Below are 72,089 nucleotides of genomic sequence, written 5' to 3'. Positions count from 1 at the left end.
GTTGCACGTAGTGTTGTTTATTGGAATGAAGTGTGTAAACCTTTATTTGAGGGAGGATTTTGTTATAACCCATGTAATGTGTGGCCTCATTGACTTCCATAATATTAGTTTCCAAATCACACAAGGATTCTATAAAATAATAAAATATCAATATTAGTAGAATCCCAATGAAATTACAATTTTAAATTCTTTAAAGATTAGTAGGAGACCTTAATAGATAGGAAACCTACTAAAAGAATGATTTTAAGCCCTCAACTTTCATCTATAAGAGGGGATTGGCTAACCAATATTGAGTAGGTTGAACAAATAACGATTTGTAAAGAATCAACAAAATAAGAAGAGTGCTATCCATCGATCACTAACCCAGCCGATCCACATAAAGAGAAGAGGGAAGGTGAGTTTTGCAATAAAAGGGATCAAATTTGAATGGGGTTTCAAAGGTTATGAGGAACGTGGATTAAAGTACGTACCTCTTACATATTGAATCAAAGATTAAATTGCGATGACACAAGGTAAGTAACCATACCTTGTTTTAATTTAACATGACTATGTATGTTTGAGATATTCGTTAATTAGTTTCTATTAGGACAATGAAAGTCATGTTGAACATTTAGATTTTTACAACATATGGTATCAGAGCATGATTTTTAAATCTCCATATCTTAACTATTATTTGTGAATAAAAGATTTCCATAAATTTCTTGTGTCAATTTCTTGATCTCATTGTATGATCATGCTTGTTGAATTTTCATATGTGTGTGATTTCAATTTTTTGTATTTTGAATTTTTTATGTTATAAAAGCTCAATTGATACATGAAATTTCTGTTTTCACGTATATTCAAATCGTTTTTGGAATTTTCAATTTTTTGTATAAACGATCGGTATTAAAGTAAGTTCTTGAATAAAAGATCGATATTAAGGTATTTCTATTTTATATATACGATCGGTAATTTTGGGGATTCTGATTTTAATATATTACAGTTCATATATATTCAATCGGTAATTAGATTTTTTGAATATACATATATATTCAAATCAGATTTCTGATTTATTATATAAATATATATATATATATATATATATATATATATATATATATATATATATATATATATAAAATTTTAGTTTTTCTAATTTATAAATATACATTCAAATTTCAGAATTTTTGATTTACCAAAACAGATTAAACTTCAACCTTTTTTTTTTTTTTTTTCGATTTTTACATGTATGATTAAATTCTAGATTTCTGATTTATACACATGTATATCCAATTTCATAATTTTTGTTTGCACGTGTATATTCAATTTCAGAATTTCAGTTTGTCCACGTGTATATATTAAATTCCAGATTTCTGATTTATACATGTATATGTTCAAATTCAGATTTCTGTTTGTATTCAAATTTTATATTTTGGTTTATCAATGAATATTCAATTTCAGATTTTGATTTATCAATGTATGTTAAATTTCAGAATTTTGGTTTAATGATGAATAATCAATTTAGATTATGGTTCATCATGAATATTCAATTTCAGAATTTTTCGGTATTCACATGTATGTTTCAATTTTGATTTTAGAGTTTTGTTTTGCATACATATACGTGAGCTACCAATTTGTTTAGGGTTTTTATATGTATTGCCAATTATGATTTTGAAAATTTTCGATGCCACGTGAGTATAAAATTCAATTTTGGTTTTCACGTGGATATATATTTCTAGATGTTGGATTCTTGAATTTCGGATTTATTGCAAGCATGTGATTCTAAATTTTGCTATTGGCATCATTTCATTTTGATATTGGATTTTTTTTGTTGATCAAAACTTTATGTAAATATTATTGAACTTTAGAAAAAACGTAAATTTTATTAATTTTGTAGTCACCAAAGTAGCTTTAATTAGTAAAATTTATGAAATATCTAATTGTAATAAATTTGGTCCATCAGGGTGACATTAAAGAATTATAGTCTTTACAGTTGCTAATTTGATTAGATAAATAGAATTAGTCTAAAGGAGAATTTCATTTAATTAATTGAATTTTAGGTAAGGTAATATAATTTAACAGAACTAGGATTGGATACCCAATGATAAGAAAATTGATTGAATAAATTATATAGATTATATTAGTCTTATAGGGTGAATAAAATTCGTTTTTACCTTTATATTAGTGAACAATGAATATACCTAATTTATCTGAAAGGATAAATTTAGATGATATTAATAAGTTCATCAATTTTAAATACAACTCAAAGTAATAACTAGAGCATTGCCCTTATAAAATTTCAATTCTTGGTTCGTTCCATTCTCATGCGTCCACCATCCTAGTTCTTGTTGGATCAAACTTTTCAGAATGGTATGAGCACATCCAATTCACTCTAAAAGTTCAAGATTTTGACCTAGCATTCATTTCTGCAAAGCCTGCAAAATTAATTAAGAACAGTACAGTAGAATAAGAAAACTTGATTTTCACTTGAGAAATATCGAATAGGCTTAGTCTAATATTCATGAAGATGATTATTGCTAACAACATCAAGACCTCCTTACCTTCGACTGGCAATGTATAAGAATACCTAAAATACGAGGAAGAAAAGTTTAAATCTACTAATAAGTCATTTGCAGGCACACTGATGACTCAGTTGATAACTATGAAGTACGATAGAGTGCAAGGAATACAAGATCACATACTCAACATAATGGATAAGGCTACAAAGTTAAGAGTATTAGAAATGAGCATAGATAATTCCTTTCTAATTTAATTTATCCTCAATTCTCTTCCAGTTCAGTTTGGACCTTTCAAGATCCACTATAACACTAACAAAGATAAGTGGAGTGTTAATGAATTGACTAACATGTGCATTCAAAAAGAGATGAGATTGAGATAGAAAGGAATATAGTCTATTTTTGTGATGACTCAAGGAATGAGGAAGAAATGAAAAATATCAAGGAAATAGAAGAAGAATTCATTAGGAAAAGATAAAATGCCTAGGAATGCAAATTAGGCTGAAGGAAAAATAACAATAGTGTCAAATACTACTTTTGTGGCAAGATGAGATACATAAAAAAAGATTGTGTTAAACATAGAAGTTGGTTAAAAAAGAAAGGTATATTTCTTTTTTTTATATGTTATGAATCAAATTAGCTGGAGTATCCTCTAATACCTAATGGATTGATTCTGGACCCACAACTCATATTACAAATTCAATGTAGAGATTACTTTCAAGTAGGAAACCAATGCAAAATGAAAGATTTATCTTTATGGGGAACAATCTCGAAACGCAAGTGCTAGTTGTAGGGACTTATCGCTTGATATTGGAGATTGGTCATCAAATATATCTGGAGAGCACTTTTTTTTTTCTACCATATTTAGGAATTTAGTTTCTATATTTAGATTAGATAGTTTAGGTTATTTGATTTATTTTGAATCTAAACAATTAAAGTTATTTTTCATTTCAATTTTTGTTAATTTTGGTATTTTAATTGATGGTTAATATAAAATATGCCCAATCTTTAGTTTCTCTATGTTTGAATAATAGTTTGAAACATGACTTGATTAATAAAAATTCCTTAATCTTGTAGCATAAACGTGTAGGACACATCTCTAGAGTTAGGATAGAGAAATTAGTGTAAGACAAAGTTTTAGATAATTTGGACTTCACAAATTTCTCAGTATGCGTGGATTGCACTTAAGGAAAGTGAACCAAATATATTAAGAAAAGTTCCATAAGAAGTAAAGAACTTCTTGAGATCATACACACTAATATTTGTAGACCATTTCCCACTGCATGTTTAAGTGGAGAAATATATTTTATTACCTTCATAAACGACTTCTTTAGGTATGGTTATGTCTATCTAATTCATAAAAAATCTCAGTCTATGGATATCCTTCAGATATTTATAACTTAGATGGAAAGGTAGTTAGACATAAAGGTTAAATAATTAGGTCAAATAGAGGAAGTGAATACTATGTTAGATTTGATGAATCTAGTTAGAATCTTGGCCCTTTTGCGAAATTCTTAGAAATGTTAGGTATTTGTGCACAGTCAATAATGCCTGGAATGCCTCAGCAAAATAGTGTAGTTGAAAGTCGTAATCGTACACTTATAGACATATTTAGGAGTATGCTGAGGTACTCAATAGTTCTAGAATTCTTATAAGAAGAAGCATTAAAGATCGTAATGTACATCTTAAATAGAGTTCCCAGTAAAGTAGTTCCTAAAATTTTATTCAAGTTATGGACTGGTAAGAAATTCAGTTTAAGACACTTAGGGTATGTTTGATTGCACATGGAAAATAAGGTGGAAAATCAATTTCCATGGAAAATGACATTTTTCAAGTGTTTGATTGCACATGGAAATGGAATTCATTTTCCACCCCATTCAAAAAGTCCACTAAATCATGGATTTCACTTTCCCACCCATATGGGTGGGAAAATGAAATCCACTCATGTTTTCCATCATCAGTTATTCCCTACCACCACCACCATCACCACCACCACCACCACCACCATTACACTAACCTTGCCGTCGTCGTCATCGCCGTCGTCACCATCGCCGTCGCCGTCGGCTCCGTCTCCAACCACCTTCTCTCTCTCTCTTCTTATTTTTCTTCTTCTCCATCCCTCACCTCCTCCGCCACCACCACCACCAAGTTCTCCCCCCATTTTCCTCACTTACCTTCATCGTCGCCGCCGCCTCCACCGTCGTCGTCGCCGCCACCGCCACCGCCTCCACCATCGTCGTCGTAGCAGCCACCGCCACCGTCGCCCTCGTCGTCGCCACATCCTCCTTCTCCTCTTCTTATTTTTTTTCATATTTTTTCCATGATTTTATTCAAGTGAAATCAAACAATGGAATTTGATTTTCCAACCCTACCTATTTTCCACAACTAATTTTCCATGGATTTCAAATTCCATGGAAAGTGACTTTCCATGCAATCAAACATACCCTTACATGCTTGGGACTGCCCAAAAGAAACAATGATCTATAACCCATAGGAAAAGAAATTGGATCCCAAGACTATATCTAGATATTTCATTGATTATCTAGAAAAGTTTAAATAATACAAATTATATTTTCCTAATCATAGTATGAGGATAGTTGAAACTGAAAATGCTAGATTCTTAGAAAATAGTGAGATTAATGGGAGTGTCAAACTACGTAAAATAACTCTCGAAGAAATAAGAGTGGATATCGTACCATCTCTAAATCTTCATGAAATTGTTAGTTCTCAAGATGTTCAACAACTTGAGGAAAATGGACAATAGTTAGAACAAGTTGGTTCACCACTCCATCAAGACTCAACTATTATAATTGAAGATTTACCACAAGTAGTTCTGAGAAGATATCTTAAAGAGAAAATATCTATATTTTCAGATGATTACATGGTGTATCTACAAGAATCTGATTTTGATATTGGGATAAATAAAGATCCATATATGTTTTTACAAGCAATTGAAAGTATCAAATTGATGGATATCATGAAAGAAGAGTTAAAATCTATGGACCAGAATGTTGTTTGGGATCTCATAGAATTACCTCCTAAATGTAAGAGAATCAATTGTAAGTGCATTTTTAAGACCAAACGCGACGCAAAAGGTAATGTCGAACGATTTAAAATCAAACTTGTGGTCAAAAGTTTTACTCAAAAGGAAAGTATTGATTATACTAAAATTTTCTCTCCAATTTCAAAGAAAAATTTACTTAGAATCATTATGGCATAGATGGCTCATTATGATTTGGATTTACATTAAATGGATATGAAAACGACTTTCTTAAATGGGAGTTTAGAAGAAGAAATCCATATGGAACAACCAAAAGGATTCACAGAAAAAAGAAAGAAAAGTCTAGCTTGTAAACTTAAAAAATCTATTTACAGGCTTAAACAAGTTTCAAGGAAATGGTTCATAAAATTTAACAATACCATTACCATTTTTAGATTTAAGAAAAACATTGTTGACTAGCCATGTCCGCAGAATGATTTAGAAAATGAGCAGATGAAGAATATTTTATACGTTTTAGTTGTTTAGAGTTTGATGTATGCTCAGACTTGTACTAGATCTGATATCAATTTTGTAGTTAGAATGTTGAAAATATATCAAAGTAACCCGGGAATAGATCATTGAAGAACTATAAAGAAGGTTATGAGATATCTACAAGGGATGAAGAAGTATATACTTATTTATAGGAGATTAGATCATCTTGAGGTGATCGGATACTTAGATTCAGATTTTTTCAGATGCTCTGACAACAGAAAATCTACATTAGGTTTCATATTTCTACTAGTAGGAGGAGCTATCTCGCGGAGGAACGTGAAATTGAGCATTATTATTTCATCCACTATGGAGGTTGAATTTGTGGCATGCTTTAAAGCCATGAATCATGCTCTTTGGTTGTAGAATTTTATCTCAAGACTTGGGGTTGTCGACTCTACAACCAGGCCATTGAAGATATATTGTGATAATACCACAACTGTGTTTTTCTCTAAGAATGGAAAGTACTCAAACGATATGAAATACATGAAAGTCAAGTACTTGATAGTTAGAGAACGAGTTTAGTGTCAATAAAAAATATTAGTACCATTCATATGATAACTGATCCATTGATAAAAGAATTATTACCAAAAGTTTACAAAAAACATATTATTTGGATGGGTCTTTTGAGGAAATCTTTTATATGTATGAAATATATTATTTTGAAGTAATCATGTAGTTAACATTAATATTTGTACTAAATAAAATTTTATTTTTATTTATTTCCTATTTTCAATTATATTATGCATATTTTTTTTAGATTTAAGTAATATAAGAAATGTCTTGACAAGACAAATAAAAGGAGCACGATTAATGGTTGTACTAGATAAGGTATTGATATTGTGGTACATAGAAGGAAGTATGACATAGATAATATACAACGACCATGACTCATAGTACTATTTAATCGAAATATCGTATTAAAAAATCCAATTATATATTGGAAACACTGATGATTTTACAAGTCGTGATCATGTATAAAATATTTTCAATTATAAAATCCTAAAGTTGAGTCATTTTTCAAAATATTTTTTAAATTCACTAGTTGCACAATCGATCTAACAAGCCAGGTAGGAGAATGTTAGAACCTATGTAACATGTGGCCTCATTGATTTTGATCAAATTGACCTACACGATTTTAGTTTTCAAATCGCACAAGGATTCTATAAAATAATAGAATATCAATATTAATAGAATTCCAATATAATTAGAACTTTATATTCTTTAAAGATTAGTAGGAGACTTTGATAGATAGGAAACCTACTAAAATAATGATTTTAGGCCTTCAACCTTCATCTATAAGAGGCGATTGGCTAACTTATATTGAGTACGTTGAACACATAACGATTTGTAAAGAAAGAACAAAATAAGAGAAGTGATATCCATCGATCAGTAACCCAACTGATTTACATAGAAAGAAGGGGGAAGGTGAGTTTAGCAATAAAAGGAATCAAATTTGATTGGAATTTCGAAGCCTACGAGGAATGTGGATTAAATTACACACCTCCAACACATTGAATCAAAGATTAAATTGTGATGACACAAGATAAGTAACTATACCTTGTCTTAATTTAACATGAATATGTATGTTTGAGATATGCATTGATTAGTTTCTATTGGGACAATGAAAGTCATGTTGAATATTTGAATGTTTAAATTTTACAACAGATTGGGTTTAGTTAGCATCGTTGATTAGAATAAGGCTACCATACCTCATTATGTTTGCAAGATTGCTTCTAATCAGGATTCCCTCTATCTTAGGTGGGTAAAATCCTATCTTATAAAAGGAAGAGAATTTTGTTCTTGAAGATTCTTAGGGAATTCTTACGGAACTGGAGGAAAATTGTCAAAGCTAGGGAATATACCTCCTCCAATGTGGCCTATCTTATTGGGAATGTCAACTCCACCAAGCTTTAGCAAGACCCATGGCACCCAGTCGATTTTCTGAACTCATTATGCCATGAGGAGCTTACTTTTGACTCTAGAGTATAACCAAGGTTTCTATCGTCATCAGGAATGGTCAATAGAGAATCCCAATGGGGAGAGAAGGTAAGCTTTCAAGATATCGAATCAGCTCCATCAAGTTCCTATTCTCCATAGGACTTTTGATAGAGTGGTTTGGAAGAAGAATGCAAATTGTATTTTCTATATGGCCTCTGTTGTTAAGGTCCATCTTTCATCTTCTCTTTGGTTGAGCTGGGTTCACTTGCTTTGGAACAACTCTAGAATTCCAAGGACAACTTCATTGCATGGATGGCCTTCAAAGGTAAACTTAAAACTCTGAAGAAATTCAAGGATTGGGGGCTCAGTGTTGATGGTACTTGTAAGTTGTGTAGAGACCATGAAAAGGATTATGACCACTTATTCAGCCAATGTACCTATTTGAGTCCGGTTTGGGCTGGGATCCTCTCTAAGTGCCTTGTGAATAGAACCTCTAAGAGCTCGGTAGATGAAGTGGATTGGGCTGCTCCTCAATTCAAAGGAGACTCTGTTATCCAAAAAATGAAATGAGTGGCTCTATGTGTTTTTGTTAATCACATTTGGAGAAAAAGATGCAATACATTTTTTGGAATCAATTCAAGCATTAGCCTACTATTATCCATTCCATTATGGAGGACGTGTGGTTCAGATCCAAGGATGACCTTGAAAGTATTGAAGATTCAGATTATAACATAGCGTTTTTGAATGCTTGGGGCTTCAAAACTTCGTTCTTCCATAAGAGAGGAATTCTTTACTCTTGGAAGAGACCTTCTATGGGTTTTTGGGCAATAAACCAGGATAGTGCTTTCTCTTATTTGAGAGGTGGCTTTTGTGCCATTATTTAGGACTCGAAAGGAAGAGTGAAGGCAACTCTTGCTGGCTACGTTCATCCTATCTCAATCCTCCATCATGAGTTGCAAGGTGTTTTCGAAGGAATCAAGTTGGCTGCGACTAACCATTGCTCGAAGATTGAGGTTCAATTTGATTCCTTATCTACTGTTAGCATCCTTAATCACCTTTGGAGCCCTCCCTGACATCTTTTCCATTTAGTTCTAACCATCTTGAGGCTTGTCCCCTTCCTTCGAGGAGGTTTTGTTCTCTCACATCTTCAGAGAGACTAATAGAGCTGTCGACAGTCTTACCTTGTTTCAAATCCCCATAGGTTGCCATGTTATGGATTTCTCCTCACCACCAAGTGATTTGCTTGTTATCATCAATCAGGATTGTAACAGTACGAGGTGCATGAGGATGTAATTGTTTTCTCTTTGTTGTTTTTGTGTTGTTGCTGATTTGGGTCTGCCTCATCCTAGATGATTTTCCAAAAAACAAAAAGAAGTTAAGAGAGTACGGGGGAGTTTGTCAGAGGGGGAATCATTTTATCATTATTCAAATTCTAATGCTTAGCATCCTGGGTTGCCTTGATGTCATTAATCTGATTGGTTATTGTGCTAAAGTGTAAAGTCGAGGAATGTCTATTTTCATGAGTTTCACTAAATAAACACTGGGGTCGTCGCGATACTTAATGGTAGCCTTTTAGCGGTTTGAAAAAATCATTTATTTACCAGAAACACATTTTTATTGAGAGTTGTAATAATATGACGCCCCCTTCTGACAAACACCCCCATTACATAGATCATTGGGCATTTGTCAGAGGGGAGCGTCATATTATCACGGTTCTTTTATTAAGGGTAACTTATACTTTCACCCCTATGGTTTGAAATAATTCTATGTTGACCCCTAATGTTATTTTGACAATTGCTCTTACCTCCGTTATTGCAGATGTTGTTTACTTTCAAATATAATTTTATTATTTTACTCTCTTGTTTTACCTTTTTGTTTACAAAGATAATAATGAACACATCTAAACATTCTCATGGTCTTAAGCATGAACCCATTATTTTCATGAGGATATTTTTGTTTATGAAATATTCCATATAAAAAGTTAAAAAATCACATTTTAATTATTTGATTGACGGCAAGTAGACAAAAAGGGGGTGAGTGAGTCTGATACATAACTATAGGGGAGGTAAGTGAAATTACCAAAGCATTATCGGTTCAACATAGAATTATGTCAAATCATAAGTGGTAAAGGTGTAGTTTACTCTTTTTTATTAACTTAGTAAATACTCTCCAATGTACACTGTGATGGTACATAAGATACTTTCATTGGATGTTTTGAAACACTATTGGTAATCTGACTTAAGCACGTGGAATACTGACGTGACAAGCTCAGAAACCGTTGATCTGCTCTCTCCAGATGCAAAACTGCGGTTCCCCATAAAAAGATGTGGCTTTGTATCCCGAGGACAGTAGATCTACGGTTTCTAAGACTGTCACGTCAGGTAAGTCAATTGAGTATGCCATGTGCCTTGGTCAGATTACCATGACTCGTTTTGAAATGAAGCCTCAACTCAAGGATTGAGGTTCTACATCAACATGATTGTATTCCCAACAAAAATGTATCCTTAGGAAATACATGTTAATTCCTAGAAGATTGGAATTGATCTCTAGGAAATGTGAGTTTTTTTTTTTTTTTTTCTTTCTCAAATCCTAATGGTCTTGTTGATGGAGAGTTTGAATCGTGGGTTGAGGCTAGAAAAATGTGTAACCCACCCCATTTAACATTTTATTAGAACCTATTAGTCTAAAATAATCCCTTGGTTGGATTATTTAAGAGAAGAGTGGATTTGATATTTAATATTTAATATAATGTTTCCACCCTTGTGTACAAATTTTGACACTATCTTCAAACTAACAATTATCTACTTATAGCCTTCAAATTTGAAAGCAAGATTGGATTTTTGTGGACTAATTAAACGATGAATTTTTTGATAGAAAAATATTGAGTTTTACAATAAGGTTGAATTGAGTTGAAGTTAATTTATCATAATAGAGGTTGAAGAGCTTGAAGATGACTGGGTTTGTGAAAAAAGTAATAAAGCAGAAAATTTGGGTAGCAAAATATAGGATTTTGGATAACTAATCAAACTAATTTTTGATTTGTAGCAGTATCAAGGGTGGAAAAACTTTCCTCAATGAAAGCGTTCCTTATCTCAACAAGGGATGAAACATAAAAGTGGGTAATAAAATATATAATCATACCTTGCATCATAACTTTGTGATGTACTTTGGACAGCTTATGGGGCACGATTGGACTGGAATACAAGGCTGAAGATAGCAGTGGGTGTAGCCAGAGGGATCGAATACCTGCACAATACTGCGAATCCGCCAGTTATTCATGGTGACCTAAAACTAGCCAACATATTATTAGACAATGGGTACATCCCGAAGTTGTCAGATTTCGGACATGCAAAGCTTCGTCGAGTTGGAACTGAATCTGACATTTACAGCTTTGGGGTAATCTTGTTGGAGCTGATTAGAAAACCTGACTCAAGAAATCAATTTCGGATGGATGAAGAACAAGTACAGTCCAGGACCCTTTGTCTATCTACAGAAGATTTGTGGAAAATAGTTGATTTGATATACGTTTAGAATAATTTTATAACAACTTTTTACATATTTTTCCAGGTACTCTACATGTTGAAAGATGATGGGAAATATTGTGCTGGGATGGTGGACCAGAGGCTGAACCATGATTACCCAATGCAAGAGATATTAATGGCTCTCAAGGTGGCATACATGTGTATCAGACACGATATTGTCAAACGTCTACCTATTAGTGAGGTGGTGATGATCCTGTCCAAGCTGATATCTTAATTAGACTGCACTAATTTTTTCAGTAAGCATAAAGTACAGATATATCACTGCATTTCATGATAACCTTTGAATTATTATTTCCTAGGGTTTAAATTTCTAACAAGATATGCTAAAGTTGCTTTTATTAATAATTGAGTTCTTAAAATATAGTACATGAACACACAATTTCTCTGGTAGGATACACATAAGTGGGTTAGTTACATGCATTGAAAGTCAAAATTTCAGTGACGTTATTTAATAATAATTTAAATTATACATTAATTGTTAAAAATAAAATATATTTAGTGGGGGAATCATTTATTTATTTATTTTTGGCTAAAATCAAGCAAAGATATGCTTTGATTAAAGAATGATGTTATAACAAATGGCAGAACACGACGGGAATTGAAGGATTTCAATTCTCTCTTCACGTAATAAGCCAAGGTGCAACATTTAAAATGCAACCAAACTGAGACATCCATCTCAAGTGAATTTGTGATTAACGGCCTCTCAGAACCAGATTAAAATGGTTCCATACATCATTTACAAAATCACATTCTAGGATCATATGAGAAAAATTATCTTCCTTATTCTCTTAGAATGGGCATCTGGATGCTAGGATCATTCTCCATTTTAAACTTATGGAAACAATGCAAACGTTTGGATAGGTTTTTGTTTTTGTGGTGAGAGGTTTTTTGCTTTTTGTTGAGAAGCTCTAAAAACCTATTCTTCCGCGGAGAGATTTTTTGCTCTTGTGGGGAGAGATTGAGCTTTTGCTCTTGCTTGGAGAGGTGTATCCACACAGGGCCAATGCTACTTCTTCATGCAACATTTTCCAGCTATATGTTTTAAGTTTAGCTATGATATTGGCCCTCTGAAGGCTGTGAGGATAACTTGCTTATAAAAATAAATAAATAGTCTATAGATATATATATATATATATTTTCTAGAAAAGAGATCTTAAGTGTAAATGTCTAGTGATGTATTAAAAATAAATAAAATTTATTAATTAAGAACTCGTTGAGTCAAATTATGTGAATGAAGACTCAATTCCAGTTAGGGCCGGCTCGATACAATTTGAGGCCTAAGGCTAAATCGTAAAATGAGGCCTTTTTTATATTTAATATATCAATAAATATAACTAATAATTATCTATCTAAATAACAAAAAATTATCTATTTCTGTTTCTATTTTATTTTAATTAATATAGTTTAAGATTGTATCAAAGAGTAGTTGTGCTTTTTTGACTCAAAAATTTTCGTTGGGTTTGTACACAACTAACTTTGGGATACACAACAAAAATGATCAACGGTTATGTGCCCTTTGCCATGTCATCCAAGTATAGACCGAGTGAAAATTTTCGAGTCAGAAAATCATTAGCATATATCGAATGCTATCTGAGCCATGGTGCCAATCTAAAGCTTGTATATGCAAGAGCTCGACAAGTCAAAGGAGTTCAATGAGATGATGTATTGTTTTGTTCAAGTTAATTACTTCCATCATTTAGGTGATAATTTATTATTCCCAATGCTTCTTCACAATAATTGGGATGGGCAAAATCCTATTTCAAAATGAATTGATTCAAAATTATGCTACTAATTAATGAATTGTGATTATAAATTATTATGTTTTTCGCCCATTATATAATTTTTAATTGCTTGAAAGGTATGTTTTAAAATTTCAAGTAGAAAATATTTATTTATCGAGATTTGAATTCTTCCTAGGGATTTCTAATTTCATTTCAACTGGATTTTGATTATTTATTGTTAGAGTATTAGGTAGGCATTGTGATTATGTGTACTATGATACACTAAATCATATTTCACAGATATTAAGATAGGATTAGGATCTTAACAAATCTTAAGGTTCAATGTATCATAGTATCCTAATCTTATCTTGTATATGTGAAATGGCATTCAGTGTATCACAATTGCAAAATCCCGAATTTTTAATAAGTATCTTGAGGAAAAAAATAAATAGTGGAATTTTAAGAAAATCTTGAAAGTAGAACTTAGGGGTCAAACTTTAAGATGTTTCTTATCATTTTTAATGGAATCTGACCTTACCATTCGATTCAAAATAATTGAAAAACATACTTTAGCCTGTAAGCACGCTTAAATGCGAGTCCGAATATAAAAGTTACAAAATCCTCGATTATCGAGTGGGATCAGCCTACACTAGTGACTTTTTGATAGAGTAAGAATTATTAAGATTCGATTACACCATTGAATTCGTAACAAAAAATTATTAAACATGGACTATTTATTTATCATTTTTGGAGATCAAAAAGTCAAATTATCGTTAAAAATGAAAATGACATCAATTTTAGGGGTGACCTCAGGTCAAAAATGTAAATTTTTGTTAGAGATAGAATTTATAGAAATTGACTATACCATTAGATCTAGAATGAAAAATTAGGCGAAATAAAGTATTCATTTGTCAGTTTTGGAGTCCGGATGGTCAAATTATCGTTGATCAAAATAATTTGTAAAATATCGATTTTGTCCCAAAATTTTATATAAATAAAATTTTAATTTTTTTTTCTTTTCACTTCGTTTTCTCCAACCCGTCCAACAGCAACCCATTTAAAAAAAAAAATTATTTTTTTCTTCGATCTTCCACCTCAGATTCCTCGCAAACGGCTTACCGTCGACGACCGACGCAGAAGGGAGAAACGTCCGCAGCCTCGATATCTACAAAATCCACCCAAATTCCTTCCGTTTTCTCATCTTTTTCACCCCGTATCGTCAAAAATAGTCGTACGTATATACGGAGATTTCGAAACTTCGACCTCGAATTTCATCTGTTTCAAGGTCAAACCATCCTCCGCCATAGAAGGGAGAAAGAACGACGACATCAAGATCTTCAAAACCACCGGATCGATTTCGAAAATCAGTCATCTCGAAATACGAGATACCTTGATTTCTGTGCCATTCACATCGATTTTCGCGCACGTGTTTCAATTCCTTCGAATAGAGATTGCAAGGAACTCTCAATTTCTATTAGTAATCGTAAATTGTGAAAATTTCATTTAGAATTTTATTAAAAATTTGTGGTGAGTTTTCAAAAATATAGAATTCAATTGGTTATTTTAATTAGGATTGTAACCAGTTTTACGTGACTAATCTAACTATTGTGGAAAAGAAATCGATACATGGAGGCAAAAACTCTATCCAACTAGTCATTAAGTCATGCCAATTTGCACACTGGACGCTTCGAACCAAACGGACACACCCTTTCATGACTAAACGTATAAAAAGCAATTGGATCTAAACTGATACACCCTTTAACGCATATATGCAATCGTGGTGATTGCACTTTTATTAAGTAATGTAATGCATCTCTTATATTACAAATTACTAAAGTTCCTTCTTTGATCGGCATTCATAGCAAGGAGATAGCAGCTATTCCATTCGAAGGATATACTGATTTTTACAGTGAATGTCGTGAAGATTGGTCAGATTTATACCATGTGTACCGGTGTCCAAGTAGGCTTCGAAGTTCATGGCTTCCTCCTTACACTGGCTGGGTCAAGCTAAATTTCAGTGGTACAGGTAGCAACGACGTCACCCAAGCAGGTTATGGTGGAATTTTCCACAATGAGAGCAAGGACTGTCTAACTAGCTATGCCAGCCCTCTCAAAGATGCTGATTCAAGTTTTGCAAATGCAGAGGCCTTGACACAAGGTTTGAAATGTCTCAAGTACTTACCGTGTGTTAAGAAATTGGTTGTAGAGGGAGATGACCTTAGCATCATTCGATGGGCTAACCGTAGTATTGATCCCCCAATGAGATTGTGGAAAGCCTTTGATGAGATATATGAAGTGTTGTTAAGCCTTGAGTGTGTAATCCTACATGTTTACGAGGAAGCAAACAGAGTGGCAATTGATTTAGCTAAGATGGGGGCTGAGTTTCCTGACCATCGTTTTTGGGTGAATCCACAGTAAGGATGCAAGGTGATGACCAATTGGTTTTTTTTTTTTTTATCGTTGATTGGTATAATTTGGATATGTTGAGTTAGATTTAGAACCTTATAGATGTTTTTGAAAGGTAAAATTTCATTTTGTGTAAGTTTTTTTTTTTTTTTTGAAATAAGTATACAACTATACAAAGATGAAGTTGTTATAGGATATGACATAAGGACAGACTGGCGAGAACCACCGTGGAGAACACTTCCGAGTTTAGAAACCATTCTTTTCTACAATAGAAAATAAAAATAGATTATGTTGTTCTTTCTATAATTGACTGAAGGACTAAGGAATCCTTAGGCAGACAAAAACCGAATCTGGGACTTGGTACCAAAGAAAAGCCATGTACTGATGGGGGGCCTTTTTGTTTCTTTTTCAAGTAGAGAATCATTGTTATATAAAGCATACTCAGAGTTTAAGACTAGAGAGCTATAATGAGTTCTATACACACAAACAAATGTCAATTTTTTTTTTATGGTTTTTTACGCTTCTCACAACTACTTTTTCCACACCTTCTGATATTTGGTACCGAATCGTCGCCCATTTCCCTATTTTTGGGATTGTGAATGACATGAGTTCACTTTCCACGAGTCTACGGATCACAACTTGTGTATATACATACAACACACTAGCAATAGCAAGAGTACACCCCCAATTAGAGCGCGAAACAAGTTACGTGATTGTGATCCAAGAGCTTATCTTATTGGGCTGTGGACTTCATAGGTGGAGTTTGATTGTGTTCTGTTCCTGGGGGGTCGAAGCACATCAGTTTATCATGCTCCATCTCGGTTTCTTTTTAAAGTAGAAATACATTTCTTTCTTTTTCAGATCTCAATGGATACTATTTGGGTGGTTTTATAAGAATATTAGTCCAAAATTAGAAGAAATATAACTAAGATTTGCTAAATGACTCTAATATAAAAAAGTTCACAAAGACCAGAAAATATCTTCTTTTTTTGTTCCCTTTAAAATTCACACTGTAATACATCTATTTTTATTAAAAGGAAAAAATCAAAGACTACAAATTCTTCAACTACCCAAAAATCAAACATTTTTTACTTATGATCTATTAGAGACTTGATTACTATTGTCCAACTATCAACTGTAATGTGATACAGATCTAAAAAGCACTACATTTTCTACCCTGATTACTTCTTCTATCTCAGCTGTTGGTTTGACCACTAGAATATCATTTCCTATATATCTTTCCCAGGGGATGGGCGTATCAAAATTAACTCTGAGCTCTAAGTGTGGTGGTGGGTCTTTAGGCAGAGACATTTTAAACAAGAAATCAACAATCAAGCCCTTCAAGTTTTAATGATATTAGAAATAGCCTTGTGTTTTTAAATTGTGGGTAGAGTCACACAAGTACTGGACCAAATAATAATTTTAGTTGTGTGGGTAAAAAGTGGTACAAGACATGTGACGTAGATAAGGCGAATATTGATCACATGGCAGATTTAATGCATATCTCAAGACATCAATTGATCTACTTTGAATTAGATTTTACTTGGTTAAGAATGTAATCTTATCCATAACTAGAAAATCCCCTAATTGGCTATGGAGTATCGATTTCTAGATAATGATAGATTTAATAGAGAATCCTGAGTTGTTTGTCTTTTCTTTTGGGGTTTTACTTTTGTATCTATACAAAGAGAGCTATAACGTAAAAGAAGGGGGGAGGAAAAATGAAGAGGAAACTAGGTTTTGTAGATCTTGTAATGGCTTCAAAAATAGTGGAATGGCTTTGTGAAGTCTTGAGACGTAGTTCGGATTTGGATGAACCCCGTGGATAAATCGTGTGTTCTATCTTCTCTCTTTTTTATCTTTTCTTTGATTATTATTATTATTTTTTTTTTTTGTATGATTTGATCATTCATGTGCATCAAAAATTTAAAAAAAAATTTGATCGTCAGGTATAAATCTTGAGGAATCAATGACATCCAAGATTTTACCTTTACAAGCTGGTGTTGTCCATGGGCATGAATCGGGAACTCATGTCAAACCACGATTAAGGGTCTGGATCTCAATAATAAGTAAGGGGTTGCCCCAAGATCAACCCATTCCTGGTCTAATTTGGCTCGAGAGATGGATCATGGATTGTCGAACAAATTATTTGATCACAAGGTGAAGATTGGCAAGATCAATTCAGTGAATTTGTGGCAAATCTTCAATGGGAAGATTCAAATCTATTTTGATTCAATAAAAACAATTGCATGTATGTTCAAATGGATTTGGTTCTTCAAAAACCAATGACTACATCTTTCGGAGGAACTCTAGGCTAAGGGGCACAATCTAAAAACAGATTTGGTTCGTGATCTTATTCACATATTAAAAGAAGCACAGTGTTGTAGTATGTGACTCATATTGAGTGGAACACATATATAGAGAAAGCAAGCGGATGTCGAAGTGGAGAGAAGGGAGTGTTGCGTTCCAAATGGAACAGAATGGAATGATGGCATCTATATTTCAGGATTGTTAGGGACAATTAATAGGTTGGGGGTGCAAGGGCAACACCCCCATGGTACGGTACAGGATTATTATTGGAATTTTCTAACACCTATTATACAGTTAGGGTTTACTATAAATTCATATGATGTAACCCTAATTTGACGTATAGTGAAATTTCAGCCCTTCGCTCATGTGGATGTAGGCACATCGTAGAACCATGTTAAATCTATGTGTTCTTATTTCTTTCTTGTTTTTCTCTTTTCATACTATTCATCATAATTGCCACATGTAACACAACACACAAGTACAAGGCATAAAAATTAATGGCTATAGCAAATATGTTTAGGCTTCGTCAAAGAGGTGAAAGGAGTTGATGAGTTGGTGACTCCATACTTGAAACTTGTAGATTGGGTTAGTATATCTTTGTTTTTTATTTTCATTGCACGTCAAGTTTCAGGGAAAACACATAGCAAACTAGATTCACTAAGGAAGTCCAATCCACATTTTAAGAAGGTCCCAAGCGATTAAGTTTTCACCCCGAGTAACCAAGGGGGAAGTTTAAGTTCAGCCATAAGTGACTTATAGTCCTGAGTAACCTTTGTTATCCTTAGTGGAAAATCATCCCTAAGTGGCTTAGAGGGTCCTGAGTAACCATGTTGAACTAAGTAGTAAATAAATCTTAAGTTCCCAGGAGAGATAACAACTCAACCAGTAGATAGCTCAACTTTGCCGAAAACCAATTCAGTTATACCTGAAGCCAAATGCATTAAGCCCAAAACCAATTCAACTCTTCCCAGAGTCTGCTCAGCTCTACCCGAAACTAGATCATTTCAGCCCAAAAGCAGCTCAACTATGCCTAAAGTCTACTCAGCGCTACCTGAAGCCAAATTAGTTCGATCCAAAATCATCTTAACTCGACCTCACCAATCTCCAACTACGAAAGGGGGCTAATTGTGTGGATAAAAAGTGGTACAAGACACGTGACATAAATAAGACAAATATTGATCACATGGTAGATTTAATGAGTATCTCAAAACATCAATTGTTATATTTTGAATTAGATTATATTTGCTTAAGAATGTAATCTTATCCAAAAATAAAGTCTCATAATTGACTAAGGAGTATTTATTTTTAGATAATGATAGATTTAATAGAGAATCTTGAATTGTTTGTCTTTCCTTTTAGGGTTTGGATTATATATCTATACAAGAAGAGCTACTAGGTAAAACAAAAGGGAAGAAAAAAGAAGGGGAGGAAAAATAAAAAGGAGGTTAGGTTTTGTAGATCTTGTAAGAGTTTCAAGAATAGTAGAATGACTCTTCGGAGCCCGGGGATGGAATCTGGATTTGGGACGAATCCTGTGAATAAATCTTGTGTTTTGTCTTTTCTTTTTTTTTTTCCTTTTCTTTGATTATTTTGTATGTGGTTTTCAGCATTCATGTGCATCAAAAATAATAAAGATTAATCATTAGGGGTAAATCTCAAGGAATCGGCTACATCTGAGATTTTACATCTATAATAGTAATCAAAGACTTGGTCCCCTCCCCACATGTTGATCAATATTAGAGATACACCCTATGTTGGACATGTGGTGTTTTATATTTTAAATGGATTTATCCAATTGACCTGTTTCTTGAATTTTATTTAAAAAAAACTCCCTTGGAGCCTTACTTTATCAAGTTTGTTACAGAACAAACCTTAGATAGGACCCATCATTTTAAAAGATTAAATATCCATAGATAAACACTTCCCTTACTAAATTAGTAAGATTTTAAGACTTACTAAGGGTCGTTTTGCTAACATGGATTACCACATTGGAAATCCAAGACCAAAACCTTCTAGATTTCATGGAAAAAGTTAGATAAAAAAAATTGGGCTTCATCCAAGGTATTGAAAATGAAGGGATACCAAACTTCCGTAGAACTTATCAATTTAAAACTAAAATTCAATGGCAAAATTTCTTTTTTCAAAGTTCATAGAATTTTTCCTTCAACAACCCTGAAAAATGAGATCATGTTTTTGGATGGCACAAGGTGAGCCCAAGGACCCATAATTAGGCTAGTCGGACTGATATCCATAATACCATTAGTACTTATAGAGGGTAATAACCGCACAGTCATCTAGACCGTACACGTGTTTAGGCTGATTAAGTGGTACCATATGCAAATCAGCATACGGAGCGCTACCCAATAAAAGGGCAAGTCAAGGTAGAGATCGCTTGGCCTGGTTAGGAGGGCAGCACAGCACTGAACAAAACTTAGTCTACTAAGCAAGGTAGACCTGCTCAAGGAATACTCTTAATCTTGATATGCACACGTCAAGTCCAGAGATCTCCCTAGTATAGTATATCAAATCCAAAAGATCACCATGCCATTGAGGATCTTGTGAATCAAGGGATTTTTCGGGATCACCTCCAGTGAGAAGGGGATGATTCAGAGGAATGACCTATAAATAATACAATATGCATAGACTTAGGGTCTTTTGGCCGATGGAGAGTCTAACCAATTTTATCTGGTATTCCTCTGCTACTCTAACTTGAGTGTCGGAGAATTTTTGGCAAGTACCGTATCGGTGCTAGAAAGTGGGTGGAAGGAGTGATTTCGAATCTGTGAAGTAGAGTCCATCAACACCGTTCACCAAAATCTGACCCCACAAATCTTACATTGTCTGTGGGATCCCAATAGCATATTGATTTCAATCGAAATAATGAGGAGATCCACTAGAACAACCGTAGTCAATGCACTTGTGGCACCAGCTGCAGGTACTCACCTCTTGATAATGTTAGAAACTAGGAGGAAGCAGTATGATGAGATATAGAAAAAGATGGATGATCTAGTTGAGTAGAATCGAAATCTAAGTATGCGTCTTGAGAACCAACAACAAGCCAAACAAGATCTCCAACAGTGAGATCCTCAATCTCTTATGGAAGACGATCCTGCATCAAATGCAGAAGGCAGTTCTCAACCACTGATCCCCTGTGGGGAGAGAGAAACAAAAGTCATCACTACTACTCGGGTTGAACCCACAGTAGGTTTAACTCGAGAGGATATTAGAGAGATGATCCAAAAGGAGAAAGAGGTGATGAAGAGTATCGATATTGGCACAATTATAATTCAAGTCGTCGGGTATTCAGATATCCCCTTTTACAATAGAGATCTTAGCAAAAGAAATCCCAAAGAAGTTTGTCTACCGTATTTTAACCTTTATTCTGGGACTAAGGACCCAATAGAGCATTTATTCCACTTTTGACAAATGCTCACGCTTTAGGAAGGGAATGAAGGTTTTATGTGCAGGTTGTTCCCTTTTAGTTTGTAGGAAAATGCTCTGACTTGATTCCACAAGTTACCATGTGGATCAATAGCTTCTTTCAAGAAGTTCTGTATCACTTTTGTGACTCCATACTTTGGCAATAGGAAGGTTGGCGGAGATGTAAATGCTCTGTATAACATAAAAATGCAATCTGGAAAGAACCTCAGAGATTTTACATGAAGATTCAAGGAAAAAGCAATGACCTTGGAAAGTTGTGATAAAAGAATGGTGGTAGTGGTGTTCAAGAACTCTTTACCATCAGGCTCGGGGTTATACAAGTCTTTGATGAAGAGGAGACCAGAAACATTAAGTGAATTGTTTGAAAGAGCAGAGAAATACAATATGCTAAAAGATGACCCTCAGAATTCAACTAGGAGGAGTAAGGTCATACATACTGTGGCAAAACCCACCAAACAAACAGCCACAACAACAGAGCAAAAAGATATCACTCAAGCATGACAAAGAACGGATGAGGGATGGGATGTATTTCCTTATGCCGCCTAGTAAAATTCAACCCCTCATTGAGAACGAATCGTATTTTGAGTGGCCAGCACCTCTCCATCGGGATCAAATAAAGCAAGGTGAACGATACTGCAAGTATCATAGGGGGCGAGCCCATAGCACCAATAGTTGCCAAGCCTTGAGAAGATTTTTGCAAAGATTGGCAGAACATGACAGACTGAGTGACTTGCCCAGAAGGCAGAAAGAGAATCCCCCTCGAGACAGGATTTAGAGGCCTAATCAACTACCTGATGAAGGATAGGACGAAAGGGCAATAGTCATTCATGTAGTCCTAAAGCAATAACCAAAAAGGTCAGGCCTAAATAAGTTTGATAAGAGATACAAAAAATAGTGAGCAAAGCACCTTGCTCATGTCTACACAACGAGGAGTGGTCCCATAGAGTAGACGGAGCCCTACAGAGATCAGACCGTGGCTTTCATGGAAAAAGACTTAGAGGGGGTAGCAAGGCCACATTATGATGCATTGATGGTAACTCTCCAGATAGACACTTTCACTCTCAAAAGGGTACTGATCGACAATGACAGCTCAATCGATATCCTGTATGCCTCAGCCTTTTTAAAACTGAGTCTTAATAGAGGCATGCTCACCCAAGTAGGAACCCCTCTAATTGGGTTCAATCAGAAGACGATCCAACCATGGGAAGAGAGAGTTTTGCCTGTGTAGGTAGGACCGATAACTTTGATAACTAGGTATATGGTCGTTGAAGTAAGCTCTCCTTACAATGCTATACTAGGTATATGGTGGACCCATAAAATGAGAGTTGTACCATTAACATACTACTAGGTCCTAAGATTCCCAACATCATAGGAGATGTGGACATCTGAGGGGATCAGATAATAGCCCAAGTGTGCACGCTGGGCAAGGAAGAGCTCTCCAAAAGAGAAGCTCAACAATAGCATTTACAATGGGGGGAAGCTGATCTTGGTGAACCCCCATGCCTGGAGAACATCTGGATGATGGATGTAGGGGAAGGAAGGTAGATTGGGGTAGGAACAGAGTTGGAGGGGTTGGTAGATTGCTTGAGAAAGAACATGGATGTTTTCGCCTAGTCCATAGAATAAATGCCAGGAATTAGCCTCGAAGTGATCTGCCATCACTTAAATATGGAACCAACTATGAGGTCGGTAAAACAGAAGCCAAGAAGATTAGCACCTTGTTTCAAAAAACTAGTTAATGAAAAAGTAACCAAGCTAATAAGAGCAGGGTTTATCAAAGAAGTACAATTCCCTGATTAAATAGCTAACATAATAGCATTACTAAAGAAGAATGAGAAAGTTTGAGTTTGTATCAACTTTATAAACCTAAACATGGCATGTCCTAAGGTTAGCTTTCCTATGCCAATGATTGACCAGTTAGTAGATGTTACCTCAGGACACGAAAGGTTGTCCTTTATGGATAGGGCACTATTCTGGCTACAATCAGATTCAGCTCAACTCAGCAGACCAAAAGAAGACAGTATTCATCACCGAGCAGGGGCTTTACTACTACAAGGTCATGCCCTTCGGATTGAAGAATGTAGGAGCAACTTATCAGAGGGTAGTAATGGAGCTCTTTAGAGACTTGTTGGGGAAGATAGTGGAAGTCTATATTGACGACCTGCTAGTGAAGAGTAAGAAAAAAGAAGATCATGTTGTTAATCTGGAAGAGGTCTTCTCTCGAGTGAAGATAGATGGTTTGGTTATGTGCAAGAGAGATTGAAAAAAACTTAGTTAGAAGGAGCATGCCAACTACAAGTTCCAAAATAAAGAAAGGAAGACCACTGGACAGGGGTTAACTCTGAACATGTGTAGATCGAAGTATTGCAGTGTGGTAATAGTAGGCACCTGTGGGCCCCTTCTCGGTTACTGGATCACTCTAAATCTTTGGGTACTATGGAATCCCTACCATCTATTTCAGCTGAGAGCACTCACATTTTATTAGAATTAAATAAGAGAATGTAGCTTCTGCCTCAAAAAATGATGTGGAATGAGACAGTGAAGGATAGGCTAAGGAACGAGATATTAATGCTTACTTTCTTATGGTGTGATAAGAAGTACAACCAACTAATAGCATGACAAAGTACATGAAAAATAAAATGCAAGAAACCATAACCATATGGGACACCATCTATTTATCCTTCCTGAACTGCACCAACTTTTGTCAAGTATATTATTTTAGAAGTTTCTTAGCCAAACATATGCTCTTATGTGAGTGGGATAAACCTGAAATGATTTGGAGCCTACACTAGTTGAAAATGTTGTGATAGTCATTGCAAGTACTGCTATAACAAAGCTCTACCACAAAAGTTTACCTTCAATATGTAATATACAAAATTAAATCATCATTACAAATATAAGACATTAAACCATTTAAATATACTCTTTGGAATTAGCGCAGCATGCAAAGCGAATCTGTAAAGGTCATCAAGGAAAGATGAAAATAAGTTTAACTACTATTCAAGTTTTCTTTAACTTAAGAAAACAGTTAGTTTTTCTTAGGGGGTAGAGTTATGTCCAACGAAAAAAATGTAAAACCAACAAGGTCTTATCAAATTTAAACAATTTTCTTGGTGGACCGCAAATGGCCACAAAACTATAAACCCAATTGAATTAACCTAAACCCTACATCAACCAACAGGGCCTAAATGATTCCTTGAATTTCTATATACAAGGGCATCACAAACAACAAATAAAAGTGCAAAATGACATTCATTCATTAATCCAAACCATAAACCCTAATACAAGAACCAACAGTAAAATAAACCTTAAACCTCATGCATCAGCCAAACCAAAGGCAAACACTAAAGCCTAATGCATCAAGTAACAATAAGATAAACCAAAATCCCAATTCTCAATTTTCTTAAACAAAGTGTGTATACACTCTCATATCAAATGAAATCCCAATTCTCAATTTTCTTAAAGAAAGTGCGTATACACTCTCATATCAAATGTATAAATATTGTTAAAAAACTATAAAGAGTTTCGTATTCAAAATTTTGGAAAAATAAATTAGATCTATTCGATCTGAAATTTAGAAAAATAAAAAACAAAAACAGTTTAGGATAAGTCATGAATTTGACGTCAAACTCTCGATTTTCTTAAAAGAACATCTAAACGATTAGAATTTCACAAAACATGAAGAAAATGTGAAATTAAGTCTACAATAAATAAAATAAAATAAAACTTTGAATCTAAACTTGAAATCCTTACCTTTGTTAGTAGAATTTCATCCAATTGATCTGAAACTCTTGAAGACAAACAAGAAGTTCATGTTTCTGTCAAAGACTCCAAATTTTTTTTTATAGGGAGAGAGAGATTTTTTTCATTCCCTTTGTTTCTCAGAGGAGATGGGAATTTTATTATGCTTAGTATAATGATTTTTAATATTATACATTTTGTAATGAGATTTTTCTTTTTAATAGAAACATCCGAAGGATCCGATATTTTGAGCTAAGGGTATGGAGTTGTTTGATAAGTTGAATGTCATCTTTGGTAGTACATATGACGTTGGCAAGGAGGCTTGGGCACTAGCATTTGGGAGTGCTCATGTTGGTTCCAAAGCGCTAGAAGAAGAGCTTAGCACATTGAATGATGATCCAGAGTATGTCTTGGAGATCCAAACTCAAGATAATCCTACACAATTGTCCCGGGATGAGATAGAGGATGATGTTATCCCCAATGCTCCCACCCTTTCTTTCCTTCACATAAGAGAAGTGGATCTGGTTTAGATCCCCAACCCCAGAAACAGAAGGTCAACAATTCCCAAAAGTTAGGTCTCACTCTTAATAGGTTGGTCAACATTTATGAGACGAGTCATCTACCATAAACAAGAATGTGATAGGCAGTATACAAAACTATATCGAACTATTGGACCAGCTCCCACGACGAACTCTAGTGGTTTACATTGAAGCTATTGATGTCTAAGAAAGATTCAAAGTGGTTTTTTGTAGGCTACGAGAATGGGATCTTCGTAGTGAATGGTTATAGGGGAGTTGAATGACTTTCGAGGTGGAGTTTGAGTTGGGGTTGGGATTTTGGCTAGGATTGCGAGTTCGGAAAAATGTTATGTCTGGTGTTTTAGTGAGATGTTCTCATTTGTTATTTTTGTTTCTGCTACATAACCCAAACAATCTCTTTTTTCGGATGACTATAATATTTTAATACTTTTTAGGCATTGATATTATTATACTTTGGATTGATCTAGATCGTGAATGGCTTTAATTATCTTCATCTTTTTTGTTAGTTTAATATGTTGGACATGGGTGTTATTCTATTGTAGTTTATCTATTAGGACATAGATGTTATTCTATTGTAGTTTTTTTTTGTTAGGCTATGAATCATATTTTATGCTAGTTTTTTTATTGGTACAAAAACAAGAAGCAATATTTCTCTTGACCATACAACACAATGAACGATGTAGACTACTCAAAAATCATTTTGTCCACTCACTACAAACAATCAACAAGTACTTCAATTTAGTACTGAAGGAAGTTGTTCATTTAGCAATGTCTCTAATTGTGCCTTCGAACTTGGATGACATTCCAAATCATATTCGAAGCAATCATAGATTTTGGCCTTATTTTAAGGTAATTATTTATAACATTGATTAATGTAATTGACATTTATAATATATGTCACGTATTGGCATTTTAGTCATATTCTTAGGATTGTATTGGAGAAATTGATAGGACACATTAGTTCGCATGTCCTGTCAGAATTATAAGTACGATATCATGGACATAAGGGCATAACACAAAATGTTGTGGAAACTTGTTCATTTCATATATTCTTCACACACATGGTAACTAGCTGGGAGGGATCAACAAATGATTTACATATCTTCCTTAGTACCTTTAATAATCGCAATTTACAATCTCCACACCTTCTACCAAGTCAATATGTCAAGTTTCAGATGTTTAAAAGTTTAATTGAATATAATAATAATGTTTAAGTTTATTGTAATATGTAAGTAATATTTTGTAGATGTTGGATATCCATTGATAAATGGATTCCTTGCACCATACCTAGGTACCCGATATCATTTACCTAAATTTAAAAGGTCACAACCTAATAGCAAAGAAAATATATTCAATCATCTCTACTCTTAATTTCTCAATATCATTGAAAGATGTTTTTGCATTGTGAAGGTGAAATGGTCGATATTGAAATTAATGTCTTGTTATACGTTGAGAGAACAATGAGAGATTGTGGTTGCATGTATGATATTGCATAATTTCATTAGGAAGCAGTCCATTCAAGATGAAGAATTTAACTATTTTGAGCAAGGCAATTTGTTGAGGAAGAAAGTAAGATGAGACATGAGCAGGATCAAATGGATCCATCGATAGATCCTAGGAACGAAATAACTATAAATAAATAAAAAAGAGGGATGCAATAGTTGACACTATATATAGTGCACATGAATGTAATGAATGATTAATTGAACTGTAATGAAATTTTTATTGGTATACTACATACTCTACTTTATTTAATTTAAATGTATTATCAAGGTTTCATGCTTATTTATGAAATTTGTTTTGTGGATGATGAATTGCATTGATGACAAACTATATATATCTACATTGTTTATGTGGTCGAATGATAACATTAGTAACAACTAAAACAAAGGAAAATTATGGGGAGATGTTCTATAAGTGTCCATCCTGCCAGGTAATATATTATTGATATTAATATTGGGTGCCTATGATAGTTAATTAACACCAATAATATTAATTCATATGTTCTTTTACGTTATAGAGGCACACAAGATCTTTTGTGTGGGTAGATGAACTTGACATTATCGATGATAATGTCATTCATGGTAAAATGGTGCAGGGAAAGAAGAAAAAAGATAAATACATCTTATATGCATTTGTGGGATGCATTTTTTTTTTTTTTTCAAATTTAGTGATGATTAGCAATGGTTATTATATTTAAATAATTTTAGAATAAAGTGATATTGTATGGGATACTATGTGTATGTTTTATGTGAGTTATGTAGGTATTTTTTTTATCAGGCAAATTTTAATAAGTCAATTTTTTAGAGGAGATGTCGAAATTTCAATAGAATTTTTAATATTTATATATTTATCTAAATTAATATTTTTTTTATTTTCATTACTTATATGGTTTTATTTAAATTAGATGAAAATATTATATTTTGTTGTTTTATTATAATTATAGTATGATTCTATTAATACTCATTTTAGAGTAGTTTGTTTCCTTATTACACATTTAAGGGCATTCTAGTCATTTCACCATATTATAGCAGAATCCAGCAATTGTATCAAACATAAAGTATCAGTTTCTAGTAAACAACATAGCATTCTGCACAATTGTATTAAACACATTTTTCTCAGTCACAGCTTTTTCCAACAGTAGAATCCTATTTTTTCCAACAATAGAATCCAATCACAGAAGCTAATAGTGTTATCATACAGGCCCTTCACTATATCCCAAAACAAGTAATTTTCAAATTCAGAATAAAATTTTCTACGTTAATTTTTAGCCTTGAATGCCTTGGATTTTAGGTGGCAAATCAGAGACCTAGGTTCAAATCCTACCAACATTGAATTATCAACTCATTAAAAACAGGTTTACCGATAAAAATAAAATAAAGATAGGATTTTTAGAGTAATGCGTGAAGTTTTCAGATAGAAAAATTATGGATTTCTTCAAGAAATTGAAGATGATAGATTTCATATAAGATGAATAGGGATAAAAAAAAATAACTTTAAGGTGAAAAGATTTTTAAGGTAAGGTCTTCAAACTTAATATTTTATCTCTTTCAACCTTCAGACATTAGGAACAAGATAGGATTTTGGGGAAGGAGAAGGATGCATGTATTTTGGGGTAGAAAAATCAAGGGTTCTTTTTTTTTTTTTTTTTTTTTTTTTTTTTTTTTTTGAAGATTAAATGAGGTGAGGCAGGCCCCCTACTAGAAAGCTTACAACCTATCGTAAGAATGTGCAACAACATCCTTACTAATAATATCCTTAAGATCATTGGGAAATACATTCGGTTCCATTGTGACACAACCATAAGAAGGAAGCAGGGAGGCCAAGTAGTCAGCAGCTTTATTGGCCTCTCTATAACAAAAGCAATGTCTACCTTTTGGCCTCTCTAAATCAATGGTTCTTTACATACATTGAATATGTTGGATTAAAATGAGGTTGAATATGTTAAACATGCTTTGTACTAGGAGTTAGCAACTTTATCATGAAGATTATTAGCTAATCATCGTTTGTAGTGATGAGTCCAATGTTGCATAAAAGAAAAACAAGATTAACAATTGACCATCCTTAGCACTTAGGAAAGTTATGGTTCTCCGTTTTTTTTTTCTCCCTTTCCCAATGTTATTTTTCCCAAATTCCTTTTAAAGCTCCAAAGACTTTTGAATCTCATGATTGCCCATGGATAATGGGAAGGAAATGAATTCCCATGGAATTTAATACCCCATCCAAGGGGAATTTCCACTTTGGAAATAATGTAAGAGTCCCAAAACTAAAAACCATAGTTTTAGCCTAAAAAATATGACCTCGATGTTCACGTATGATAAATTTATTAACATTTTAAATTTTCGAAGACAACTTTTGATTTCATTGTCTTTCCTCTTTTCTTCCTTTGCAAGAATGCCCTTCCAACATTATTGGCTTTTCTCTTCTACCCCCTTTCCAAGAATAACCCAAACTTTATTGTCTTTCCAATATGCTACCCTTTTTCCAACTTTACTCCCTTTGCTCTCCTACCCCCTTAACCCCGAAGAGGACATCCGTACTGGTAGGCATGGTTAAACTCTAGTACTATATATAATAAAATAAAACACCAATGCATTTTTTTCCCTGACTCTATCAAGTTGAGTGGGTGATTCGCCAACGTGGCTCCGTAAATTGGTTCCATTGAGTATTGGAGCCAAGACACCTTAAATCCAATGGATTTAAATCAGCCCAGCGAAGTTTCAAGTCAATACAGCTTGGCTGAGTTTCCAGTCAACTCAACGAGTTTTTAACTATTCTAAATGAGCTCTCTTTTTGGTATTTTCCTAGATGCGATCAAGGACTGAAATTCATTTTCTCAAAAAAATTATCTTCTAATAACCATTTTCCCAAGGAAGTCATTTTCCTACAGAAAACAAATTCCCTGCAAAGAGACTCGCAATTATACAGACTAAAGTTCTAGTGGATATGAGTTACAAATGTCCGTAAGTCATACTATATAAGCTGAAGCAACCCATTACTATGGGTATGGGGTTCCACCATCCAAGACTTTAATTCACCAAGCTTCCAACTAACCATGGTTCCACCTAGACATTAAATCAAAGACAATGTGTATATAAAATATTTATTATGTAGAGATATTTACGAAAAAGTGATCAACTTTTGATGAATTTATGGTTCCGGCTCAATGTTCATATTAATTACCAAAACGTGAACGGTAACAAATTGGAGGCTTGTAAAGTGACTATTTTGCAGGTTTAAAGTGACAATTTCACTTGAACCTGCAAAATAGGCCCTTCGTTCTGAATTATTTTTTAAACAATAACGTGATTGTTCACGTTTTGGTAATTAAAATGAACAGTGAGCTGGAATCATAAATAACTCATTTTCAACTCACAAAATTGTAATTCACCCTATTGTGTAGCATGATGTATAGGAAATATACTCCACCTACTAACACATTACAATTTAAGTGTAAAAAAGGAAATTTATTAAGGGTATGTTTGATTGCATGGAAAGTAACTTTGCATGGAATTTGAAATCCATGAAAAAATAGTGGTGGAAAATAGGTAGGGTCGGAAAATCAAATTCCATTGTTTGGTTTTACTTGGATAAAATCATGGAAAAAAAATGAGAAAAAAGAAGAAGAAGAAGGAGAGGAGGAGAAGGAGGAAGAAGATGAGAGGAGGGGGAGAGGGGAGGATGTGGCGGCGACGGACATAAGTGAGGAAGAAGAAGAGAGAACATGGTGGTGATGGTAGTGGTAGTGATGGCGGCGGTGGAGGTAAGTGAGGAAGAAGATGATGAGGAAGGTGAGGGGAGATCATGGTGGTGGTGGCGACGGAGGTGAGATAGAGAGAAGGTGGTCGGAGATAGTGGTGACAGCGACGGCAACGACGACGAGATTAGTGTGATGGTGGTGATGTTGGTGGTGGCAGGGAAGAAGAAGATATGAGTGGGGAAGAATTGGAGATGGAAAATATGGGTGGATTTCACTTTCCCACCTATATAGTTGGGAAAGTGAAATCCATGTTTTGGTGGACTTTTTTATTGTGGTGGAAAATGAATTTTCATTTTCATGTGCAATCAAACACTTGAAAAATGTCATTTTCCATGAAAATTGATTTTCCACCCTATTTTCCATGTGCAATCAAACATACCCTAATTGTGCATATATGGTTCAATGTATATTACAATTAAAGTAATAATAATAGGGATATATGACAAGCTGTAGAATGTCTTCATATCTTTTATAATTAATGGTTCATGTTTGTATAGCCTTCAAATTCGTTCAGTGCATGTTTCAAATAAAATGGATTATTGATAAAAATAAAATAAAAATAAAAATAAAACTGTTTGACAAGTTGTGAAATCCTTCCAAATTCTTTTGCAATTTATTTATCACAATTATGTTACTTAAATTACCAACAAAAAACAAAATCGTACTTAAACCCAAGCCCACTCCATAAAAGTAGTGCTCAATGATTTTGTTTCTATCTTCCCATTTAGAATTTAGTATTTTTTTTTTTTTCTATTTTGGATTCATGATGCACTATACTTATCAATCTCGAGCTTGATCGTTGTTCTTGGCATTTCTAGCAATGTAAGATATTGTAGCCGTCCAAGACCTCCAAAACAATAGACCAAGGCCTTCCTAGCAATAGATCGGAGGGCATTTTGTATCATGGTTCGCAAGCATCTACACAAGAGAGAAAGTCCAAAAGATGAACTGTGCGACCTTAAACTAAGAGTGGAAGCACTTTCTGGCATCGGAAAGCTCGTCGAAGGAGAATAATTGAGTGGAAATATAAATGTCGAGCGTATCCATGAGGGACTCAGGCAATACTTTACCTGTCGCATGTGTGAGCTCTTGTAATGTAAATCTCTTAGGGGAACTATGAGCCGAAATTCGCTTGTCGTGCCTTTTTTTATTCAGCTTCTGCATTTTCCATTACACAAAAAGATAAATTTCATTAATAATTCAAAAGATTCTTGAATTTCCATCATTCAACATCAAACAAGAAACCATATATGCTTTCTCTAGTGTAAGTGAATTCGATCAATCCAATCACCACTTCCCAGTAACATAATTTCTAACTGACAACCAGAGCTAATGTAAGTGTAGATTAAAAATCTTCATTGAGGCCTTTGAATTTTTAAGGATGACTATTTCACAAAAAAATCAGCCTATTGGAATGTTCAAACCCTATGGAAAAAGGACTCGAAGTTGATGGTTAAATGAACAACCCATACTATTCTACTTGAAAACCATTTTTGATAGGTTAAACGTTTTTAGGTTGGAGTTTTTTTTGGAGTGGTCAATCTGGCCCCAGCAAATCTGTGTAAAAACCATGTATATTGACATAATTTAGGACATTCATGAGGATTAGTGAATATTCCTAGAACAAATGGTGATGAGACAAATGAGTACCCAATTTTAGTTGGTTTACACTAGAGATGGACCTTGAGTCCACAACTGCTTTAATTATAGATGAAGTATCCTCAAGGGAGAGACTTTTCCTTTTGCACCCTTTTGATTTCTTTCTAATAAAGGATTAGTTGTTCATTAAAAAAGTAGTTGTTTATATTCAAGGGCGTGCAGTTGCAGATTTACGAAGTTCTTATGGATATTTTATTCCACCATTTCAAAAGGTTGAAAATACACTGTTTTAACCTAAGATGTCCAATTATGCTCCATAAAGTGGGAATCTTTCTATACAAGATTGTGGGTGCAGTCTACTAAGTAAAATATGATTCCTAGTTGTTATAAATTTGCGGTGCAGTCCCAAGAACAGATCTAATCATCTAATTTCTTATTCTCCAATGACTAGGTGTATTTGGAGTTAAATTGTAGAGAGCATGCTTTGGCATATTGAGATACAACTGAAACAAATTACAATATAGTTGATAAGCTACTTCTTTGCGTTGTGAAGATGAACTACCATTTATTTTATGAGAGCACCTGTTTCTTGCTGGCTTAATATGTTATACATGCTTTTAATAGAGAATCTAATGATTGTTGGATTATTTACTTAAATATAGTCAGGGCTGTTTACTTTGATGGTTTCGTTCAATTTCAACTAAGTGTAAAAAGTTGGTTGGAGAGAGGTCCACAATTAAATCGATTCAAGGTACAACTAACTTCTGTCTTACTATTTTCCTTCAATTAATTTTGCTAATAATTATTTGGTGGGGGCAGTATCACTAATGCTTCTCTTTTCTTCTTTTAGGTTCCAATTGAGACTGAAAGGTTAACCGATGATGATCGTGTCTTGGAATAGTATTTGTTACCTGCATCACCTGAGCTAGCTGGATTTCACCTTGATGCTTTCAATGCAATAAAGCCTCGAGTTACCCATGCACCTTCAGGTAGTAAGAATCAAATCTAATTCATTACGAAAATTGTTTCCTTATGAGTTGTTTTATCTAATATAATTTTGTTCTTTTTGCTAAATCTGTCTCTGTTCCTCACAACTTATTATTTGATGAACCAACACATTGTTATTGTTAGAATTCCTTAGTATGTATGAAGACATGATCCCCAATGATGATGTTTTGGTTGTTTTACACCAACTTCATTTTGTTTTCTGTAAAACTTAGATTCATGTGAATTACAGTAAATTGACTTTTATATTGATGATTCCAAACTGCATGAAGGTTCTGTTAGGTTAATAAGCGTGAGAAAAGAGTAAAATTATCATTTCAGTCCTATGCATGCGGATTTTTAGAAACTTCATTTTAACTCCTATATAGATTGAATTAAATTTAGGGACACCTATCTTGACCATATTAGAGCATGTTTGTTTGCAATAGGGATTCTAGTGGAGTTTGATATACAAACAACTAATGTATAGCAGAGTTGTGTACAATATGCTCACTTTGGGTGGTCTCTTGTCCACCAATCTTACTTAGTACCTCATCACTATACAGTTGTTTATTGAAGTTGCACTCAATGTTCTGTTTGGTCTAACTTATTTTTAACTTTTTCGGATTGCAAGGCATCAATCCATTGTTCTAGTTCTGCATTTATCCCATAGAGATATGTATGTATGTTCAACCGCTATTGTAAAACCTACTATAGTTGGTAAATTGTTTGTGTAACCTCCAATTGTTTTCATGCTAGCTACAACTTCTCATGTGTTCTTATTTCTTTCTTAATAATCATCATATTAGATCTCTAGGAACTCCATTGTAAGATTCCTCTTTGTCAATAGATCCATGTGAAAAATGTTGTTAGTATTATTTTCTTTTGTGTATGTCACAATTCGTATCATAATTGATTTTATCTTGATTGTTTCTAGGGCCTGATAGCTTTGATATCCTACAAAGACACTCGAAAGCTACCATGTTTTTTATATTAAACAACGCAGCTCAGGGGATTTTGTCCTCATTTTTCTTCAAATATGCAGGTTAGATTGTTCTTCTTCAACTTTCTTATTTTTCACCAAATCTTTAAGTAGGATATATTGCATCATGTATCATGGACACTAAAATGAGAACAAAAAATTCCCATGTTAGACATCTTGAGAAAGTTGTAGGGGAAAATGCTTAATAAATTTATCATTTCGGTTTACACTCATTCTAAATTGGTGGCTTTTATGAACTAGTGTTCTATACATTAGTAAATATTTATGGGTCATTTATCTTAGGCACTTTTATTTGTATTCAATTTATTTATCCTTCTGATTGGACTGCCTTTAACTGAACATTGGACATGAAGGTTTCTCACCTTATAGTCCGAGGTTCTTTGGTTGATCAGGAGCACTTGCTTCTCAGACACTCCTTTGAAGGTGCAGAAGTTCATCGTGAGAGTATGCAATGTGGTGATATGAAAGACTGCTTGATTGGCAATTGTGGGCATTGTGGGGATCTTAAAGAAAATAGGGAGGGTTAGAGACGGTCTGTAAACCGTTTCATATTGTAGACACCCCATTTTTGCATATGCCTAATTCGACAATTCGTCACTCGGTTACCATAAATTCCTAATGATGATCGTAAAGAACTCGAAGGCTTGTGAGTACTATCCCTGATTCCCTCCATTTTCAATCTTTTCATCTCCCCTATTCGTTACGACTTGACATAGAAATTTACGCACGCTTAGGATCGCTACACCTTACACTAGATTTAGCAAGCACGTACGCTTAGGTTCGCTACACAGTTCGATAACCTAGAGACCTCGCTACGCTAAGAATTGAAAGAAACCTCACGTTAAAATTCGTAAAAATCTGCAAAAATTGACAAAATGACGAAAATGCCCTTTATAAATGTTGGACTTCCGAAAAACCTCGAAAGTACCTCCATTGCACTCAAAACATGATTTCGAGTCTAACGGGACCCAAACCGACAAAAACAGAGAAATTTAAGAAAAATCATAAAAATGACCGAAATACCCCTTAACCTCAAAATTCAACTTAGAGATCTCGATCCTTAGGAAAATGCAACAAAAATTAAAATCCAGATAAAAATTCAATCTAAACAAAAAATAAGATTAAAATTAAAAATTAAACAACTCAAATTCAAAATTAAACAATTAAAATCTAATTCAAAGTTAAACAATTAAAATGTAAAATCTAATTCAAAATTAAACAATTAAAATCTAATCTAATTAAAGACCAAACGATTAAAATTAGAAATTAAATCCTAACCGAAATCAAAATAAAATCGACGAATGAATTAAGATTGAAATCAAACTCTCACCGACCAATTAAATTGAAAGTGAAATTCAACCACAAATTCAAAACCAACCAACCAATAAATCGAAACCCAACTAAATTAACAAATTCAAAATCCAACTCAATCGAGCGGCGAAACGAAATCCAAAATCAAATGGCCAATTAACAATTAAAACTCAAATTAAAAATTAAAACCAAATTAAATTTTTTAGCCAAACTCAAAATAAAAACTAATCAATTAATTAAACTTAAAATTAAAAAATTAATCAACAAACAAAAACTCAAAACAAATATTAACCAAATTGATAAAATCGACCAACTGTAACTTGACAACAAGAGACCACCATCGTAGTACGAGTAGCATGGGAACATTACTCCTCATTCTCCAAAAGGAAACCAAATGAGAGGAATACGTGTTAAAAAGAGAAACAAAAAAACAAATTTAAAAAAAAAAATAGAAAGATGTCTTCTAAAAAAGAGAGACACGTTTTTCTCTCAAAGGACTTCTTTTTCTTCCTAGACGTCCTCTTCTCTTCTTCTTCTCCAAGGTGACTGCTCAAGGGGCTGAACACAGCTGAGCACATCTTCTTCTTCTCTCCTTCGACTCTCTCTCTCTCTAGACTCTCTGCTCTCTCTCTTGGAGTCTCTGTTGGACAGCAATGAAAAGAGAAAGAAAGAAAGAAAAGAAAGGATAACAGAGAAGGGTACTGGCTGAATGTCCTCCTTCCTTGCTGCACTTAATCTTCTCCACGTCTCTACAGCTTCATTACAACACAACCGCTCTCCCTCTCTTCATCTTGCTGCACATCCCATCTTCTTCACGCCCTTATTGCCCAGGCCCTGTTCAACTCGTTGCTGCAATACCCAACGCCCAGCAACCTTTCTCTATTTATCTCTTTACAAGAAGAACGTCCTCAACAGAACTCTCCTCTCTTCTCCACGTCCCTCTGCCCAGCCAACCTTCCCAACACTCATCTCTCTCTACCCAGCCCTTTCTTCTCCTTCATTACCACTCACAGCCCCATCTTTAACGCCATTGATGTCCTCCAGCATCTCCATTAAGGCTGCAATTTAACCATAACGCCCCAACAGCCAGCCTCTCCACTCGTTCTTCTCCACAGAACCAGCAATATAGCACGCCCAGCCAGCCTTATCACACTTTTCTCTGCCCACCTTCACTTGTTCGCTCTACAAAGACGTCCTTCGACTTCTTCCAGAAATCTTCTCCTCTAACAGCCCTCTTGCTGCCCAACGTCTTTCTCAGACTTTTCTCCCTCTCCACGCCTCCTTTTCCAGCGAAGAAGAAGGTTCTCCCCCTTTGCTACCTTCGTCTTCCTCAGCGGGTACTCGCAAACTATCAAGATCATACCTGAAGGAATCAGATCCATTCATCTCTCTATAGGTAAGTTTATTTATTTTTATTTTTTTCCTATTTGTACTTTTATTTTCATATCAATAGGATTAATACCATGTTCTTTTTTATTATTCATATTTTATTATTATTATTTTTTTTTTTTTTTTTTTTTTTTGCTCATTTATAGGATTAGGAGATGCTTTTAGTTCATATAGTTTTTCTATATTTTTTTTTAGATCGATAGGTCAAAGAGGATGTTTGTTTTACGTAGGTTTTATTTTTCTATTTTATTCTTTTTGCATATTGCATATTGTTATGTATCTCACTTATTTATTTTTATTTTTCATTTTATTTTATTTTATGTTATTGCATGGTAGTAAGATTAAGAGATTTTGTCAAAATGTCATGATCACTATGCTCGAATTGAATTTTCATGATTTGTGATGATATTTAAACTCCTTGTGTAATTTTGAGATTTTTCCCATGTGATTAATGTACCCCTTGACTTGATAAACATGCATGTCATCGAATAATAGTTATTTTGTAAAGATCGAAAATTATGAATGCATGCCCGTTTGATTACTTTGAGAATTGGTTGAATGTGGGATTCTTCATTATTATTTTGTTAATTTTCAATTTGATGATTCATCATAAATTCACAGTTGTCTAATTCAAAATTTTCTACTCATGATTTTGTGTTAAAAAATCGATATTTGGAATGTTCTAATATGAGAATTGCATGATTTTCTAATTTGGGAAAATATACATTTATAAGTTTCTATTTTGGAAATCTCATGTTTTAGCAATTTTTCAATTCAGAAGATTTTGCATAGATTCTGAAATTACTAATTCAAAAATTCGATCTTTATGGAGACTTTCTATTTTGGGAGGATTCGGTTTATAAACTTCTAATTTTGGTAACTCATTGTATATTTTCCAAATTCTAGATTAGGAAAATTCAAATTCCTAATTTAGAAACTTCACGAGTTCCTATTTAGCAGTTTTGGTGTTTATGATCTTTCCTACTTGGAGAATGTTGCAGGAGTTTTCTATTTTGGATAATTTGGAAAATGTTGCCATGTGAATTCTAGAATGTGAGATGTGATACAAGACTTTTTCAAAATTCAAGGAACAATCATGTAATAATTGAAGGATTTTAGTCATAGGATTTGTTTGGCAAACCCCACATAAATTGATGATGATGATTGGATTGTGACTTTGACTGTAGTCTTTGTATGTTGACCATATGATGGTTTTGGATTGTAGTAGAGATCGATCATTTTGATCAGGCAGGTTCGGTGCTTAATACCTTCCGAAACCCGTAATCTGACCCCTTACACATCACTTTGATCTGTGGATCGATCCATATCCGTTTGGAGTTATTTACGGTTCCTAGACCTAAACTAGGTGGCGACTCCCATTTTTCAAAAGTCCCCATTTATAAATCGGACCCCTATCCACTATTTAGTGAAGAAGGGTCGAGGCAATTTCACATACTAGCTTAGGAACGGTTAAAAACCACATGGATTCAAGATTCAAATCACATGGAAATTTCATTAAAGAGAGCAAATAAAGAGATTCATGATAATAAAATTTGAAGCTTTGAATGAAATCTAAATTGAAAATGAAAGAAATTTTGAGTTAAATGTTCTTATCAAATGAGTCAATCAGACTTCGAAACAAAATATCCTTTTGTGATTAGATCAAGAAGATTTCATAGGTTCCTCCTCTCCCTCATCTTTCAAGTCCTCTGGTGATTCGAAATGACAGAAACATTCAATTTTCTGTAACAAAGAATTTTTATAAACTCTCTCTCTCTCTCTCTCTCTCTCTCTCTCTCTCTCTCTCTCTCTCTCTCTCTCTCTCTCTCTATATATATATATATATATATATATATATATATATGGGAATAGTTCAACAGCCCTAAAGTTTGCCAAACATTTTTCAAAACATGGGTTAGAAGTTTTGGAATGAGCTGATTTTTTGTGAGGATGATCTCTATGATGAGGAGATCATCCTCACCAAAAATCAGCATATTCAAAAACTTTTAACCCCATCACAAGTGATTTACAAAATTTGGACGGTCCACGATTCTTCAATTTGTAAACTAGGGTTAGAAATTTCAAAATGAGCTGATTTTTGGAGATGATGATCTCTTCACTGTAGAGATCGTCCTCACAAAAAATCAGCTCATTTCAAAGCTTCTAACCCATGTTTTAAAAAATGTTTGGCACAATGTTTGGCAACCTTTAGGGCTGCTGAACCACTCCCTATATATATATGGGGGCGGTTCAAGGGACATATGTAAAAACAATGGTTTTTCAAAATATGGGTTAGAGGTTTTGGGTTGAGCTGATGTTTTGCAAGGATGGTCACTATGATGAGAAGATCATCCTCACAAAAAATCAGCTCAATCTGAAACTTCTAAATCCATCAAAAGTGATTTACAAATTATTGACAAAAATTGGTAAAAATTTGACAGTCCACATTCTAAATCACTTTTAATGGGGTTAGAAGTTTCAGATTGGACTGATTTTTTTTTTCAGACAATCTTCCCATCATAGAGATCATCCTCACAAAAAATCAACTCAATCCGAAACTTCTAACCCATATTTTGAAAATTTATTAACATTACATTGTTTTTACATATGTTTTTTCATATGTCCTTTGATCCTGACCCTATATATATATATATGGGTGGCGTTTAGAGGCCCTAAAAAAAATCAAACATTTTTTCAATGTATGGGTTAGAAGTTTCAGAATGCCTTAATTTTTTGTGAAAATTATCTCTATGATAAAGAGATCATCCTCACAAAAAATTAGCCCATTTCAAAACTTCTAACCCCATCAAAAGTGATCTACAAAAATCAGACACTCCACAATTCTTCTACTTGTAAACTAGGGTTAGAAGTTTTGGAATGAGCTAATTTCTGGTGAGGATGATCTCTTCATCATCAAGATCATCCAAAAAAATCAATTCATTCCGAAACTTGTAAGCTCTATTTTGAAAAATATTTGACTCTCTTTAGGGCCTCCAAACACTTCCTCATAAATATATATAGGGGGCGGTTCTGCAGCCCTAAATTTGCCAAACATTTTTCAAAACATGGGTTAGAAGCTTTGTAATGAGCTGATTTTTTGTGAAGATGATCTCTATGATGAGGAGATTTCCTCACCAAAAATCAGCCTATTCCAAAACTTCTAACCCCATCAAAAGTTATTTACAAAAATTGGACGGTCCACGATTCTTCAACTTGTAAAGTAGGCTTAGAAGTTTCAAAATGAGCTGATTTTTGGTGAGGATGATCTCTTCACTGTAGAGATCATCCTCACAAAAAATCAGCCTATTCCAAAACTTCTAACCCCGTCAAAAGTGATTTACAAAAAATGTTTGGCAAGATGTTTGGCAAACTTTAGGGCTGTCGAACCGCTCCTATATATATATATATATATATAATCCTGCATCTCCAGACCCAGTTGTCCCAGCTTTCAGAAAAGGGAAGAGGCTGGGGCCACTGATTGATAGTGTAGTTCTGTCAGGGCCGGAGCTTGCTAACTGATAGACTTGAAGCCGGAGCTTGCTGGGCCTTGCCTTATGGAAGTAGTTTAGTCAATTGCTAGTAGTAGAAGTAGTTTAGTCAATTTACGGTTTTAGAAGTGTAGTTCCGTCATGTCCAGATCCAGATACTTCAGTTTCATCAGCAAGGATGGCAGCTGCTACAGAGGGTCGATGTAATTGAGGAATCAGTTGATCTCGTTGAATCAGAAGATCTAGTTGAAGCAGCAACCAAAGCAAGGATTGCAGCTGCTGTAAAGGCAGTAGATGAAGTAGTTTAGTCAATTGCCCCGTAGTGCGCTAGTAGTATCAGTAGGAAATGTCAAACTGTAGTGTGCTTATATATATATATATATAAGATGGCATTCGAAGGCCCTAAAAAGAGCCAAACATTGTGCCAAATATTTTTTCAATAAATGGGTAAGAAGTTTTGGAATTGACTGATATTTTTTCATGGTGATCTCTATGATGAGGAGATCATCCTCACCAAAAATCAACCCATTCCAAAACTTCTAACGCCTTTAAAAGTAGTTTACAAAAATCGAACGGTCCGCTTTTAGATCTACACCTGAACTTTGATATGAGAATTTCTTCTTCTAGATCTGAATGTTTTTCTAGGTGTTGTTAGGGTTTTTACGTGTTTTTTAGGTTGAAAATCAAGGCTTGAGAGTTAGGTATCGAGTTAGGACTTTAGATTTGGGGTTTTGGGAGAGTTATAGAAAGTTTTTTACCTATGTTTTCTAGGATTTTTCAAGACATGCGATATTTAATCCTAGAGTTATCTTTTTAAATAGCTTTATTAATAATAAGATTTGAGTTAGATTAGATTTCTTTGAGATGGAGTCTATCTCTAACTAGTCTTCAAGTCATTTAGATAAGATTTCAAGTTATTTTATTTGAATTTGATTTTTTAACCATTTTTGTGAAAATTGATTAAATAATTTATTTAGTTTTAGGTTGTTGTTTTACGTATTCAAAAATGATTTTTTTAAGAATAATATGGTTTCTAAGGGTGTTTTAGTGTCATGGGTATTTTGATAATTAGATCAATTTTTTGATAATTTTTCTTGTAAAGTTTCTTTTAATTTCAAAATGATGGTTTTTATATTTCAGATCACATTTGTCTAATGTAGTGTGGTTTCTACAATTTGTTTGTGTGAGATATCTCATCCAAGCTTTGAAAGCATATCTAATAACAAATAAAAAAATTTAAAATATTAGTCAATCATTAGGAACCATTGCAATCAGGTTGACGAGTCGATTAATTAGGCGAGTGCAAAAATGGGGTGTCTACATCCTTGATCTAGATATAACCATCCACCTCTAAGCATACACCCTAATCTCCTTTCTATATTTCATATCAATCCACACCACATTCTATCCATACACATAATGTGAATATCAATTTATGTATAAAGAATGATTTTATTAAAAATCTAAACAATTCAATAATAGCTATGTAAGTAATAAAGATCTATCTCAGATCTACTATCGCTTATAATTTGTAATAAGAATAGAGTTGTGGTAAGGAGATCACATATGATACCACAAGCTTATTTTTTAAGTGCCAAGTTTCAAGGATTGTTCTTAACCTTAGATTATATAGTGCAAGTAGATAAGATAACAAATAATTTAAAAATATATGAAATATCACAGGTTCCAACTAATATTGAAAATAACAATTAAACCTAAGAATCATCTCTAACACATGCATATTAGAAAGATAGTCTAGGGTTTTTTCACACTCACTAACCAATAAACTTCATAATTTGTATTAAGAATCAAGTTATGGTAAGAAGATCATATGTGATACCACAAGGTCATTTCCTAAGCGTTAAGCTTCAAGGATTGTTCTTAATCTTATAAAACCGACGTTATATCTTCTTGCTTTCTTTTTTTTTTTTTTTTTGTCTTGGCTGCATGCATTAATCCACAGAAATATTCTTACATGCATGCTTTCATTTAGCTTTGAACTCATTTTCTAATATAAAAAAAATTTAAAAAAAGGCTTGATCGAATACATCTTCTATCATGCATTAAGAAGGCTTGAATACATCTTCATCAGCAACACAGTGATTAATGATTCGATCTGTTAGTGTTCCTTTCCTTCTTTCATAGTGGCTACAAACAGAAGTTTGCAGCAAATATGAAGAATGAAATCCAACAAAAAAGATACACAAAGCTTTTATAAACCCTCCCATGTTAATACAGAGATCAATCAAGATAAAAACGATGAAGTTTGTTTTTTCTTCGTCATGGTCTCTAAACATGCACCCTAATATGGTGGTCAATCAAGATGAAAAAGATTTAGTATTTGGGGTTAAAGTCGGAACTAGCTCGAAGAAGGAAATTAGGGAAAAGGTATGAGAATAGATATTTTATATTAATGTTTTGTCACATAGGTTAGTGAAAATATGTCATTATCACAACGTGAAAATTGAAAAATTCGATAAAAAAAATTGATAAGTCAAGGCCCACGAATTTCAGAAATTGAATTTTGACGGTCTAAGACAATCGAAATTCTTGATGTTCCCAGATTTGACAGCTTAGAGCTGTCAAATTTCTCCCATCCTTCATTAATTTGACAATTTCGACCCATAAAAAATATATATATATATATATATATATATATATATATATTTGACAATGAAAAATTCGACCCCTTGATCCGGCGAATTTTATGAATTTTGATAGCCTAGGGCCATCAAATTTGGGCTTTTTTTTACATTGTGTATAAACCTTCCTACAGTTTTCGTATGAAAAAACCATGAAAAAATATATTTGTAACACCGATTTTATTAAAAATCGACGTTATAAATCTTTCTAGAATTTTTGCGTGACCTACCGCGAAAATTCTAGCTTTGTAATGCCATTTTAATTAAATTCGACATTAAAAATCTAATATGGTGCACCTTCTATTCCCCTCAATGTAGTAGTGACATCTCCCTTCATGTGGTATTCGATGAAAAACTATATCCCTTCAAATAAGCCATTGATTTATTTGCATTCACACAGGTTGATGGAGAGCTATCGACTTTCACAGATTCAATTAATCCAATGGATGTCAATCATTTAGTACAAGGACTCAATCATCCTTTTCATGCTCAACATTCACAAATGTTCACTGGTGAACCAATTCTTAGTGACTTCGTTAGTAAAGAAGATAATGTTTTGGTAATCGATGTCGCTGCAAATTCTTCTGCAATGCTACCTACACATTCACAATTAGATAATATTGTTCAATCTAATCACCATGTCACACAACAACAAAATTGCAAAATAAGAACAGATATCAAAAACGATATTAAACCGTTTTACCTTTTAAAGTTGTCTTAAACGTCCAAATTTCCGTCTCTTCTATTGGAACTCTATCTCTCTCTCTCTCAGTCACTCCCTCAATCTCATCTCTCTCGATCGACCTCTCCATTTCTCTCTCACGGTCTCTTTCGATCGACCCCTCGATCTCTCTCTGTCTCCCTCGATCGATCTCATGTTGAAAAGAAATTACCTAAATAGTCATGTACGTGTATGAGATTTCTCCCTTCTTCACTTCGATCTTCAAAAAACCCTTATATCCAGAACTAATCGACCTCTGCCTCTCTCTTCTAAGTCAAGTCATTATGGCATATTCAATCACGATATGGAAGGAGATTAGCTGTGGAAATCTGTCTATTTCATTATCGATCTCTCAATCAAGCAAAAATACCCTAGCTCACGATCATCGATCTCTCAAACAAGTACACAAACCCTAAATTCTGTTGAAAGTGTTCGAAGCTTGTTGGATTCATTTAGTTCTCTCATCTTACTCACATATTTTGGATCGATTTCACTCCAAATCACAGGTTAGATTTTAGAATGATTTTGACTGTTCCCTGTTTCTTCTTAACGAAATTTTAGTTTTTTTTACTTTGGTTGGAGAAATAATTGATTATATAGGTTAGTTTGGAGGATCTCTATGTTTTATTTGATAATCTTTGTTAAATTTGATTTCAGTTTGATTTGTTAGTGTTTCTTCTGTATAAATTTTTTATTTGATTAAAAAATGTTTAAGCTTACTTGTTTTTGAAGTCTGAACAAAGGATTTTGGCCTCTTATGTTTGTTTAGAGCGTCAGTTTATCATTAGTCTAAGTTCTAACATAGGAGTTTCTCTTCTAATCTCTTTCGCTTTGCACCTTTGGTCTGTGCAGTTTAGGTAACTTAAAGAGATTTCGTCAATTTGATGGTCTCTCGGATATCCGTGAGATATTTGTAGTTTATATGCTATGAGTATTTGCTTCCCAATTCTTCTGCTTAATAATTTTTTTTCAGGGAAAGACAATAATATGTAATGAGGAAAGGAAAAAAAAAATGTAAAACAACACAAAAACAAGGGATTAAATAACTATTTTATTCTGACCAGATGAGCAGAATAGCAGGTTTGGACTAAACACAATTTTTTTCCATTATTATGTCATCCTAGTACTTTTATTGTGGTGGTTATGGAAAGCAAACAAGAGTGGTTGGATATGAGTTTTGGATTTAAGTCATGAACTCATTTTGAAGTCACCTGACTTGGAAGTCTTATTTATTTAATTTTTTTAATGACTTGTTTTTGGAAGTTTTGAATCAATCACCACACTCCCTTAATTTTCCTTAGAGTGAAAATAACCTTGTGCATTTCCCATAAGTATGATCCACTCTACTCAGTCCAGTGATTTGCTATGCATATTAATATCATAACATAGATTGGAACACCATTATTTTATTATCTAGAAACTGTGCTTGAGCCAAGTGGTGTTGAATTTCTTTTTTCTTTTTAACTTTATGAGGTTGTTATGTATAGCCACTTAATGTAAGTGGTATTCTTGTTTGAAAGACTAGGAGGTTGTTATGTTAAGCTAAGGCAATGTGTCTACATGATTCATTTATTTAAGCTGAGAATAACATAAGTATATTTTAAGTTTGCCCTATAGTCACATGTAGAATGTTGTTCTCACATACTAGGTTCAAATCCCCCCTTACCCCCTTGAACCAACTTCACCTTTACCTATCCAAAAAAGTACAATAAAAAATGCACATCTTCTTTAGAATATGTACTTGTTCTAATATGGTTTATGTTATGTTACAATGGACCTTTCACCCATTTATTCTTCAAAGGAGAGGGACGTCCCTCTTCCGGGGCATGTGCAACGTCCGAACATCACACACACACCAGTAAGTGGGGGTACGCCCTCGTGGGTAGGCTCAAGGAGCCACTGCTCATAATGGGTATCAAACACACAACCTATGGACTCTCACCGCTTATTGGATTCGAAATTGGCATTGAGCCAACCTCTAGGGGTTTAATTTTATTAATTGTTGATAAGCGCACAAATGTTTCTATTCTTCTCATCAGTTTGCGATGAATGCAATAATACAAATTTGGATGAATAAATTGACCGTTCATAGTGATTTGTGATGCTTTTGGTTTTGGTTTTATAGGAGATGAGGTCATGCAGAGAGATGGAGACTCATATACAAAACTAGGGGATTGCTCTCAGCCGTTTAGGAAGTTTCTTCTCTTTTCAGGAAATAATTACTTGGGCTTGAGTTCTCATCCAGCAGTTCGTAAGGCTGCTGCAAAGGTGTGCATGCACGATATAGTCAGTCCTATTTTTATTGGCCAGGCTATTTGCACCCACAATTTGTGCTCACTGCATCCACTTCAAGCACAGTTTAGGGCGGGATGCATAGAAGAAAGAGGGTGCATGCAGTGAGCATATAGGTAAATTCAGATAGAACGGCCCTATTTTTGTTTGTTTTCGTAACATATATCCAAAAAAAATTTCTAGTCCTTCTCTTATATATTTTGAGCTAGTATTCTTCCAATTTAGGTAGCCCAAGAACCTGGAATGGGCCCAAGAGGTTATGCTTTGATTTGTGGATATACAAACTACCATAGATTACTAGAGTCATCCTTAGAATATTTGAAGAAAAAAGAGGTACCAAACCATAAATTGAAGTATGTTGATTTACATGCACAAAAATGTTAGTTTTAGAAATGAATGTACATTAATGGCTACTTTAGAAGTTTAGATCCTTTCTGCTTTTTGGATATGGCTTGTGGTCAAATTGAGCATGATACAATATTTGCTTATCAGTTTTTTTTTTTTTTTAATTAAATTAAATTTGAAGTGATTTTTCATGCACCTATGACAATGGGCCTCCTCTAAAATACTGAAATATGAGATTAGAGCTTTTTGGGACTGAGTCCTAGCCTTACTAAGATATTCAAGGGCCCTTGTGGCATCCAAAAACATAATCCGATGCTTTAGGGTTGTCGAGGACAAAATTATATGAACTTTGAAAAAAAAAAAAAAACTTCAGTTTTCACTGTTGAATTTGAATTTTAAATTTTGGGAGTTCAGTGGAAGTTCGGTAGCCATCCATTTTCAAAACCTTGCATTAGGCCCAAAAGAAATTGTTTTTTTTTTGTTTTTTTGGATCTGATTTTTTCAATGAAAGGAAGGGTGTAGTGTTGGATGGCTAATATGGTAACCCATTTGAGCAAAACGACCCTTAGTAAGGCTTAAAATCTTAGGACAAGGGTTCTCTTTCTTTGTTTCCGTCTAGGAAAAGAAGACCATCTTGGTATGAATGGCCTTCAAGCTAAGATTCCACCAATGACATCTATGGTTAGTTTATTATCTAAATTTGTTACAATATTGTGAAAGTCTTTTAGTTTATAAAAATTTACAGAGTTGGAAAGAGAAATATAGAATAGTAAATGGTCAATTTGGCAAAGTAGCTAATGATGTAGTTATCTAACATGAGTGACCTCCTTCTATTCATTTTTTATTTTATTTTGTTTTTTCTTACTGAAGAATACATGTATTCTTTTTTTGAAATTCTAGTCTAGGATTGCCTTCTCTGCCCTATAGGCTTTGCAGCCAATATGACCTTAATGGCAACACTTGGAAGTGTCAGCTCCCTCGTAGCTGCCATTGAAAGATAAACAAGTTGCCATATTTTTAGATGTTTTGAACCATGCATCGATAATTGATGGTATCCGTCTTGCTGAGAGGCAACATCAAGTACAAACCTTTCTGTACAGGCACTCTGACATGGTCCACCTTCATGCTTTTTTGTAAGTTTCTTGTTATAAAATTGTATCCTATCTTTTCTTTTGTTCCACACAATATTCTCACATTCCATGGAATTGCATTTGTGATTTGGCAGATCATGCTACACACTAAAGATGGAAGTTGTCGTGAGCGATAGGTAAGTCTATACATTACAAAAAAATAAAAAAATAAATAAAAATTTATTTGTCCGTGCAATTTTACTAGAGAAATGCTTATGTGAATGTTACATGTCCAACTAATAAATGGATTTCAACTTGGACATTTCCTAGGTGAAAATTTGATAAGTTGATTATCCTACTGGATTAATTTATTTCACATTTTTGTTCATGCAATTTTTTCTTCATTGTTGCAAAGTGCACAACTTACAAAGTACTTTTCTAAGTGGCTTTTCTTGAGATAAAGGTTATTGCTATAGAGAAAATAATTGCTATCATTCTTTTCTTGCAACTTGTTTAGTATGGATGGGGATTTTGCACCAATACTCGAGCTTGTGGAGCTTTGCAAGAACCATGGGTTGTTATTGGTCATTGACGATGTAAGTGAAAGCGCCCTCGATCCGCGGGGTGCGCGGATCCGCTTTTAACTCTTGAGGTTTGGGAGTCGCCACCTAGTTATTGTGGTCTAGGAACCAAACTGACTCTAACATGGATAAAAAGAACTAATCTACTACAAAAAATCTGAATTCGGGGATCATGTTACGGGGTTGGAAGGTGTTAGGCACCAACCCCGCCCGGCAAAGCCGGTCTCTACTAACTTCCCAAATATATCACATTGCTAAAAACCTAGATAAAAATAAAAAAAATACATACCTTTCCGATAGCAAGGATTTTGTTCCCTCAGATCTGACAAAAAGAGCTTCTTGTACTGTACTCCCTTGCTTCGTTCTGTCTCCGGATTTGACTTCAGATCTCCTAGATCAAGGTATCTTCTTGTTTTTGGATCTGAACTCTTCAAGTTTGTTGCGGATTTGGAGGTGTTTTTGGAGGGATTTTAGGTGTTTTCTAGACTAAAATTGAAGGAGGGATGTTAGGTAAGCAGTTGGGCTCCAAAACTAGGGTTTATAGGGGGCTAGGGGAGCTTCTAGACCTACTTCTCTTAGGGTTTATAATTTGATACGAAAATAGGGTGTGAGCACCTCTATTTATAGAATTTTTTTTAAGGTTGATTTGGATAGAGTTAGTGTTTAATTAGAGATCTTTTAATTAGAGTTGTGTTTTAGTTAAAATTGTTTTAGGTAGAATTGTGTTTTAATTAGAATTATTTTAGGTAGAATTGTTTTTAAGTTAGAACTCTATTAGATAGAGTTATTATTTAATTAGAATTCTATTATGACTTTTGGTCTTATTTGATTGACTTTTAGTCTTATTTGATTGACTTTTAATGTTTTGACTTTAGTCTTAATTGATTGACTTTTAATATTTTGACTTCAGTCTTGCTTAATTGACTTTAATTTTGACTTTAGTCTCACTTGATTGACTTTAATACTTTGACTACAGTCTTAATTGATTGACTTTTAATATTTTCACTTCAGTCTTGCTTAATTGACTTTAATTTTGACTTTAGTCTCACTTGATTGACTTTAATACTTTGACTACAGTCTTGCTTGATTGACTTTAAATTTTGGAGAACTCCCTTTCATTATTTCTTTAATTCTTTAGACCCCCAAATGGAGGGGTCCTTAAAGAAATATCCCACGAACCCTCAACAATTTTACCCGAAAGTCCGATTAATCGATTTTTTAGGTTCAAAATTTTAAATTAATTTCATCAATGTTTCACTTTAATTATTTAATATTTTATTTATTAATTTCGAATTATTTAATTATGAAAATTGTGAAATTACCGTTTTACCCCTAAAGAGGACTTTTCTCGTTTCAAGTCGATTTTTAATGTTCTAGGATGTTTAAGAATCGATTTTTCGTAAGGAATTCAATGAGAATGTTGGTTTGTGTCATTTATGAAAATTTTTATGTGAAATGATTGTGAACTTTATGAGGGGCATTTTCGTAATTTTGTCAAATTCTGTTAAAATTGGTGAAATGATTTATTTGATTCCGATTTGTTATTTTATGTGTTCGAGAGAGTTTTCCTAAGCGTAACGTAGGCTCTAGGGTTGTTTTGAGGTTAGGGGTATTTTGATAATTTGGTAATTTTTTAGTGATTTTTATCGTGAAGTTTCTTTTTGGTCTGCAAGATGATGATTTCTATGTTTCTGGAGTCGTATTTTCCTAGCGTAGCGTGGTTTCTAAGGTTTTGTCAATTCGAGATACCTCATCCGGATTTCTAAAACACATCTGGTAACAAAATAAAACAACGGAATACACATCCATCATTGGGAATCATTGCAATCGGATTGACGAGTTGATTAATCAGGCGAGTGCAAAAATGGGGTGTCTACAGATGCCCCTCTTTGGCAGAGAGTTGAAGCAAGCTAGATAGCAAATCTATTTTGGTAGATAGTGCGATATCTGAATGCCAAAGCTAGTGACAGTTCATTTTGCAGCCTGATTTAGCAATTCGTCGGGGTATTCGGATCCTTGAGGGTAAAGCTCTCCCCGAATTAAAAGATTGTCAGGTCCTTGAGTGAGAGCTCTCACTGACAGTGTCAGATCCTTGAATTTTAGAGAATTCTCCCTGACTAAAAAGATCAAGTGTGTGCACTATGTGAAATTGAGTAAAATCTGAGTAAAATAAAACTCGAGAAAATTTGAATGATATTTGAGACAAATCTGAGCAAAAGTTGGGAGAAAGTTAAATGTCCTACTCTACCTACTCTAGGTGAAAGAGTAATAAATTTATATTTTTTTTAGAATCTTATTCTACCTACTCAGAGTGAAAGAGTAATGCACTAAATTTTTTTTGGGAAGTTCTACTCTACCTACCTGGAGTGAAAGAGTAATGAACTATTTTTGTTTTTTTTTTTTTTGGAAGTTCTACTCTACCTACTCGGAGTAAAAGAGTAATGAACTAAGCTTTTTAGAAGTCCTACTCTACCTGCTTAGGGTGAAAGAGTAATGAATTAATTTTTTAGTAGTCCTACTCTACCTGCCCAGGGTGAAAGAGTAATGAACTAATTTTTTTTTTTGGAAAGTTCTACTCTACTCTACCTACTCAGAGTGAAAGTAATGAACTAAATTTTTTTTTGGGAAGTTCTACTCGACCTACCCGGAGTGAAAGAGTAATGAACTAAGCTTTTTAGAAGTCCTACTCTACCTGCCCAAGGTGAAAGAGTAATGAACTAATTTTTTTGGGAAGTTCTACTCTACCTACTCGGAGTGAAAGAGTAATGAACTAATTTTTTAGGAGTCCTACTCTACCTGCCCAGGGTGAAAGAGTAATGAACTAATTTTTTTTTGGAAAGTTCTACTCTACCTACTCGGAGTGAAAGAGTAATGAACCAAGCTTTTTGAGAGTCCTACTCTACCTACCCAGGGTGAAAGAGTAATGAACTAATTATTTTGGGAAGTTCTACTCTACCTACTCGGAGTGAAAGAGTAATGAACTAATTGTTTTGGGAATCCTACTCTACCTGCCCAGGGTGAAAGAGTAATGAATTAATTATTTTGGGAAGTTCTACTCTACTTACTCGGAGTGAAAGAGTAATGAACTAATTGTTTTGGGAGTCCTACTCTACCTGCCCAGGGTGAAAGAGTAATGAACTAATTATTTTTTTGGAAGTTCTACTCTACCTACTCGGAGTGAAAGAGTAATGAACTAATTTTTTTTTTTTTTTGGAAGTTCTACTCTACCTACTCAAAGTGAAAGAGTATGAACTAATTTTTTCTGGGAAGTTCTACTCTACCTACTCGGCGTGAAAGAGTAATGAACTAATTTTTTTATTTTTTAGGAAGTTCTATTCTACCTGCCCAGGGTGCAAGAATAATGAACTAAGCTTTGAGGGAACAAACGGGGGATTAACCTCGCATTTGACTTTTTTTTTAAATAAAAAATTAGATTTTATGAAGGTCTGGTAAATGTTTTAACTCTCTTTGAATCTGAGGAGTTTTCAAAATTGCTATCAAGAGGGTAACCTTTAATGCAAAGTTAACCTTATCCTTTGGGGTTGAAATTGACCAGGCATCAGAACAAAAATGCCCCTAGTTTGACAAGGAACATTGCACTGGGGATAATCGAATATAATTTGAAAATAAATGCCCTTAGTGTAAGGGGGGAAACTGTACTCTTTAGAAAAAGGAAGTGCCCTTGTTATGAAAGTTTGAAATCATTGATTACCGCAAGCGCAATAAAGGTTTAACTTTTAATTTTGACTTTTTATATTGAAGATTTTGAGTCAGGCTCAAAGAAATTGGAACAAAATATTTCTTTCTGAAATTCATCATAGAATTTGTTCTTTCTCCCCGTCGGTTCACTTAGGGATATGAAACTCTTCAGATCAATCATAGACGAGATACTTGTATCCAATGAGTCTATATTTGGTTCAAACTGGATATTGAAACTTGATCATTCGAACTTCTGATGTTTTGGCTCGGACTGTCTTTTCAGCTTCTCAACTCAATGGAGATTTTCTTTTATTTTTTGATAGCTCTAAGTTTTACCTAGATTGCCTATCCAGGTTTTCAATCTAATGAGCATGCTCTAGTTTTTGCCTAGATCGCCTTTTTAGGTTTTCGATCTAGCGAGCTTACAATTTTTTCTTTTTTCCTTGCTTTGATTGTTGCCAAGGTCATCCTTTCAGATCTTCAACCTTGCGAGCTTACCTTAATTTTTGCCTAAGCCGCCCTTTTTGGGTTTTCAACTTGGCAGATTTTTTTCTTCTTCTTCCCTTCTGAACTTCTGGAGTTGCTGTCTGATCATGCTTTGCTATCTTTCTTGACTTCTCGCACGGTACTTAGGAGGACTTTCATTGGTAAGCTTAGGACTAGGTATAAAAAGAAAGGGATTTTGCGGCTCAAAAACCCAAATGCCCCTTGTGTGACATTTCCTTTTAAATTATTTTCTTTTTCCTTGAATTTTCTTCCCCACTTTGACAATTTTTTTCTTTTGAATTTTTTTTTTTTTAGATTTTTTCTTTGTCGAGGAATCTATTTTTATTTTTTTGATATGGTCGGGCCTGAAGTAACTTCTCAGGTTGCCTACGTACCCCAGAATTTTGGGATCATACCAAAACGTAGTTCGAATTTCCCTTCCCTAGGTTAGGTGATCGGGCTGAGAAAGAAAAATGCATAATTTTTATTTTTGAAAAGGCTGCAAAAGGTTGAGAAAGGAGATATTGAATTGGGTAATAGGAGAATTGATTCGGCCAATGATGGCCTCCTTAAATGTAGTACCGCTTGATCTGGTCAAGGTTGGTTGGTTCTGGTAGTTCGATTCCATCATGATCTTGAAGTTTGACAGCTTTTCCTGGTAGTATTTCCTTGATGAATGAATTTCTCCAATTGGGTTCAAACTTTCTCCTATAGTCGAGAAGGAGTGTTCAATTTTCTTTGAAGTCTGATAGTTAAATCCTTGACTTGTAAATGATGAGCTTTGACATTTTTGTCAAATGCACGGGTGACTCTTCTTAAATAAGCTTGCACATGGTACAGGGCTTTAACTCGTTTTCTTCGATCAAGTTTAATTCTTCATACTGCTGTCGAACCCAATCTGTTTCTAACAAATGATTTTCCAACATGACCCTGAGAGACGAAATTTCCATTTCAACTGGCAAGACTACTTCCATGTCATACACTAAGGAGTAGGGAGTAACTCCAGTAAAGGATCGAATTGAAGTTCGATATGTCCATAGCGTGAATGATAATTTTTCTGACCAATCTCGATGTGATTGATACATTTTCCTGATGATAGTCTTGAGACTCTTAATAACTGCTTCAACCGTTCCATTGGTCTAAGGATGGTAGGGGGATGATTTGTGCTTCCGGATCTTCAACTTTAAACATAGAGTAATGATTTATGCTTTGAAGTATGACCCATTATCAGATATCAGTTCAAAAGGTACCCCCATATCGACTGATAATATGTGATTTGAAACTCAAGATGTAGTAAGGATAGTGCTGATACATTTTATAACATCTTCTTTGATTCCATCGATATAGACGAGTATCTATTCCGTGTTGAACAACACCCAAGCTTGTACCTAACATACCCTCATATGATCACACGAACAAGTCTTTTGAAATTTCTGAATAAATTCATTATCCCCTCCTGTTCCTTTAGGGATAAGATGGTTTCTATTTGAATCTCTTTAGGAATTATTTTTTGTTTCGAGGTCAAAGACCTTCCTTTCTCGATTAAAGGTTGAGCCCGACTCTTATCTCCTTGTTCAGAAACAAAATCTATCAAATTATTAGTTAATTCGTCAATGCGTTCAAGGTATTCAAAAATTTTCTTTATCCAATCAAATTCAGAAGGGGCGACAGACACCTCTATGACTCGACAAACTAACTCGACTCAACAGAAAAAGAGTAGACATGATCTAAAGAAAATATGACATTGAAAATTTGGACTCAAGCTAACTCAAATAACTCATGAAAACTCAATACAACTACCCACAACGGGCTTGATTAGGACTGAGGACTGAGACATTGCTTATAACCGACAAGACTAAAGTACTATGATTTTCAGGGAATAACTAGGCGATGTTGAGAAATTCTAAAGGATTGATTTGGCGTTAACGTTCGTTCCAACTGACTGGACTAGTATCCCTAGCTAGACGATGGACGATTGAGCTTAGGTACAATGATAACCCTTAAACCTCTTTGAAGGTGAATTTAACCAATTTCAGTGTCACCCCCTTGATAACATTTTAAATGAACCCTAAGATTTTATTGAATTCTGTGCACCAATCAATTAAACAATTCATCCATTCAATGATTATTCAGAAGGAAAATAATTTTACTGCACTCTTGAAAATAATGTTTTTATTGAATAACAATTTTCACAATTCTGATTATTTTTTTTGCAATCATATTTTGATAATTTTACAAAGTCCATGCAAAAAATAGATTTTTGGTAAAAAACATATTTCAAAATTTTTCCCTGCAAAAATAGATCTTTTGTAAATCATTTTTCCTTCATTTTCTTTTCTTTCGGAAAATATTTTCTTCTGGAAAATACTTTTTCTCTGAAAAATAGTTTGTTATTTGGAAAACATTTTCTCTTGGAAAATCTCGTTCTTATGAAAAATATTTTCTGGAAAACACTTTTTCTTAGAAAATATTATTTTCTAGAGAATAACACTTTTTCTTTTTTTTTTTGGAAAACTTTCTTTTCTGGAAAATATTTTCTTTTTCTTCTTTGAAAATTCGATTTTCATTTCGATTTAAATGGCCCGGTCCATAAGGATTGTTGGATCGAGGTGGACTGAGTCATTATTGTAAAAGAATGGATTCTTTATTGGGTTAGTGCACCCATTTAAATTTTCAAAAACAAAATTTTGATCCTTGAGGCCAATCATACACTTTGATCTCATCATTCACATCATTCACATCATTCACATACATTCACCCAACAACAGGCATTCATTCAATAAACAACCCGGGAACACCCACAATAAGTTCGAGTCATGACCTATGGGGAAGGTTTCTAGACTCTAAGCTTACTACGTGCAATGCATTTTTATCTGGTCATCCTTGCCCAAGCACACCTATATACCTTTCGATACGTGGTGACTTGGTTTGATATACCGTATAGGTGATAATCTAAAACCTCAATTCACTTCTCTGAAGTCAAAAATAGCCAGTTTGATCTCCAGTTAAGAGGTGGCGCACAATGCTTAGCAAAGGCCCACTTAAATACCTCTCGTCTAGAATAGACGTAGTCTATCCCCCTCGTACAGTAGGGTACAGCGGGGCAAGATCTTGCTTAGGCACCGGTTTTGACCAAGAAGTGCAATTGATATACTTAGACTATCTTTTATACCTACGGGTACGAGTCAAGAGTTGTAGCTTTCATAAATGGTTTGGCATCCCACGAGGGGACCGATCACGTACTAGTACTACGTTGGCAATCGGGACATGTGACTGTGTGGCTTACAATAGGTCAAAGGCTCAGGTCGCTCCATCCTGGGTGCATCAACATATTTCTCAGAATCACCTGATCAGATGGTATTGATGCCCCCAGTTTGATATACCCTAAGGTACGTGACTGGAGTTGTGATTTTCATGAATGACGTCGCATCTCCGAAGAGATCGGGCCACGCACTAGTGCCACGTTAGCTAAATGGGACGTGTAAGTGAGTAAAGTAGTAAACGTGCATGTGGTGTGTGCAAAACAGGGTGGGGTGTGCCCGGGGCCTTTTTCAAACACATGGGCCCATGGGCCAGATTACGTCATCACATATGGATATCAAATGAATATTGATCAAGAAAATAATACAAAACCCATCACATCAAAATTAAGATGAAATCAAACACATCACAAATATATCTGTCAAGATCATGGCAAATCAATTAATGAGCATGGCATATAATAATTGATCAAACAAACATAGCAATAGGCATAATTTTTATAATTTTTAAGGTCCAATCAATGATCACTTTTAGGTGATCAAAAATAAATCGAGATTCCAATAGGTGTTACATTGATGATAGAATGACAATGGTTGAGATGAGCTCACTCTCAAGAACATTAATTGTGCCAACATTAGATAAATTCAGATTTTCTGTGAATTAGGAAAATACAATCTGAACTTGCATCGATGATATCTAAGGCTCCCGATAACGAAATCAATTGAACTCAAGTTCTAAATTAATCTATTCGATGAGATCTACATTTTATTAATAGGTGTCCAGACTTAGTTCTCACCAGAATGTTCTGTAAAAACGTTTTAACGTTGTTGTCCCAACTTTCATTCAGAAATAATTCTAGATTTACAGATTGAACTTGCATCGATGATATATAAGGCTTCCGATAACGAAATTGAGTGAATTCAAGTTCTAAATTAATCTATTCGATGAGATCTACGTTTTGTTAAGAGGTTCCCAGACTTAATTCTCACTAGAATGTTCTGTAAAAAAGTTTTAACATTGCTGTCCTAACTTTCATTCAGAAATAATTCCAGATTTACAGATTAAACTTGCATCGATGATATCTAAGGCTTCCGATAACGAAATTGAGTGAACTCAGATTCGAAATTAATCTACTCGACGAGATCTATGTTTTATTAATAGGCTCCCAGACTTAATTCTCACTAGAATATTCTCTAAAAAAGTTTTAACATTGCTGTCCCAACTTTCATTCAGAAATAATTCCAGATTTACAGATTGAACTTGCATCGATGATATCTAAGGTTTCCGATAACGAAATTGAGTGAACTCAGATTCTAAATTAATCTACTCGACGAGATCTATGTTTTATTAAGAGGCTCTCAGACTTAATTCTCACTAAAATATTCTCTAAAAACGTTTTAATATTTCTTTCCAACCTTCATCATTCCATCATTATCATAGGTCAATTTGAATCTTTCACTATTTAGGGGTCATCAAAAAGTGATACTTAATTGGAAAAAAAAATGCGATACCCAAAATCATCTACAATCAAGACAAAAAAATAAATAAACAGAAAAAATAAATAAAATAAATCCAACTAAATAATAAAAAAAAACTAGGTCATCTTGGCAATGCTCCCATACTTGGGGTTTTTCAAGTTTGATCCTCAATAGTCCCCAGCGGAGTCGCCACTGAAAGCGCCCTCGATCCGCAGGATGCGCGGATCCGCTTTTGACCCTTGAGGGTTGGGAGTCGCCACCTAGTTATTGTGGTCTAGGAACCAAACTAACTCTAACATGGATAAAAAGAACTAATCTACCACAAAAAATCTGAATTCGGGGATCATGTTACGGGGTTGGAAGGTGTTAGGCACCAACCCCGCCCTGCCAAAGTCGGTCTCTACTAACTTCCCAAATATATCACATTGCTAAAAACCTAGATAAAAATAAAAAAAATACATACCTTTCCGATAGCAAGGATTTTGTTCCCTCAGATCTGACAAAAAGAGCTTCTTGTACTGTACTCCCTTGCTTCGTTCTGTCTCCGGATTTGACTTCGGATCTCCTAGATCAAGGTATTTCCTTGTTTTTGGATCTGAACTCTTCAAGTTTGTTGCGGATTTGGAGGTTTTTTTGGAGGGATTTTAGGTGTTTTCTAGACTAAAATTGAAGGAGGGATGTTAGGTAAGGAGTTGGGGCTCCAAAACTAAGATTTATGGGAGGCTAGGGGAGCTTCTAGACCTACTTTTCTTAGGGTTTATGATTTGATACGAAAATAGGGTTTGAGCACCTCTATTTATAGAATTTTTTTTAAGGTTGATTTGGATAGAGTTAGTGTTTAATTAGAGATCTTTTAATTAGAGTTGTGTTTTAGTTAAAATTGTTTTAGGTAGAATTGTGTTTTAATTAGAATTGTTTTAGGTAGAATTGTTTTTAAGTTAGAATTCTATTAGATAGAGTTATTATTTAATTAGAATTCTATTATAACTTTTGGTCTTATTTGATTGACTTTTAATGTTTTGACTTTAGTCTTAATTGATTGACTTTTAATATTTTGACTTCAGTCTTGCTTAATTGACTTTAATTTTGACTTTAGTCTCACTTGATTGACTTTAGTCTCACTTGATTGACTTTAATACTTTGACTACAGTCTTGCTTGATCGACTTTAAATTTTGGAGAACCCCCTTTCATTATTTCTTTAATTCTTTGGACCCCCAAATGGAGGGGTCCTTAAAGAAATATCCCACGAACCCTCAACAATTTTACCCGAAAGTCCGATTAATCGATTTTTTAGGTTCAAAATTTTAAATTAATTTCATTAATGTTTCACTTTAATTATTTAATATTTTATTTATTAATTTCGAATTATTTAATTATGAAAATTGTGAAATTATCGTTTTGCCCCCGGAGAGGACTTTTCACGTTTCAAGTCGATTTTTAATGTTCTAGGATGTTTTAGAATCGGTTTTTCGTAAGGAATTCAATGAGAATGTTGGTTTGTGTCATTTATGAAAATTTTTATGTGAAATGATTGTGAACTTTATGACGGGCATTTTCGTAATTTTGTCAAATTCTATTAAAATTGGTGAAATGATTTATTTGGTTCCGATTTGTTATTTTATGTGTTCGAGAGAGTTTTTCTAAGCTTAACGTAGGCTCTAGGGTTGTTTTGAGGTTAGGGGTATTTTGATAATTTGGTAATTTTTTAGTGATTTTTATCGTGAAGTTTCTTTTTGGTCTGCAAGATGATGATTTCTATGTTTCTGAGGTCGTATTTTCCTAGCGTAACGTGGTTTCTAAGGTTTTGTCAATTCGAGATACCTCATCCGGATTTCTGAAACACATCTGGTAACAAAATAAAGCAACGGAATACACATCCATCATTGGGAATCATTGCAATCGGATTGACGAGTTGATTAATCAGGCGAGTGCAAAAATGGGGTGTCTACAGTAAGTATGGCTTCCATTTCAACACCACATATACATGACTATACGTTGTAAAATTAGAGGAACATTTATTCAGAATAGGAGAACTGTGAGAAGCTGTTCTCAGGTTCAAAATTCCACCCTGTTCCGAATGTTTAGGTGGAACATTTAATGTTAGGGAATGTTTTGGAATTTCGAGTCATGACCATTTCGATTTGTCTCCTGACCAAAACATGACCTCTAAACAAGATTTTAAACTTCGGTTCTCAAAGCTTGTCTTGCACGTGTGGCACTAATTTTTTATTAACTTGCATTTATTGATAGTTGTTTCAGGCTCATGGAACATTGGTTCAAAAGATTCTCATACCCTTTTACTTGCAAATTTGATTAAACCAACTTTTTAATATTTTAGATACGATCAAAAGATGCCCATATACCTATTCAAAATATGCCCACAACCCTTTGCTTGCAAATTTTGTCAACTTCATTGATGATTGCAATTAAAATCATCATTTACTTGCTATGATGGAAGGGTGAAATATTAGGTAAATCTAGAAGTCTTCATCAATGACTATACATGGCGTTTACTTGTTGGAAATGAAACTTTAGGAGTGTCAAGGAAGAGAGGTTCTATTTTCTTCTTGTTTTGTAGACCTTCACTTGCATATCTATATAAAATTTAAAGTTGCAACAAGTTTCTGAATTTGAAAAAAAATGTTTTTATTGGTTAGAAATTTAAAAATATTATTCCTATGCTCTGAAAATGCTGCACTTTAAAGTACATTAGCTAATACTCTGCATTGCTCTACAAATGTGAACTTAAAATTATTGGCAAATGCTAAAATATACTCATTTAGGTATCCATGCTCCATTTTTTTAGTCTGTCTTTCTTTCTTATCTTGTTTAATAGTTTTATGGTTATCTATGTAAAATATATCTCAATTCTACTCCTAAAACTTCCCTTGCATTCAAGGAATTTATAGGGGTGCTCAAAATAATGAGATGTGCCTCGAAGTTGAAAGTGAAGCACTCCCGAAAACCCAGCTAACTTAGTTTGGACTTTGTATTGGCCTGGTATTGTATGGCTCAGCTTGGATTGTTTTTAAATTGGCATAACATTCCTTTATTCCAGCTCAAAGTTGAGTTTGTCTAACTTTGCCTGTCTTGGTCATTAAGATGAGTCATATCTTTCTTCAAAAAATTTCTTCAGGTTTCATAGGTCCATTCTCTGTAAATCATACTCTCTTTATAAATAAAAAAATTATTTGCTATATTTTTTAGATTTTCCTGCACTTCCATCAGTTTAAAGATCTTCAATAATGAATAATTTCTTGCATTTTAAGGGATAGTTACTTCATGTAGCTTATTGTGGTACCAACTGTCTTGACCCACTTGCCTACCAATTTTTGTTTATTTTTTATAATTCCTAACATATTATTGTAGGTGTCAGCTTGGTAATCGACACATACTGTTCAGGGAAAGGGGCGCCTATATTACAATGGTCAAAAAGAGTTAAAATTGTTATAAGTGCTGCTCATGGTTTTGCAGATCTATATGAAGCTTGTACGTAACATTTGATGTATCAGCATTTCTATACTCCTACACTCTTAACATGCCAACCTTACTGTTGTATTGTCAATAATAAATTTCAATAGATCTACCCGAGATTCGTGAAATATGATTGCAAATGATTTTATTTATTTTTTATGAAAATGATATCCAAATCTCAGTGTTTCCTCTGATTAACAGTCAAGTACAAAATAGTGACGTATGCAGCTTTTCTTCTCTCCGGACTTCGCGCTTTATCAGCTGAGAAAGTTGTTTGGGTGATGGTTTTTCTTTGTGTTTGATCTTCTGTAGAGGCTTTTGTAGATTTTCTTTTCTCCGGGCTTTGTACTTTATCGATTGAGAGGGTTTTCTTGGCTTCCAAAGAATGATTTTATGCTTAATCTTCTCTTTAGTTGGTGTTCGAATCTCTGAAGAATTTCATTTTGTCTCTAGAGGAGGGTTTGAAAGCTGCTTCTTCTATAAAGGGAGAGCTTCTGTCTTCTGCGATAAAGTGATCAAAATCCCCTTTTCATGAGAGAGGCTCTTGTATTTATAGACTTAAAGATAATTTACCTTTCCAAGTATACCTCAACTTAAAGAGATTTAATTGATTTGTTTAAAAGGTTAAATTTGTCCAAATCCAATATTAAGGATTTTATGGATTATTATTGGGTCAAACTTATTTATTTGGATATAAGGCCCAATACTTAATATGTAGATCACTTGAATTTGTTGGAGCATGGGCTTTATCTACGAAAACCCAAAACCCAGACTTATAAGAGGCTCGTTCCTATTTAATGGACTCAATTTGGATTTGAGGCCCATTAATAAAATTAGGGATTTTTATTTATAAAATGTGTAAAGGCCTCCTCAAAATTTTGGTGCCTACAAGTACTAGGATAAAATCTTCATCTCTTCATTTATTTCTTCTACCAATAGCATTTATATAGTATTAGATGGCCTTCTTGAGGAATATCTATCTATTAGTTCAACAAATTTCATCCTCACACCAAACATGTGGCCCATTGATATAATCATACAATGTAGATATGTGCATGTGAACTGAATTTTTATGTGTTATGCTTGGGGGTCTTCTGACACTTGCTTGTGTAACTACACCAGGTTCAATGTTTGTGCATAAATATTATTAATGTTTGACTAGTTGCATGTTTTTCTGTTGGTTTCCAGGTCATCCAAAGATCATCCATAGGGACATCAAGATGGCAAACATCCTACTAGACGAGACTTTAGAAGCATAGGCAGGCATATATTGTGAACATTTCCACCATTTTTTTTCCGAGCTTATATCATCTTGAGTGCTTCACAATTGCTTTTTCATTTTTTTCCTGTAATTCTTTTTGAACATCAATACCTAGATCTTAACCTAAAACACATTCCAAATACAGGTTGTAGACTTTGGGCTTGCAAAACTCAAACTCATGTATTTATCGTGCTAGTGCTCCTGTTATCCAATGGTTTTGGGAGGTGGCTCAAGGTTTTAGCAAAGAGGATAAAACTCATCTCTTGCAATTTGTGACGGGCACCTTAAAAGTACTTGGTTTTATCACATAGTTTTATCTATTTTAATTCATATGCTCTAAACTGAACATTTAATAGCCTCCACAAATTGTTGAAGTATCACAATTATGCTCTGCAATGCTAAACCATGAACCACGCCCGTAGTTGATGACCTATAAATCAGTCTATATTCTAGAATACCCACGCACACACATATGCAACATCATTATAGATTGCAATCATTCAAGAAGTGCGATTTTTTGAACTAGAAGATTTCTTAGGCTGGACATATCAAATGATTTTCTGCTTCTGCAAGAATGTGTCCCCACTTGGTAATGTTGAAAAAATGATCACATCAACAAATTTTTGATTTTTTGTTGTCAACACGGATTTTTGGTCATTTATCGTAAGTACTTTTATTTGTATTCAATTTATTTATGCTTCTGACTGGACTGCCTTTGGAGCTAAACAGTGGACATAAAGGTTTCTCACCTTATAGCCCTTGGTTCTTTGGTTGATCAGGAGCTCTTGTTTCTCAGACACTCTTTTAAACGTGCGGAAGCTCATCGTGAGAGTATGCAATGTGGTGACACAAAAGTATTCTTTTATTGGCAATTGCAAGCATTGTGGGAATCTTAAAGAAGATAGGGAGGGATGGGAGTGATGACATTGCTTCCTTGTAGGCACTTGTGCTTGTGTAACGATTGTGAAGGGTTTTTCGATACATTGTAATTTTGGATTTATAAATTATGACTCATTGTAACTCTTTTTGCATGTAAATTAATGTAATAGAGAACTTTGATGTTTTCTATTTTGGTATATTTTGACCGTGGGTAATAGGTGCATTAAAAAAATATTAAAAATTAAAGATTAAATTTTTTTTTTTTAAGTTTAGATATCAATTTATGACAATTTTATATATCGATTTGTAACTGATGTCTAAAGTCTCAGATTTGGGACATAAGTCTTATAAAATCCGATGACTAAGATATTATGGGGGATAGTGTGTATCGTTATATATAAAACACACATTTGGAACGGTTTTCAGCTGTTCCAAATTCTGCGATCTGGAACTGTTTCTAACCGTTCCAACTCCTGAGATCTAGAACAGCTTTCGGCTGTTTAAATTCATTAACGACACCCCGATTAAAGACGGTCATAAAAAGTTTTATACTAACTTAGGAACGGTTATAAACCGTTCCGAAGTGTCATATTTGTTGTTGTGGATAATCTTTTCACATAAAGCCGTATGAGGTAAAATTCTTAAACTCAATCATATATTGTTTGATACATTTCCATTGCCTCAATTTGATCACGTTTAGGTATGTTGTAGACTTCTAATTGTCTCTAAAGCCTTGTCTAGTCATTTAGTTAAATTCTAAGGTAAATTTATCAAAACATGCACTGAAAATCGAATAATTCCAAAAATAGAGCACTTTTGCGATGAATGTGTTCATAGATGCTTTCATTACCTCAATTAGGTTTATTTTTATATACTCTTGCTCTTTTAGAATCTTCAAATTCCACATTCCTATTAATTATACTTGTAACCAGTTTTACATGACTTGTCAAACTATTGTTGGAAGAAAAAAATTGATATGGAGGCAGAAGATAAAGAAACTAATGTACAAGTTCGTTTGAATGTGATTTCTTTAAAATATGGCTAGCGCAAAAAAAGTCTAAGAGCAACTCTAAGGAGAATATCCAAAATGATTATCCATAATGAATAGCTATTTCGGATATTCAAGGGGTATGCACTCCAACCATGCTATCCAAAATGACTATCCATAAATTTTTTTTTTTTTTTTGTTAATTCAATCCAAAATGGAGATGGAGATTGATAGTGCATCGGAAACCCTAAAAATCCAAAATAGTAGTTGGGGGATGGAATCTTTTGGGGCCAAAAAATGGAGACTTCAAAATAGAGAAGGAGACGGCGGGTGTGTTGGAGACAGTTCAAATGGATTTGGCTGTCCAAAACAGTAGTTGAGATGGGAGTATGTATTGGAGTTGCTCTAAGGCAGTAATGTTTCAAGGATATAATGAAAGCCATATCTCTGTTGCCATTTTCAGATTTTGCACAGTCCAGTTGTGACCAGAGTTACCCTTAGTAGAATCATGGACGATGATTCTGATAGTGCCCACCGGATTCAATCAAACACACAAAATAATAATAATAATGACCCAGTTTTTCTCAATGTGTTACGATAATTGTACAGTTTTGACCCATATCAGACCCTTAGTAAAGGTCTCAATGTGTGTTGAGGGTTTATTTTTGTTTTTGGGTCAGTCTAAACTAATACAATTCTTCGTGCAAAATTCCATCCAACAAGTCATTGGGTCATGTCAATTCGCACACAGGATGCTTCGAACCAAACAAACTCATCCTTTCATGAATGAACACATAAGGGGGATTGGATCTGAACCAAACCAACATGCCCTTTCATGACCAAACTGGATCGATGCTGACACACCCGTCATGTGCAAAGTGCACATATGCAATTGTGGTAATCGCACCTTATCAAATTTTTAACCTGACATTCGAACAACTAAGTGGAAACTGAGGATCTATATATACGGTAGAGGGAATGTCTACTTTTTCCAATTTTGACTTAAACATTAGATAGAAAAACTTGTTTTGCTTTTTAAAAATTTTAGAATTTCCCACAGAAGAACTTTTGTTTCCAAGCATAAAACAAAGGTTGTAGGTTCAAGTATTTACAAAATCAAAACCAACTTCCAAGTTATAATTCTCAAATAAATCCAACAACCATCGCATGCTACGAAGGATCAAGATTCATATTTAAGGTGAATTAAAAGGCAAGAATTATCTTTCTTTTTTTTACTCCTGTTAAATAACATATGACATCTCTTTTTCATGCTTTTACTATTTTGTGTTAGTGTTCTTATATTACAAATTACTAAAGTTCCTACTTTGATTGGCAGTCGTAGCCAGGAGATGGCTTCTAGTCCATTTGAAAGCTATACTGATTTTTACAACGAATGTCGTGAAGATTGGTCAGATTTCTACCATGTGTATTGATGTCCAAGTAGGATTTGAAGTTCATGGCTTCCCTCTTACACTGGTTGGGTCGAGCTAAATTTCAGTGGTAAAGGTAGTGAGGGTGTCACCCGAGCATGTTATGGTGGAATTTTCCACAATTGAGCACAGGGAGTGTCTAGCTAGCTGGCCATCTTTTCGAAGCCGACCCAATTGTTGCAAATGCAGAGGCCTTGAGGCAAGGCTTGCAATGTCTCAAGTACTTGCCGTCTGTTACAAAATTGGTTGTGGAGGGAGATGCCCTTAGCATCATTCGATGGGCTAACAGTGGAACTGAGCCCCCTATGAGATTGAGGGAAGCCTTTAATGAAATACAGGAGTGTTGTTAAGCATTGAGTGTGTAATCGTACATGTTTACGAGGAAGCAAACATAGTAGCGATTGATTTAGCAAAGAACGGAGCTAAGTTTCCTGACCATCGTTTTTGGGTGAATCCACAGTAAGGGTGACCATTTTTTTCATTGTTTGATATAGTTTGGATATGTTGAGCTCAATTTAGAACATTATAATTGTTTTTGAACAATAAAACCCATTTGTCCAGTGTTTCTTTTTGAAAGATGTATACAAATTTGTTGGTTACCCTACATAGATGAAGCTGTTCTGTTACTACAATTTATTTTTATTTTTATTTTTATTTTTTGGGGGAAACAAGTCATCTGACCCTCTTAGAACACCCGACTAATCCTCAAGGCACATGCAGTTCTCTTCCCCCCACATTCACCAGGTAATTTTGAGGATTAATCCTTGAGACTGGCCTCTAAGGGGAGATTTGAACTCAAGACCTCCGCTTCTTGAGGCGTGATCACCAACCCTATGGGTTTGCTATGAATTATTTTTATAATACGCAACATGGATATAAGGACCTATTAGTTAAAGTCAGCACTTCAACCCCAACAAAAAATAAATCACTTTCTTCTTCTTTTTCCTATTTTGATCAATAAAAGCTTGCGACTAGTTATGAAGTTGCTCTTTTTCTCCACAATCATTTCAAGAGAAGAAAAAAAAAAAAAACTTCTTTGTTTAATCTTTATCTTATCCATCATCATCTTCATCTACCAAATGCAGTTTATATGCATGGTTGTGATGCCAAGAGAAGGTGTCGTTGATTGATACCATACTAATACTGTAAGAAAGAGGCAAATAAGGATGAAGTGAATTAGAAGAGATTGTAAAAACTTCCCCTGTAAGATGCAACTAGTTTTGTTAAGATATGGATTAAAATAAAACAAAACAAAACCCTAAAAAAAGGGAAAACTGTCAACTTTTGATCTTCAAGTAATCAGATCATTGCATATATAATAATTAATTATTTAAAAAAGAATTGTATAGTCAAATTCACGTAATGCCATTTACTATTGTTTTATACTCCTAGTATTCTTATTTGAGCTTATTGACTCACATCATATTATGGTTCAAGTATTAGAAATTGGTGGGTTCAACATTTCAGTTCAATCATGATTAAAGAATATATATATGAAGCTTTCCGAAGCCAAAGAGAGCCAAACATTGTGCCAAATAATTTACAAGTTGAAGAATTGTAGACCGTCCCATTTTTGTAAACCACTTTTGGTTCTCTTTCAAATGTGACCATATATATATCCATCGACTCCTAAGAATGACTCATGAAAAAAATACACAATCCCAACCCTTTAAACACAAAATCCAATGTTTGAAATTTATGAGTATCTTGATCACACAAATCTCGGAGAGGAGATACTTATCTTGATGATAAATCTCAACAATTTGACTTTGCATTTAAAGGGTTGGGATCATGTGTTTTTTTTTTTCAATGAGTCATTCTTAGGAGTCATCAGATCCTAACCCTATATATATCAAGAAAGGCCTTTCTCTTTGTCCAAACAATAAAAATATGTAATTAAATATTTTAAAAAAATGAGAAAATCAAATCAGTTAAAAAATTAGAGTTACTATTGCCTCACCAACTTTTTCTAACGCCACACCAACTATGTCCAAGTCTTTGGTGATTTGCATAGGAATTGGTGTGGCAATAGGAGCTCTCAAAATTTTAACCTTGAACTGAACGAGGCTTTTGCTTAGTCCTCTAAAATATGATATTTTAGAAGAAAAAAAAAAAAAAGGATTTAGCTGTCACCTTTTAACTAAAGACCTTATCTTCAACTCAATCAGATCAATTAATTAGATGATGGTAATCCTGAACTTGCGATGACCCCTTTATTAAAGACTTGATATCACTAAACGTCCAACTAATTTAATAATGGGAGGAGGAGGTGCCTGCACTGATACAGATCTAAAAAGCTTTACTTTTTGTGCCTTGATTCCATCTTAGCCGTTGATTGGACCACTGGAATTTCCTTTTCTATATTTCTTAAGATCCTATCAGGATTTCAAAAGTCCCACTTTTCTTTCTTTCTTTCTTTGTGAAGACCTCAGACCAGTTGATGGGTTATGGGTGTATCTAAACAAAACACTTTTTATTTTAGTACAATATCTTGAGAAACTAACTTTTTAGTTGGACCATTGAGACTCAACTCTTTTTTTTTTTTTTTTTTTTTTTTTTTTTTTGAGCTCTAGTGGGGGGTGGTGGGTCTTTAAGGACTATTTATTTCCTCTGTTCCCTCTTCCACTAATATGCTTTGGTGTTTGGACTGTAGGGAGTATAGTCAAAACCCTTCATGAAAGTGATGGCTCTCCATTTTTCTCTCCTCCTTTCCCATTGTTATATTCCCCAAATCCCTCTCAAAAGTTCCAAAGACTTTAGAATCTATATGATTACCCATGTATAATGGACAGGAAAATGATTTACTGTGGAATTTAATTCCCCATGCAAACCAAATTTTCTTTGGAGAATTAATTTTTTTTCGCCTCAACGTCAAGTCGCTGACCAGTACCCAATCCCCAAAAAATCATAGTTTTACCCTCAAAAACATTGAAAGGAGTCGACTAAAAAAATAATAAACATAAAATTCTAAAATATGAAGAAAAAAAAAACTGCAAATAAGCGAAGAAAAAAAAAATACCAATGAATTTATAACATTGACTTGATGATTTGCCAAGTTGGTTCCATCGAGTTTCAGGGCCAAGACACTTCGAATCCAATGTAGTCTTGAGTCAGCTAGGCCAAGTTTCAAATCAATACAACTAGGCCAAATTTAAAGTCAGCTCATCAAGTTTTAAAACTACACTATATCCAACTCTCTTTTTGGTATTATTTTCCTTTGATACAATCAATGAGTGATGAACTTTCTTAATAGAATTTATTTTTCAATAACCATTTTTCAAGGAAATCAAAAACAAATTCCCAAAGTTGCAGTGGATATGAGTAACAAAAGTCCGCAAGTCTTCCTATATAAGGTGAGGCAGCCCATTACAAAAGGGTATGGGGGACCACCATCTAAGGCTTTAATGCACCAAGCCACTAACTAACCATAGTTTCACACCGTGACATTCAAAGATGTGGGCGCACAACTGCAGTGTGTCCAGTGCAGGCCACATGTATTGTCAGTGTTGGGACATATGTATAATATTTGAAACATGCATCTACCCTTGCAAAGGTGATGATAATATGTTTAATACACTTTCTTGTTTTTTATTTTTTTATTTTTTTATTTTTTTTTTTTTAAGAACTGTATAATTCGTGACCATCCCATGCAAATTTCCCTTTAAAAGTGTCAAAAAGCTTATATTAATTTATTTTATTAAAACCCTAAGAAAGTCTACTTTCCAACACCACCCAATTAACAAAATACATACCCACTATTATCATTTTGATTAGTAGTAAAAAATGAAGAAAAATAAATAAACAAGCAAAAGGATCATATAAATAAGATGTATGGATTTTTACCCTTGAGTAGTACAAGGAACAAAAACAAGGAGGAACTCTGTACATACTTGACTTGAGCATGCAAGACTGCTCTTACCTACTGAAATGTATGTATATAAGTAATATATATTTTTAATTAAGCATTCATAGAAGGAAGATATACTAAATAAAAATCACAATACAACCCAAAACTGTGATTATCATCTACTTCCAGGATATACTTGCCAGTTTCTGTAAAGAAGACGTGTTTGTAAGCATCTTCAAACATGTATCAGCACAGTTCCAAGTTCTTCTTCACCAAAATGACTTCACAATATTTCTTGTCTGCCTGCTTCAAAAAACCTGAAAAAAGGAGGAGAAAATAACAAACAAAATAAGTTGTTTCTCTTTTAGTCAAAGATTTATACCCATCAAGGATTGATATAAGAGACCTTTCATTTTTCCATTCAAGCCACCAACAGATGGAGCCATGTAAGACTCTTAAAAGATAGGTGTTGTTCACGGCCAATTAATAATCACCACATTCCTTTTTCTCACGACTTGGAATTATCTTCTTGGCCAGTTGGAGGACCTTTTGTATATATATAATATTTAACAGGAAAACATTTTGGGCATGTAAGGAAAGCAACAGATTTAGCTTATTTCTGCAGATGGTAAATGCGTGGTGGTCCATAGAAAGTTACCCACCATGCCAGCCATTTGAGGCAAGCCTAGCAGTTCTCGGGACTAGCTGCAGAAGGCAGCAACCTAGATTTTGTTTCTTTTGCACCTGTTGTTGCTCTTTCTTCTACAGTGATTGTATTTTCCTCGCCTCTAGGGTTCCGAGTTCCACAGTTCATCCTCTGGACTTCCTCTCTTGTGTAGATGAAGATCTTACGAACCATGCTACAAAATTCCCTGTTCAACACGGAACCAAAAAATGGTTAAGCAGTTGATCATGGAAAATATTCAACCTAAAGTTTGCACTTTTCAAATGCATAGGAAGGCAAATGGGGGATTAATCAGAAAAAACAACCAAAAGAGGGGGCTTGTGAATACTAACTTCCAGGGGTCATCTCCCACAAGCATCATATCATCCTCATCATCAGTGTATACAACCAGCCAACTTTTGCTGGGTGCCATCAATTCACCGTTGAATTCAAACATCTGATCTAACTCAATGATCAGTTCATCATAGCCATTGAACCTGGTTAGGTCCACAGACCTCCCAAGAGCAATCCCCTGCTTGTGGACCTGAAATCAACACATAGGTAAGAACATTCATTAACAATTCAAGATACCCAATAATTACAAAAGAAATTAGAAAAGGAAACAAAACCTTTGTGCAACTCCTGGTTGAACCACCCTGAAGTTTGCTCTGAGCATCTTTAGAACGCTGCTGAATAACTTGATCGTTACCCACATGGGCCGTATCAGCTGACTTCGATCCCTTCGAATGCTCCGAATGTTGGTCAGACTCCAATGCCTGTGTGTGGTGTAGCACAGGATTGATATGGCTTTCTGGTTCATGTATCAAATTTGTATGTGATGGCGACGGCTCTGATACAATTGGGTTAGCAAAGAGAGAAATTCCGAAGAGTTTGCAGTTGCCATCACCCTTGGATTTTACAGCCTCATGCTGTTGTAACAAGGCAGGTTGCGGTCTTACCCCTCTTGGACGATGTAGAGTATCTGAATGAGATGGCGAGAGCAGAGGCATCAACCAATTTCCTTGATATGGCTCAACCCCGGGGGGGCTCTGCAGCGAGGAGTAATCGCTTAACCCACCATGCCCAGTAGTCCCCAGTTTCTTATAAGATGTCTCACCAACTTGTGCAGGAATCTTCAATTTAGGGTCCAACATGTTTGAAGGCATCATGGGCCATGTGCTCATAAGCAAGTTGAATTTACCTTCCTGGTCTTGAAACTGCTTCTTCAAAGAATTATCCTCATCTGGGGTTTTGTCAACAAACAGTGGAGATAATCCATGAGAGTCATTGGGGGATCGAAAACCTGATAGTAGATCTGTATATGTTGGTTCTTGTCTCACTAGAGGTGCCCAGTTATCTGATTCAAATTTTCTTCGACTAGAAACCATATCAATCTTCTCATCATCTAGAGAGGGAGGCCACGCAATAGGCTTCTGAGAAGCGTCCAGCTCATTATTTTCAGCAAAAGAGCCTCTCAATGATGAGGTTTCTTGAGCGTGTAAGACCCTTGAAAACCCATTTACTGGTGAAGGGTCTACAGTCAATTTTGATGGACCTAAATACACAACAGTCAGTTTTAGAATGTACTTAGCCTCTAAGCGCTGCCAATTAATTAAAAATAAATGACAAGGAAGATTATGTACTCCAGGGAATAAACAATGCAAATTGTGATATACCTTCCCTTGCAAGAACAGAGGAATCGGGAGTTGAAGACACCATGTTTGCACGTGGCCTTTTCGGCCTGGGAATTGGAAGGGTATTCAGTGCAGGAGCCAAAGCAGGTTCTATTTTCCACGGAGAAACTCTCTCTGGACGAGGAACAGAAGAAATTTCATCCCATCGCACCTGGAAACAGTGTTATAAAAAGTGTTACAACATGCCAAAGAACCGAAAAGGCACACCATAAATTGTAGATGATACTACCTTAAGGCATCTCCATTTTGACTCAGGCCACCTGTTGGGATCAGCATCCCCGATGCCAACTATGGTGCCTGTAAACCTGTTACATAGACAAGAAAAGATCTTTCAGGAAAATCATATTTTTATGTGTTTGAGCACAGTGGGGTAATCCAAAAAAAAGGCTCTAGCATATTAATATGTAAGCAATTGTAACCAAGGATGTCATGGAGCAGAAGTTATACCTCTGCTCTGGAGCTTCTTCACCTTCGAACCTCATTTTGAACCTCATCCCTATAGAATAATTGTTCTTAATAGACTCCATATATTGATCAAATGGAACAATAAACTCAGCAGGGCTAGTCCTGGAACATT

General features: G+C 34.4%; 2 protein-coding genes across 11 annotated transcripts in view; one reads left to right on the top strand and one right to left on the bottom strand.

Annotated features, from left to right (window-relative positions):
• The first annotated feature begins 36,364 nt into the window (after positions 1–36,364).
• Positions 36,365–63,115, top strand: LOC147398365 (8-amino-7-oxononanoate synthase-like). 10 transcript variants are annotated; one of them, XR_015179844.1, is made up of 8 exons: positions 43,634–44,568; positions 46,188–46,470; positions 46,580–47,832; positions 47,925–47,966; positions 48,287–48,365; positions 60,645–60,764; positions 61,938–62,300; positions 62,790–63,074. XR_015179844.1 is itself a non-coding variant. In XM_086447547.1 (8 exons), the coding sequence occupies exons 2-5, from the start codon at positions 47,810–47,812 to the stop codon at positions 60,252–60,254; spliced, it is 225 nt and encodes a 74-aa protein (XP_086303673.1). In that variant the 5' UTR covers positions 43,638–44,568; positions 46,188–47,809; the 3' UTR covers positions 60,255–60,275; positions 60,645–60,764; positions 61,938–62,300; positions 62,790–63,115. The 10 variants fall into 10 exon arrangements, 1 of the variants encoding a protein (XP_086303673.1); XR_015179845.1 differs by having other exon boundaries at positions 43,637–44,568; positions 46,188–46,687; positions 47,600–47,832; positions 62,790–63,068; XR_015179839.1 differs by having other exon boundaries at positions 43,637–44,568; positions 46,188–47,832; positions 61,938–62,021; positions 62,156–62,300; positions 62,790–63,067.
• A 5,990-nt stretch (positions 63,116–69,105) lies between these two features.
• LOC147398364 (auxin response factor 2B-like) overlaps positions 69,106–72,089 on the bottom strand; it is a 5,749-nt gene continuing 2,765 nt past the window's right edge. The window contains exons 9-15 of the mRNA XM_086447546.1: positions 71,960–72,079; positions 71,742–71,817; positions 71,495–71,663; positions 70,448–71,373; positions 70,172–70,362; positions 69,817–70,026; positions 69,106–69,471 (exon numbers count right to left, since the gene is read on the bottom strand). Of these exons, the coding sequence (XP_086303672.1) occupies positions 69,840–70,026; positions 70,172–70,362; positions 70,448–71,373; positions 71,495–71,663; positions 71,742–71,817; positions 71,960–72,079 (1,669 nt within the window). The 3' untranslated portion in view covers positions 69,106–69,471; positions 69,817–69,839. The remainder of the gene's footprint in view (positions 69,472–69,816; positions 70,027–70,171; positions 70,363–70,447; positions 71,374–71,494; positions 71,664–71,741; positions 71,818–71,959; positions 72,080–72,089) is intronic.

Source organism: Akebia trifoliata, chromosome 7 (genome assembly GCF_017979445.1).
Source record: "Akebia trifoliata isolate Shusen 1 chromosome 7, ASM1797944v1, whole genome shotgun sequence".
NCBI classification, from domain to species: domain Eukaryota; kingdom Viridiplantae; phylum Streptophyta; class Magnoliopsida; order Ranunculales; family Lardizabalaceae; genus Akebia; species Akebia trifoliata.
The sequence above is the reverse complement of the archived record's forward strand: the minus strand, read 5'-3'. Positions and strand labels throughout refer to the sequence as shown.

Coding starts and splice junctions, on each gene's coding strand:
- LOC147398365 (XM_086447547.1), top strand. CDS start 47,810: ATGGTCCACCTTCATGCTTTTTT. Junction 47,833..47,924: donor GTCCACCTTCATGCTTTTTT/GTAAGTTTCTTG, acceptor GTGATTTGGCAG/ATCATGCTACACACTAAAGA. Junction 47,967..48,286: donor GAAGTTGTCGTGAGCGATAG/GTAAGTCTATAC, acceptor CAACTTGTTTAG/TATGGATGGGGATTTTGCAC.